Here is a 72,089-nt window from a genome sequence, read left to right on the forward strand (position 1 = left end):
TTGTCATCTTTAGTGACGCCTCCTACTTGGGTTAGGTTGCGTATTGATGCAAGAAGGTCGAGTTGTGGCCTATGCGTCGAGGCAATTAAAGCCACATGAGAAAAATTATCCGACCCATGATCTCGAATTGGTCGCCATCGATTCGCCTTAAAGATATGGCGACATTACTTAGTTGGTGAGAAGTGCCATGTGTATTCGGATCACAAAAGTCTCAAATATTTGATGACTCAAAGAGACTTAAATCTGCGACAAAGACGTTGGCTCGATTTGTTAAAGGATTATGAGTGGTCATTAACTATCACCCGGAAAGGCGAATGTGGTTGCGGATGCCTTAAGTCGTAAATCATTATTCGCTTCTGAGCGATGAATGTGCACTTGTCCGTTCGATCCGACAATGTGTTAGTAGCTGAATTGAAAGCCAAACCATTATTGATACATCAAATTTGTGAAGCTCAAAAAGTCGACGATGAGTTGGTTGCAAAACAGGTTGAGTGTGTTCCGAACAAGGAATCAGAGTTTCAGATCGATGATGACGATTGTTTGAGGTTCAGGGGTCGTCTGTGTGTTCCAAAGAATTTGGAACTTATTTCGATAATTCTGAACGAAGCCCATTGTAGCCGAATGGCAATCCACCCGGGGAGTACGAAGATGTACAACGATTTGAAATGTCGGTTTTGGTGGCATGGTATGAAACGAGACATCTCTGACTTTGTTTCGAGATGTTTAATATGTCAACAAGTGAAAGCGGAACATCAAGTGCCTTCAGGATTACTTGATCGATCACGATACCCGAGTGGAAATGGGATCGAGTCACAATGGACTTTGTATCCGGACCGCCATTGTCGTGAGTAAGAAGGATGCGATTTGGGTCGTGGTAGATAGATTGACTAAGTCGGCTCACTTTGTCCCTCAGACGACGGATTTTTCAATGGACAAACTAGCCAATTGTGCGTTCTCGATTGTGAGATTACACGGGTGCCTATTTCCATCGTGTCGGATAGAGATCCGAGATTTACCTCGCGATTTTGGAAGAAGTTGCAAGAAGCTTTGGGTACCAAGTTGTATTTCAAAGACCGCCTTTCACCCCCAAACCGATGGTCAATCCGAGCGGATAATTCAAATACTTGAGGATATGTTGAGATGTTGCATCCTCGAGTTCAGTGGTTCATGGGAACGATATTTGCCTTTGATTGAATTCGCTTACAACAATAGTTTTCAAGCAAGTATTAAGATGGCACCCTACGAGGCTTTGTACGGTCGTAAATGCCGTACACCATTGTTTTGGACTGAGCTCGGTGAAAGCAAAATTTTCGGGGTGGATTTGATTAAAGATGCTGAACAAAAAGTGAAAGTAATCCGTGAAAATTTGAAGATAGCTTCCGACCGTCAGAAGTCGTACGCGGATCTGAAACGAAAAGACATTGAGTATCAGGTGGGGGATAAAGTGCTTCTTAAGGTTTCGCCTTGGAAAAAGATACTCAAATTCGGCCGTAAGGGCAAGTTGAGCCCGAGGTTCATTGGGCCATATGAGATATCCGAGCGAGTCGGTCCAGTTGCATATCGTTTGATTTTGCCCCCTGAACTCGAAAAGATTCACGACGTCTTTCATGTCTCGATGCTTCGACACTATAGATCTGATCCATCGCACGTGATTAGTCCATCAGAGGTTGAAATTCAAGCCAATATGAGTTATGAGGAAGAACCGATTCGTATCCTATCACGTGAAGTGAAAGAGTTGCGAAACAAGCGGGTTCCGCTAGTGAAAGTGTTATGGCTCAAACACGGGATAGAAGAAGCTACTTGGGAAACCGAGAACTCTATGCAAGAGCGATACCCAACCCTATTTACGGTAAGATTTTCGGGACGAAAATTTCTTAAGTGGGGAGAGTTGTGACACCCAAAATTGACCCTAGTCGGGATGTGGTTTCGGGACCACAAAACCGAGGCATAAAAATAATTTAAAATTTATTTTGATGCCTATGATATGTGTTAAATTGTGTGTGACATTTTGATGATTTGATTTAGTGTTATAAATGTGAATTTCACTAGAAAGGGCCTAGTAGTAAACTTTGAAAGTATGATAGGAAATGTGTGATGACTAATTAAAGCATGCATGCAAAACAATGTACTTGCATGTCAAATACCCCTTTTATAGGTGGTGGCCGGCCATGGCAAGAGAGGATGGGCAAAACATGTCATAAACATGTTTTGTTGGTGCATTAGGGAGAAATAATAAACAAAGGAGTATGGGTAAGAAAAGAATGAAAAAAAATGTGTGTGAGTGTGGTATTCCCCCATTGCCATGAGTTGTAGAGAAAGAAAGAAAAAATTGTTCATCCTTTCTTTGAGCCAAAACTAAGGAAGAAGGGGATTTTTGCTCCATTTTGGTTTAGAAGAGATCTAGAAGGAGATGTGGCTATACTTGCATCAAGATTAAGGTATGTTTGAGGTTGTGTCATGAGATTCTTGCATGTTTTAGTTGCTAACTTGATGTTCATGTTAGCCCATGGTCCAAATCCTTGTTGTGCCATGGAAATGGTATTTGGCCAAGTTTGATATTGTGTTAAAGCCATTGCATGCTAAATGTGAAGCTTGTTGATGATGCATGCAATGATGGATTGACTACGCTTGAAATTTCTTTTAGCATTCTTGAGTAAGACATTGAATCCTTTGTTTAACCATGACCAAAAAATTAAAAGGGGTATGGTGTGTGATGTATTCGCCATGGTATGCTCATGAGCATGGTTTATGCTTCTTGCATGTTAGTTAAAATTTGTGTTTTGGATGGTTATGGACACCTTGAAATTGCCTTGCACCTATATGTGTATATATGTTTGCACATGATGTTTTGGTTATGAAGTAAGTGATAAATATGTTTGTTTAAAGAAGAAAGTGTTGAAGAATGTTTGTGAAATTGCAAGTACATTCGGCCTAGTACACATATGATGTGAAAATCTTGCAATTTATTGTTGATTTTGTGCAAGTATGACTAAGTATAATCGGCCACATGAGGGGAATTATTGTGCATGCATTCGGTTAGAGGCAAGCTTAGTGGTGCCTATTCTTGACTTAGGTAATCGGCTACCTTGTTGTGAGCTAAGGCCGAATGTGTGCGTAATTAAAGAAAATTGACTAAAGTGCTTAGTTATGTGATGTTGAGTCAATGATGTGTGTATTCGCCAAGGCTAGCAAGCGAGACTTTAATAAATTGAATTTGTTTGAATTAGCTCAAGAGCTTAGAGGGCCACAATTGGATAAGGGGAAGGAAAAAGTGATCGAATAGCCGTTGAAGCCGTTCGACAACATCCGAGGTAAGTCTTCAAGTAATGACCCTACTTGAATTATGTGAAATGAAATTATGGATGTGTAATGATTACTAATATACGTGTATGAGTATTTGAATGGTACCGGGCTAAGTCCCGAAGGCAATTACGCTAGTGATTATATTTGTGTTTGAGCCTTAGTAACGAAAATGAAACATGAATGTGTAATGATTATGGATGTATGTGTGCATGAGCAATTGAATGATATCCGGTTAAGACCAAGGCAATTGTGCTAGTGACTTTATCCGGCTAATACCAAGGCATTCGTGCAAGTTGTTATATCAGGGCTAATACCCAAAGGCATTTGTGCGAGTCGTTATATCCGGGCTAAGACCCGAAGGCATTCGTGCGTGTGGTTATATCCGGTTGTATTCCGAAGAAGCTTGGGTTGAAGGTGAGCATTGGTTGCTGTAATACATTTAATTAGTACGCTCGAAAAGCCCAAAGGATAAGGTATGTTTACATGTGCAATGGAAAAGTCGATACGTTTGAATAATATTCGTCAATCGACTAACGAATTTTCAGCTCTTGAATTGGTTGATATCTTGTGAATGTATATGTTGATGAAGTGTGAAGTAAGTATGATTATGTGAATGTGTATAAATGAAATGATTCATTTGGCTATGTGAATGTAATGCTTTAGTTAAAGCCGATTTCATTGCTTGAGATTTACTAAGCATAAACATGCTTACCCCGTTGCTTTGGCTCTCTGTTTTATAGATTTTGCTCGCTAGCGATCGGATTCGAGATCATTGAAGTGAATTCATCCACACTATCAAACCCCCTTTGGTACTCTTTTAGTTGAACTTTGGATATGGCATGTATAGGACTACCCTCGGTTGTTTTCAAGTGCTTTTGTGATGTATATGTGTACGGCCATGCGAAAATGGTTCGTAAAAGTGGAGTACGGAATTAGACCATTTGTGGTTTGTAATTTTATATGGTTTCATGATGTTATTATGGATTGGAATGGGAGTGTTGGTCACATGATCAGCCATTTGAATGGCTAAACATGATCATAGGTGGACCTATGTATGACTAGACTATAGTTGGTCCATGGAAACTACAAAATAGGTAAGGCCTACCTTAAAACAGATGCTGCCAGTTGCAGTGACGTGGATGTGAAAAATCACCAAAATTTGTAGGAAGGGTATTAAATTGTGAATAAGTTATGCAAACGAACCTTGACGAGTCTATTTTCATATGAAAGTAACGAAACGATCATATGAACAGTATACCGAGAGATATTAAAGTTCTCGTGAGACAGGGCCAGAACGGTTTCTGGGTCCCCTGACGCGACTTTGAAAATTTACTATAAATTATCCAGAAAGAATTAGAAGTAATTCCTTATATTTACAGATTCTATTTTGAGTCTAGTTTCATTAGAAACAAACGTCACCAGTATTAAAGCCCTGTACAGAGAGATATTCAAGTTGTAACGCGCAAAGGTCAGTGTAGTCGACCCCTGTAACATGGGTGACTTTAACTAATAAACTGTACCAATCGGCCCAACCAAAAATTCTAGAAATAAATCCATGGATGGATATATGAGTCTAAATTCATGGAAAATTTACGGAATCAGTTTCCGAGTTTTGAAACTCAAGATATGATTTTTAAGGCGACAGTGACGCAGTTTTCCAGCCTGTCTGGAAATGCCAAATTGGTCGGTACTTTAAGAGGATTTGTCTCGTTAACCCCTCGTGTCCGACACCGGCGATGGTCTCGGGTTCGGGGTGTTACATATTGATACTGGTTATAAAGTATCGATATTTTCTTCATGGTATCGGTACTTTACCTCTGTATCAATACCATTTGAGTGTTTGATTTTTGAAAATTAAGAAAATTTGTTAAAGTGCTCATGCCCTTTTCTAAGGTATCAATACCTCATACCAAAAATGTCAAAAATCTGTATTTTGGTACCTATTTCATTTCAACTTAACAACTTACCTAAATGATGCTTAAATGCGCACTTATACTTGCATGAAACCAAACCAAAAACATACCTAAACATTTCAATTTAACAAATTCACATCATTCAAACCAGTACATCATCATTTGGCACCAAACATTTCAATACAACCTGTTCAAATCATCTAAACCAAAGTTTCCATAATTTGACCTTAAAGCATAACAATTTAACTAGACCAATTCTACCTAAACAACCATACCTTTAAACTACTCAATGCCATAATTTTCCATGCCATTGATCAAACTAAGTTTTGGCATTCAAATGCTACATCTAAAGCTTAACACATTACCACGCCCATATATATGCATACATAGACATTAACTCTCCTTAATTCAAGCATTAATTAAGATTCAATCCAAATTATCAATCCAAATTTAACACATGTATTGACACCTATGTAGAAGCCACATAATCGAAATTTAAAATGATCAAAAGTATACCAAGTTGATAGCAAGATAGTGTGAGCTTCGAGGAGACCCAATTGACACATGTTGCAAGTTGACAACAACAAGGAGAAAGAAACAACGATATAAGAATATTGAATGCTTAGTAAGTTCATAGGCATAAAAAATAACTTACCTCATTTTACAATTTAATACGATAAGCAATTCAACTTGGCAAGTTTGCCTAGACATGACAATTACATATCAATAAGATGAGTTCCTCATATAACCATATCAATAACAATTCAAGTATTTAACATTCAATTCAATGTCATTCATATAGGATCAACAATTTAATAACATTCGTATAGTTCAATCAACATATAATCATTTGCATATCAATTCATAACATTTCATTGTCATTTTTCACTTTTCTTTAACCATTTAGCTCGATGAACTCTAATGAATTGATTTGTATACACGGGTAATTACACCACATTATGTTGCTCGTCAAAGAAATAACTACACCACACCAGGGAATCGAAGTGCAAAGCCCGTAGGCAAACATATGATTGTGTAATAATACGTCCCTTCAGCATACTAGGGCTTCCATAGAGACATTCAATATTTGATAATCCGTGATAAATGCTAGATCTCGATATGATCTGTAATAAACTCTGTACAATCACATACCTCGTACAATCACATACTTCGTACCATCACATATAACCTGTACCAACACGCAATTAACCTAATTGGCATATCAATTGTATCCTATCCTTTATTACATTCATTCGGGCACATTTATCACATATGATCATTCTTTAACAATTTAGTTAATATCTGACCTTCCGTAAATAATTCAAATTACATTCACATACACAAATTCATAATTCAAGTATATATATAAATTAAATATAATCCTACCATATGAACTTACCTAGAAAAAATAACAAACAAAACGCCGAGGACTAACCCAAAATTTTGTCTTTTCCTTGATTTCCTCTGTTTGATTTAATTCCCAATCTATATGATAATTCATTTTAATTTATCAATTCAAAATATCTTATAACATCCTATTATATGCATATGATAATTCAATTTCATTTTTTAAAAATTTCCTAAAGTTTCGCATTTTATTCGATTTCATCCTTAAAACCAAAATTACCATAACTTTTAAATTTGAGCCTCGATTTTGAAATTAATCTCAATTACATACTTCTATAACTCTCTATTAACAAGAATTATAGAAATATTACACCAATTTTAAAATTCATGCACTTCAATCCGTATGTTCAAAAACTAGCAATTAAACTTTACAAACTAGTCCTCTTTCACTTCTAATCTTAAAATCTAACAAATTAATACCAATTTCATCAATCATTATCAATGGAAACTTTTAAAAACTTTAACAATTTTACAAATTGGTACACGGGTTAGCTAAATAAAGCTCCTAAACTTCAAAAACATAAAAATTACGAAAAAAATGACTTCATTGAACTCAACAATTTAGGACAGAATGTTTGAGCTTAAACATGGGTTTTCTTTCCTTCTTTGTATGGTGATAAAGAATAATGAAGAAGATGACCATTTATTTATTTTATTTTAGCTTTTATAGTTAAAATAGTTTATAATTGGTAATAATAAACTTAATTAATCATTATCAACTAAGCTTAAGCATGATTAACACAATCGATGGTTTAAAACTAGCCTCCACTACCATTTAGCTAAATAAAAATGGTACAATTGTTCAATTGACCTTCGGTTAATTAAAAATCCGTAGCGATTAATTTTTACCACTTTTATGATTTAGTCATTGCACCTAATTAACTATCCAATTGACAAAACTAAGGGATCAAAATTTAATTAAACTTTATATTAATCTTATAAACATAAAATAATAATACTTATGAACTTGAACATCAGAAATTAAGTTCTAAAACCTGTAACACCCCTATCCCGTAACCGTCGCCAGAATAGGTAAGGGGCATTACCGGACTTGTAACTCACGTCAGAACAGTAAAATTTTGAACTTTTTCTTGAATTAAAGATCGTTCATTTAAATAAGTACTAAGCACAGCCAAAGGTAAAATTTAAACTTCACTAAGTAAACATTCAAAAGATGCCATTTTCGCATGGCTTATATACATTAACCAAAAATATTCTTCCGCCACTAGTCTATTCTATACATGCCATAAAATAGTTCTAAACATAGCAGTAACAAGCGGTGGATAGTGATAATGTGACTAGTTCTTGTGATCCCCGAGCCACGTAGCTTCGCAATGAGACCTATAAGACAGAGGAAACAGAGTAAGCGGAGTAAGCACTACAATGCTTAGTAAGTTTTAAGCGGTGTCAACAGATAACAATCAAATTATAACATAGTTGTTCGTATTTTATTTCACTCTTCCTTCGAGCATACCATCCCTTTACCGAATATGCACATCTCATCATATACAATAGGCAGATAAACTCTCACATAAAAGTGAGCTCATGTGACATAGATATATCGTATGATTTCACATAACCTCTCACACTAATCCGATGTCACATAATCATAGGAATAGTCCCATAGATTGCTCTCGTATGCATCATATATAAACTTGGAGTACATACCTGTTTAACCTTTCGCATTGAATATATTTATAAGCAATTCTTATTACGAAGTCTTATAGCTTTAACCTCTACTCGGATTATCGGTGAGACCTTTAGCTCAGACGAAATCTCCATACGAAGTTATCGGGTCTTACCCGGACATACTCTCCACACGTAGTCATCGGGTCTTACCCGGACATAATCTCCACACGTAGTCATCGGGTCTCACCCGGAATATATTTCCAAGTTTCATGTACATTTAATCGCATGTTACAACATTCACATTAGCCATTCGGCTTTACCACATATTCATATCTCATACATATTTCACATTCGCCACTCGGCTTTACCACATATACATATCACACATATATTTCACATTCGCCATTCGGCTTTACCACATATACATATCTCATACATATTTCACATTCGCCATTCGGCTTTACCACATATACATATCACACATATATTTCACATTAGCCATTCGGCTTTACCACATATACATATCTCATACATATTTCACATTAGCCATTCGGCTTTACCACATATACATATCATATATATATTTCACATTAGCCATTCGGCTTTACCTCATATACATATCACACATATATATATTTATCTTGTACATCAATTTCAACCATAGCTTAGAAGCAACTCAAATAGTTTGATCAATGTTTACAACAAATTCACATATTCACCACAAACTGTTTTCCTGAGCAATAGTCACTAAATTATTTATAAAAGGACCTACAAAACTCAAAATCAATTTCCGTTAATTTTCCCTGAATATAGACTCATATATCTTCCATCCATAAAATTTTCAGAATTTTAGGTTTGGCCAATCAATACCAGATTTTTCTTAAAGTTTCCCCTGTTTCACTGTTTGACTAATCTGACCACTCTTCACTACGAATCAAATTTTTCATCGTACAGAATTCATAATGTGTTCTATTTGATTTCATTTGAAACTAGACTCATTAAGGAGTCTAAGCATATAAATCTTATCTTATAACCATTTTTGTACAAATTATAATGATTTTCCAAAAACAGAACAGGGATTTTGAGTCATTCGACCTTTGTCCCACACAACTTTAAATATCTCTTTATAGGAAATTTCTTTGCTTCCACGGTCTCTTTTATAAGAAGTTAGACCAACTAAGATTTGATTACATATTTTATTCAGCCTATAATTCCACACCAACAATTTATAGTGATTTTCTAAAATCACATTACTGCTGCTGTCCAAGCAAATTATTACAATTTGCTCTTAAATTTCCAAGTCCAAACACTTATGAACTTACCATTTGAGTTTAAGACATATCATGGCCACATCATATCTTATTAAATCCACTCATTATGTCCTATTATGATTGAATTTACTCAATGTTTAATCGCTTAAAACTTACCTCGGAAGTGGTCGACGATTAGATGTCCACGGCTATTCGTTTACTTTCTCTTTTCCCCTATCCGACTTTGATCCTCTTTGCTCTTAAGCTTAAGTAAAACAATAGATTTTCTTAAGTACTTAACTAATATTATTCACTTAACAATCACATTTGGAAATCATATATCATTTAATCTTTGATTGACCAATTTAACACATACCAAAATCCAATCATACATCTAACCTTTATCTCAATACCAAACCGAGTTATAAGATCATACATTATACTAAGCATATCATTAAACATACGTATTCAATTTAGTTAATTTCATAGCCGATTAATCACCTTACCCCACATTACTCAATGCCGAATATTAACCCAACATCACAAGCAGAATCACCATGAAACTTACCTTAATACACATTTTATCCCATTGCCGAATATATATATATATATATATATATATATCATCAAACAAATCAACTAGTTTAGCATTCAAATTCTTCTAACCATTCCTCAATCATTTACTCAATGAACAACAATCCAAGCACATCAAAGCATAGTCGAATGTATCATTCTTCTTAAATTCAAAAATAAATGCATGGGCTAACTTCAAAATCTATTTAACAACTCAACTTTATAAACACATATTCGGCTAGGAAGAAAGATTGATAATTTAACAACCTTAGCTTAACATATAATTTGTTGTGACACATCTTTAAGCATTCTTTTATTCCATCAACTCAAAATACATTCATCCCTCTCAATAACTAAACTCATATTCGGCAATGGCCTCCAATATAGTGACCGATTCTTCTTAACTAGCACCTAGTGTACACACATGATCATTTGTTTGATTCAAGCACCTATCCACCAAAAATTCATCCAAATTAACAAGAACAACAACCACATTCTTTGTTATCTACCATGACCAAAACCCATATTCATTCACCAAATATCAAAAATTTATCATCAATTTGACATATAAGGACATAACCAAATGTTTCTTGCAACACAAACTCAAAAATTAACACATGGGTCATGTTATGAGCACCAAAACAAACTCAACTTCACAAAATTCCAAAAGAATCACATGATATCATACCTTAATCCCCCACACAAGATGGCCGAATGCCTTAGGTGTGCTTTCTTCCATTTCTTGGTTAATTTTCTTGAGAGACGAGGAGAAGAAGATGAACATTTTTTTCTTTTCTTTTGTTTTCTTTCTTCCATTCACGGCAATGGAGGGGGCAACCACACACATTTTTTTGTCATCATTTACCTTCCCATTATTATTTTATCCTTTCTCACATAAACCATTAGCACAACATGTTTTATGACATGTTTTGCCCATCACCCTTTGTCATGGCGGCCACTAGTAATTAAATGGGGAAATTGACATGCAAGTCCACCCTTTGATTACATGCACTAATAGATCCTTATAGATTAACCTATCACATTTCAAAAGTGTCACACATAAGTCTTATTGACTAAATTCACATGCAATTTACTAAATCGTAGCTTAAAACTTTCGCACATTCATAATCACATATTTTAGACAATAAATATCATATTCAAAGAATTTGGTGACTCGGTTTAGCGGTCCCGAAACCGCTTTCCGACTATGGTCACTTTAGGGCTGTCACAACTCTCCCCCACTTAAGAAATTTTCGTCCCCTAAAATTTCTACCGATGCATAGTTTAGGATAACGTCGTCTTATTGAATTATATTCATATAAACATTAGCTCATTGATAGCAATTGTAATTCATTATTGATTTCACATCGATCTATAAAATCATTTTCTTATCTTAAAACAAATACATAAACATTTCTACAAGTATGCACATATATCTCATTTTCTTGATTTCATAAGCAATAATCACTTAATTCAATTCACAATTGCATTTCAAACACATATCAAGCACATATTAACCTGTATAATTCACATCATCAACCCACATATTTGTAACCCACATTTTCATCCATGTATAAGCTGTAACCTGACCGAAAGTACACATATACTCAAACATCCCATAGACTAAATCCGTAACACATTTATAACATGAATTCATTTCTTAACAACATATCCACCATCTTTTTACATATTCACTTACTTAGTATACATAACATAATATAATATGAACTCACAAATTTTTACTTTCATTTGATTTTCACATACCTTCCGTACATACCCGTATCACTTATTCTGATCTTACTTTATTTATCATCTTAAATATACCCGTTGAATCATTCGAAATCATTACGGGTACTCATTAAGCACATATAGCTCTTACAATGCCATATCCTAGATATGGTCTTACATATTCTCACATATCGAGCCGATGCCATGTTCCAGACATGGTCTTACACACTATCTCAAATCAATGCCTTCGTCCCAAACGAGGTCTTACATGAATTCCACTTCACACACTTAGTGCCCACTGACCGATCTCGCACTCATAGTGCTCGGTTAAAGGAATTCGCACACACACAGTGCCTCTAATCATTCACACACATAGTGCTCTTATTCATTCGTTATTACACATTGAAATGACTTAACCAAGTCGATAAACATCATGTATGTACACTTTTAAACATATCATCTCATTTAAATTTGAATTCGTATAGTAATGAACACTTAAACTTTGCTCAAATTACCGGCACGAAGCCTACTAGGCACGAAGGCCCGAATACACATCACCAGCATGATTGCTCTTCGGGACCTAGCCCGGATACATCACTAGCACGAATGCTCTTCGGGACTTAGTCCGGATACATCACTAGCACGAATGCTCTTCGAAACTTAGTCCGGATACATCACTAGCAGGAATGCTCTTCGAAACTTAGTCCGGATACATCACTAGCACGAATGCTCTTCGGGACTTAGTCCGGATACATCACTAGCACGAATGCTCTTTGAAACTTAGACCGGATACATCACTAGCACGAATGCTCTTTGAAACTTAGACCGGATACATCACTAGCACGAATGCTCTTCGGAACTTTGTCCGGATACATCACTAGCATGAATGCTCTTCGGGATTTAGCCCGGATATATCACTCTCAATTCTCATGTACATATACACATATAGCAATACACATTAGTACATCATTTACATTACTTGAATACAAACACAACATGCTTATCGACCATTCAACTTCCAGTTCCATAGCCACGTACAAAAATCACATTTATAGTCATAACACTCTTTCAAAATTGCATCGCTTATACCCTTATAATTCAATCCAAATCGAAATTCAAATACGAGTACATGATATGCACTGATCAACTTAATAATTTAGGCATATCTAAGTGAAGTTATATCGCAAATTCTCATAGTCGAAGCTTGCTACATACTCGATCGGGATCAAGATTCATTACAATACAACAACCACATTTTAATAGTCAAAATCATCACACTATCATTTTATCACTTTATGGCATGTATAAATAGACTCACGCGTGCTACATTAGTCCTAGAATTGACTAAACCGTAGCTCTGATACTAATAAAATGTAACACCCCTATCCCGTAACCGTCGCCAGAATAGGTAAGGGGCATTACCGGACTTGTAACTCACGTCAGAATAGTAAAATTTTGAACTTTTTCTTGAATTAAAGATCGTTCATTTAAATAAGTACTAAGCACAGCCAAAGGTAAAATTTAAACTTCACTAAGTAAACATTCAAAAGATGCCATTTTCGCATGGCTTATATACATTAACCAAAAATATTCTTCCGCCACTAGTCTATTCTATACATGCCATAAAATAGTTCTAAACATAGCAGTAACAAGCGGTGGATAGTGATAGTGTGACTAGTTGCTGACGATCCCCGAGCCTGTAGCTTCGCAATAAGACCTATAAGACAGAGGAAACAGAGTAAACGGAGTAAGCATTACAATGCTTAGTAAGTTTTAAGCAGTGTCAACAGATAACAATCAAATTATAACATAGTTGTTCGTATTTTTATTTCACTCTTCCTTCGGGCATACCATCCCTTTACCGAATATGCACATCTCATCATCTACAATAGGCAGATAAACTCTCACATAAAAGTGAGCTCATGTGACATAGATATATCGTATGATTTCACATAACCTCTCACACTAATCCAATGTCACATAATCATAGGAATAGTCCCATAGATTGCTCTCGTATGCATCATATATAAACTAGGAGTACATACCTGTTTAACCTTTCGCATTGAATATATTTATAAGTAATTTTTATTACGAAGTCTTATAGCTTTAACCTCTACTCGGATTATCGGTGAGAGCTTTAGCTCAGACGAAATCTCCACACGAAGTTATCGAGTCTTACCTGGACATACTCTCCATACGTAGTCATCGGGTCTTACCCGGACATAATCTCCACACGTAGTCATCGGGTCTCACCCGGAATATATTTCCAAGTTTCATGTACATTTAATCGCATGTTACAACATTCACATTAGCCATTCGGCTTTACCACATATTCATATCTCATACATATTTCACATTCGCCACTCGGCTTTACCACATATACATATCACACATATATTTCACATTCGCCATTCGGCTTTACCACATATACATATATCATACATATTTCACATTCGCCATTCGGCTTTACCACATATACATATCACACATATATTTCACATTAGCCATTCGGCTTTACCACATATACATTTCTCATACATATTTCACATTCGCCATTCGCCTTTACCACATATACATATCACACATATATTTCACATTAGCCATTCGGCTTTACCACATATACATATCACATATATATTTCACATTAGCCATTCGCCTTTACCACATATACATATCACACATATATTTCACATTAGCCATTCGGCTTTACCACATATACATATCTCAGATATATTTCACATTAGCCATTCGGCTTTACCACATATACATATCTCATACATATTTCACATTCGCCATTCGGCTTTACCACATATACATATCACACATATATTTCACATTAGCCATTCGGCTTTACCACATATACATTTCTCATACATATTTCACATTCGCCATTCGGCTTTACCACATATACATATCACACATATATTTCACATTAGTCATTCGGCTTTACCACATATACATATCTTGTACATATTTCACATTAGCCATTCGGCTTTACCACATATACATATCTCGTACATATTTCACATTAGCCATTCGGCTTTACCACATATACATATCACACATATATTTCACATTAGCCATTCGGCTTTACCACATATACATATCACACATATATATATTTATCTTGTACATCAATTTCAGCCATAGCTTATACGCAACTCAAATAGTTTCATCAATGTTTACAACAAATTCACATATTCACCACAAGCTGTTTTCCTGAGCAATAGTCACTAAATTATTTATAACTGGAGCTACAAAACTCAAAATCAATTGCCGTTAATTTTCACTGAATATAGACTCATATATCTTCCATCCATAAAATTTTCAGAATTTTAGGTTTGGCCAATCAATACCAGATTTTTCTTAAAGTTTCCCCTGTTTCACTGTTTGACTAATCTGACCACTCTTCACTACGAATCAAATTTTTCATTGTACAGAATTCATAATGTGTTCTATTTGATTTCATTTGAAACTAGACTCATTAAGAAGTCTAAGCATATAAATCTTATCTTATAACCATTTTTTTACAAATTATAATGATTTTCCAAAAACAGAACAGGGGTTTCGGAGTCATTCTGACACTGTCCCACACAACTTTAAATATCTCTTTATAGGAAATTTCTTTCCTTCCACGGTCTCTTTTATAAGAAACTAGACCAAATAAGCTTTGATTACATATTTTATTCAGCTTATAATTCCACACCAACAATTTATAGTGATTTTCTAAAATCACATTACTGCTGCTGTCCAAGCAAATTATTACAATTTGCTCTTGAATTTCCAAGTCCAAACACTTATGAACTTACCATTTGAGTTTATGACATATCATGGCCGCATCATATCTTATTAAATCAACTCATTATGTCCTATTATGATTGAATTTACTCAACCTTTAATCGCTTAAAACTTACCTCGGAAGTGGTCGACGATTAGATGTCCACGGCTATTCGTTTACTTTCTCTTTTCCCCTATCCGACTTTGATCCTCTTGGCTCTTAAGCTTAAGTAAAACAATAGATTTGCTTAAGTACTTAACTAATATTATTCACTTAACAATCACATTTGGCAATCACATATCATTTAATCTTTGATTGACCAATTTAACACATACCAAAATCCAATCATACATCTAACCTTTATCTCAATACCAAACCGAGTTATAAGATCATACATTATACTAAGCATATCATTAAACATACCTATTCAATTTAGCTAATTTCATAGCCGATTAATCACCTTACCCCACATTACTCAATGCCGAATATTAACCCAACATCACAAGCATAATCACCATGAAACTTACCTTAATACACATTTTATCCCATTGCGAATATATATATATATCATCAAACAAATCAACTAGTTTAGCATTCAAATTCTTCTAACCATTCCTCAATCATTTACTCAATGAACAACAATCCAAGCACATCAAAGCATAGTCGAATGTATCATTCTTCTTAAATTCAAAAATAAATGCATGGGCTAACTTCAAAATCTATTTAACAACTCAACTTTATAAACACATATTCGGCTAGGAAGAAAGATTGATAATTTAACAACCTTAGCTTAACATATAATTTGTTGTGACACATCTTTAAGCATTCTTTTATTCCATCAACTCAAAACACATTCATCCCTCTCAATAACTAAACTCATATTCGGCAATGGCCTCCAATATAGTGACCGATTCTTCTCAACTAGCACCTAGTGTACACACATGATCATTTGTTTGATTCAAGCACCTATCCACCAAAAATTCATCCAAATTAACAAGAACAACAACCACATTCTTTGTTATATACCATGACCGAAACCCATATTCATTCACCAAATATCAAAAATTTATCATCAATTTGACATATAAGGACATAACCAAATGTTTCTTGCAATACAAACTCAAAAATTAACACATGGGTCATGTTATGAGCACCAAAACAAACTCAACTTCACAAAAATTCCAAAAGAATCACATGATATCATACCTTAATCCCCCCCCATACAAGATGGACGAATGCCTTAGGTGTGCTTTCTTCCATTTCTTGGTTAATTTCGGCTTGAGAGAGGTAGGAGAAGAAGATGAACATTTTTTTTTCTTTTCTTTTGTTTTCTTTCTTCCATTCACGGCAATGGAGGGGGGGCAACCACACACATTTTTTTTTGTCATCATTTACCTTCCCATTATTATTTTATCCTTTCTCACATAAACCATTAGCACAACATGTTTTATGACATGTTTTGCCCATCACCCTTTGTCATGGCCGGCCACTAGTAATTAAATGGGGGAAATTGACATGCAAGTCCACCCTTTTGATTACATGCACTAATAGATCCTTATAGATTAACCTATCACATTTCAAAAGTGTCACACATAAGTCCTATTGACTAAATTCACATGCAATTTACTAAATCGTAGCTTAAAACTTTCGCACATTCATAATCACATATTTTAGACAATAAATATCATATTCAAAGAATTTGGTGACTCGGTTTAGCGGTCCCGATACCGCTTTCCGACTAGGGTCACTTTAGGGCTATCACAAAACCACCGTTTCCAACACCATTAAAAAATGAGTTGTTATAGATAGAGACAGATGTGACAGACTAGGCTGACAGTACATCGGACATCACTCAAGTAGAATAGATTCTGAATCCATTTATAGATTTATTCACTTGTGACATTCATAGTGTGACATACCTTAATCTTGAGTGGATGATAGACTATGTATGTGTGGCTCGTATACTTTGATGTAAGTAAAAGCCTGAGTTCAAATAGATAAAGAACCAAAAGCTGGTGTGCTGGGTATATGACTTCTGTACTATGTGGCATCATTCACATTAGTGGAATTTGTAGCCCAAGACATGAGTAAATGATATTCTCTCATTGACATTACATGATACATGAAAAAACGTAACTATGGGCCATTTGTCTTTGTCATGAATGATTTGATTACTTTTTCATAGTATTTAATTTTTAATGAATGAAGATGTAATGATTACCATGAGATAAAATAAGATTATATTGGGAGGATGGATTTATCCCAAAGAGATTAAGGATATCCTATGAGGGTAACACACTTATGACAAGGCCATTAAATGAGCACTAATCGAGTAGCTTTCGTAATGGTATGTAATTAGGGAGAGCTCAGTTACAATACTATAGTGGAATGAGTTTATAACTAAATGAGTTTATAATTAATAGGCAAAAAACTAGAATTTAATAATAAATCATTTGAGCCCTTATTAAATATATTCATTCGGTCCTTCCACTAGCTTGTTGAAACTAGAAATAAATTGCATGTTGAATCAAATAAACAAAAATGATAAAAATGATAAAGTTAGAGAAATGTGCTACATTCGAAATGAATATGATTTCTCATTAAATATGAAAATGACCTAAAAATTAATTTAAGTTTTTGAATTATTATTTAATTAATTAAAGTTCGAAAGTATAATTAAATTAGTTGGCCATTGTGAATCTAGTAAATGTAGAAATTAAATATATTTTCTAATGGATTCTTTTACGGTAAATGTGTCTTGATTTTAATGGAATTAGAATTGGATTGAGAAAATTATTTAACTGAAAAATAATTTATTTAAATTAATTTAATACATAATATTTATTTTAGGAAATAGAATAAATGTATTCGGTTAAATTAAATAATTACGGTTTGTTGCCCCTCTCTCTCCTAATTCAACTAGGAGATGGTTTTCTATTAAATAAATATTATTTGTATTCTACTAATTCAATCAGGATTCCACTGCCTCTTTCTATAAATAGATGGCACTAGTAGGGCTAAAAATACACAACTTTGAGACATTGTTATTTTGCCCGAAAATAAGTTAAAATTTATTTGTAAATATAAATTCTATTTTCGGATAATAATAATTCTACCGATTTTTATACGAGAAAAATTTACTTTTCTACTGAACGTAAAAAAATTATTTTTAAATTTGTGATTGATTTGAAATTATTCAAACCCACTCGAAACAATTCATGATCAAATGTGTTAGATTTTACTACCACAGAATAACTAGTTGCTCGATATTAATTTCTGAATTTTAGGCTATGACAGTTTGGAATTAGCGTGGAAGAGAGGAGTTACTCGTTTGATTGCTCTAACGATGATACGAGGAAAAGAAAAAAGGAAGAATGAGTTGGGCATGGTTAAGAATTAATTCTTTTATTTTTTTTAGGATTTTTTTTTACTATTAAACCTATTAAAAATCATATATAGTGTTATTACACGTGTGGTGTTATATTTAATTAAATGTATTGTCATAACAATGTTCTTACCAAATTAAAAAATGAAAATCACTTTCAGAAATGAAATTTAAATTTTTATTATGCATTTCCTTAATAATGGACTTTGTGATTTGCTTACTACTTTTAACACGTGATGAGCTCCCTATAATATTATAGTTGTAACACTCTAAATCTGGTCTAAAAGTTTAGACCGAATCTCGAGGGTTAGATTGATCACCGAAGTGATCGTAGAAAATTTTTATAAAACATGTTGTCTTAATTCCCACTACCATATCTTAAGTTTGACAAACAGAAGGCAATTTAACGTAGGCTTTCAAACAAAAGTATTACAATTAAGCGTAGTAAATATACAACATAAAAGGTATGATTGGAAATTTAAAATAGAACTTTACCAGAGTTTTATAAAACCCTACAAATTAAAACGGTAAATCAAAACTGGAAAGATAACTGATAAATTATCTTCAACCGAGACTGTCCGAGCACACCGAGTCTAGCTACCAAACCGAGCATACCTGCAAGTGGAAACACTAAAGGGGTGAGCTACACGAGCTCAGTGTGAGTTTAAAATGAGACTTTAAACAGAGTTACAGAACTCAATTTGAGAGCGTAACTGACTTACAGACACCCTCAAAGCATACTTGGAACCAACGTCCCATCAAAACGTAACAACTCAAGCACACCAAGTCACACACAGTCAGACAGAATACAGTTAGATAATCTTGCACCCAGATCACTCAAACAGATGCGTATGAAATGCAAACAAGTAAAAAGACCTACCCATCCAGCCAACACACCCCTCCATCCCCCGATAACACCCCATAAGAGCCGGTTAAGCTCATCAAACAAAAACACATCACATAGGACCTCGAAAAGCCCCTCCAACCTTACACACCATATATGTGGACTAAGCCACTCTAAAATTAATACGCAGCAGAGCTGGCGTATATACAGTACAATGTAATGCAGTAGTCCACTGTATAGTCATGATGTAGTTTAAACTGCCAGATTAGATAATGGTACGCAACAAAGCTGACATACATGCTGTACAGTGCGGTAAACAACTGTATAGATAAGCTTGTAGTTAAGATGCCAGATTAGAACAGATACTATCTTCCTTCTCCTCACAATGAAACCTTAAAATGCTTAATGCAAGTGCATGTATGCATTCAAACCCACAAAAATAATGAACACATCAACAGACAATCAAATAGAAGCAGATGTGCACACACACCCAGCACTGAACTCAGAGTCAAACATCTTACACCTCAATCGCAAATAAAACATAAGCAAAGCACATAGTCACAGTTACGATGACTTAACTACCCTCCCTAAAGTCTAGCTAAGGGTCAGAATACACAGACTCACTTTCAGATCAATACAATTACAAAACCAAAACAAGTGACTTAAAACCACAAGCCCATGTGCTCTGGCCATGTGGAAATGCCTGGCACATGTGGGAGGTCAAACGCCCAAGTGAAGAGGGGCACACGGTGATGTGGTTGAGGCACATGTCTGTTTTAAGAGAGGCACACAGGCGTGTGACTAAGGAACAAGCCCATGTGAACTGGGGATATGGTCGTGGGAACAGGCCATATAACTCGCTGTCCATTTGTACTAAAATAGAGTACAGCGCTGACACAGTTGTGTGAGGGTCCCACACGCCTGCGTGTCTACCAGACACAACCGTGTGTCCAAAACACATGCTACTATGGGACCTTTAAATCCCCAAATTAGCGACACGACTGTGTGGCTACAAATCACTAAATCCTTATTTCCCAATCACACATGCCCGTGTACTTAGTTGACACGGTCGTGTGAAAATCGACAATAATCTCCAAATTGGCAACATGACCATGTGGCCAGGCCATGAGGCAACAAATTTTGCCCGGCACCCTAATTCTGAACAGCACATGACCATGTAGACCACCCTTGTGGGGGCACACGCCCGTGTGGCCACCCATGTGGTCATGGAATCACCCACAAATAGCTTGAAAATCGAGTTTTTTGATCACTAAACCGACCTCCAATAGATGGGACTCAGAAATACACTAACCAGAGTAGATTTCCATATCAAACAACAGTACTTTCAAAGTTCGACAACCAACTTCCGAAAGACACCAAGGTTGCCACATTCTATCAAAAACAAATTTACAATTCACAATTAAAATAGAAAAGTTTCGAAACCCACACCTGATTCGAGATCAAATACATTTGAACACCGACTTGACGACGAGCAAGCGACTCTCAAAAATCCACAAGAAACACCATTTCCAAAAAGAAATGTAGAAGAACCCAAAAAAAAACAAAAAAAAAGCCAAGAGAAGAAGAAAGAACGTGCACTTCCCAAAAATAAAAATAAAAATCCAAAATAATAAAAATAAAAATAAAACTAATAATTATATTTTAAAATTAAAACAAGTCCACTATAATTAATATAAAAATACATCACCCAAAACGCACACACAATGACTAGAACCCAGAACTCAGAGGCAAGCTAACACACAACCAACCATCAGACCAGCATGCCCATTCTGCCCCTTCAACGCGCAACTAAACATAATAGCACACCTCTTTCTCTGACCCTAACCACAAAACTCAAAACCTCTAGCCCAAAAATTCAGGGTGTTACAACTCGCCCCTCCTTAAAGAAATTTCATCCTCAAACTTTCCAACTAACAGAATAGTGGTATAACACAAGCTACACCACTACGGTCCCGCTGCGTACTCTAGTACCAAAACACCACCACACTAAACTTGAACTCAAGACCTCTCACACACACCCAGAACACTTAACCACTGAAGTAGATAAACATTTGTGTCCTATCACACACAGTTACTATGCTCTAACAAAAACGTTGAAACAGTCATAACCATACCTAACTCAAAGTCGTCGACGACACTCCCAGACCCGATGCTCTGTAGACATGCTACCGCCTTTTTCTAACAATTGCCTGATGACGCTTCTTACAGTGCTCATCAAACTGAATGCTCGTACCACTACTGGCACCCTCCGAAAAACGATGCTTCTTATAGTGCTCATAAAACGGAACGCTCGTACCACTACTAGCACCCTCCGAAAAACTACTATTGCCACTCAACTGCGTTCTAACACTCTTTACAGAATGAGGCTCCAACCTCGAAGGACTGCGATCTTTTTTCTTTCCACAATCTACGCACCTAGCTTGAAGTGTTTCACTAGTCCCCCTTATCCTAGCCTCAAACACTTTCTCCAGCACTTCTCTCACTACCCAAGTCAATACCTCAGTATCAAGCTCCGGGTTATTGCCACTGAAAGTTGGTAGAATCGCATTGTCCTCCGGTTCCTGAACAAACACATGCCCCAAAGAAGCAGAAAACTTCTCACAATCTTGCTTACCTTCAACATCCATATCCGTCCAGTGGTTAACTTAAGATATCTACATTTTCAAAAAACAAACACCAAATAAATACAAAAATATACATTTCTAATCTTACAGTTTCGAATTTCCACCTGGACTAGCATCGGAGTCTCAGACTGTAACACCCCTATAACCTGTATCTGTCGCCGGAATGGGTTATGAATTGTTACCAACCCAAAATATCACATTTGTACAATCACATTGATATAAGAACATTAACTTTTATATGCATTCAAAAACTTTATACAAACATTCAAAAGATGCCATATTCGCATGGCCCATATACAACATCTCAAAAAATACCATTCACTTAATTCTATTCTATACATGCCATACTAGCTTCAAAACATAGTAATACCAAAATGATAGATAGTGTGACGAGTTGCTGACGATCCCTTTCCGAGCAGGTGACTGAAGTCAACAATCTATAAAACAAAAAAACGTAATAGACGGAGTAAGCTTTCATAAGCTTAGTAAGTTTTAAGCAATGCAACAAATAAACTCAATTATACATCAATTATTCAATTTCTCAAGAGGTCATTTTCTAGATATATTGCCATTTGGCCGAATATACACAAGGACATAATGCACAATTAGCATTCTAATTTCACTTAATCTGAATTCATATGGCATAAATAAATCGAATATTTTTGCATACTTTCACACCTTGACCGAATGTATCATGATCATAGATATAGATAAAACATTTATTTGCATATGTATCACATTATACATTTATGATTCAATTCAAATCATAAGCACATATAAATACATAATACGTATCTGGCCAACTTAACGTATTGAATGTATTCATTTTTCGTTCTAACACGAGGTATCTTAGTTTTAGACTTTTATCAAATCACCGGCATTCAGCCTGCTAGGTTTAAAAACCTGAATTCATTCACCGGCATTTCGCCTGCTAGGCTCGAAGCCCGATATCATTTCACTGGCATTATAGCCTGCTAGGCTCAACAGGCCCAAATAGTACCTCACCGGCATTATAGCCTGCTAGGCTCAAAGGCCTGAATAGTATCTCACCGGCATTATAGCCTGCTAGGCTCAAAGGCCCAAATAGTATCTCACCGGCATTATAGCCTGCTAGGCTCAAAGCCCGAATAATACTGTGCGATATTCAAACCAACAAGTTTTATATAACACAATCACACCAAATTGGGTACAAGCATTATTCGAATATATCATCCTACATTTTATTCACTTTTATCTCATTTCATTACTCACATTCAACATTTGATAGTTTACACGTAACATCTTACTCATATTCATCTAACACTATCATTTGATCATGAAAGCATATCACATTTTACTTCCATTACAATTGCCATTCGGCTATATACATATATGACAAGTAATACTTAATTCTCATAATCTGTCATGTCATTATCGAATATTATATATATTTAACTACTTAAAACTTACCTCGAATATATTTTCGAATAGTCTTGGTTCGGCTATTCAACTACTTTCTCTTTTCCCCTGTCCAACCTTGGTTCTCTATGCTCTTGAGCTAATTCAAACAAAATTTAATTTATTAAGGTCCCATCAAGCTAGCTTATAGTCAAATATTCATTGTATACTTAATTCACATACACAAACACAAAACTCATAAGGCTTATCATATTTTCATATATATATCTTTACCATATAGCCGAATATATATAAATAGCTCATCAAATAGGTATTTATTTATGTTTCCCTTTTAACATATATTAATCAACTAGTCCATGCATTAGCCATTGACACATTCGGTCATTAAAGCAATAACCTGTTAACATTCAAGCATTTTATACCAAAATTTCTCCTAAGGCCGAATTCATCTACAACCTTTAGTACATATACAAAGTTTATATTAATTTATACACACACCATTAACCTAGTATCAATTAACTAAGTACTTTAAAATTTTCTTTAACTAAGTAACTTATCTGGAAATATTAAGGGCAGATTTAACAAGCTTAACTAAGTAACTTATCTGAAAATATTAAGGGCAAATTTAACAAGCTTAAATTCAACTTATAATTTGAGCATAACTCATCAAGGCATCCACACTAATTTATCATCCAAACATCCATAGCCGAATACACATATTCTTTCATTCATTCTTAACAAAATTCTATCAAGCTTAAATCACCATTTCATCATTTTAAAACGCAACATTACTCAATGTAATCTAAATTCACATTCGGCAACTACACATACACACAAGCCGATTTCACCTTCCTATCTAATGCACCTATATGAACATTTAGCTAGCTCAAACTTCACTCATCCACAATTACTCATTAAAACATGAAAACAACAACAATTCCATTCAAATTCTTCCATAACTGATTACTCATATCACCACACAATTCAAAATTTTGACATGGGCTAAGTAAGGGACTTAGTAACTAGCTTAAATTATGCTAAAATCTCAAAAACTAACATGAATTACTTACCTTAATTCCAACTCAAAGGTGACCGAATGGCTATCTCCCCTTTTCTTCTTTAAGATTCGGCTAAGCTAAGGAAGAAAATGAACCAAAACATTTTGTTTTTCTTTTTATCATCTTTTCTTATTTTAATTAATTTTTATTTCATAATTTAAGCCATTAACTATTATAAAATTAATATATAATGCATATATTGCTTCTCATCATCATTATGGTCAGCCACTACAAATTAAAGTGGAAAATTTGACATGCAAATCCACTTATTTTACACTATAAATTATTTGGCCACTTCAAATTTAACCTATCACATTTTCAAAAAAAATTTCACATAAGCCCTATTTAATAATTTCACATACAAATTACAAAATCAAAGCATGAAATTTTTCACACATGCACTCACATATAATAAGCACAGAATATAACATCTAATTATTTTCGTGACTCGGTTTTGTGGTCCCGAAACCACTTTCCGACTAGGGTCAAATTAGGGCTGTCACACAAACATTTTATTTCCGTAAAACATCTCCCAAAATAAAAATCGTTTCAACTTACTGTAATAAAGTTTTTCAATTTTTTTTTAAAAAATAAGCGTGTCTGTACACAGATACGTAAAAACTCAGGCCGAATTTTTGCAAACCTGGGTCTGATACCACTAAATGTAACACCTTAAACACGGCCTAGAAGTTTAGACCGAATCTCGAGGGTTACATTAATCACCGAAGTCATCGTAGAAAAATTTTATAAAACATGTTGTCTCATTTCCCATTACCACATCTTAAGTTTGACAATCCAATGACAATTTAACATTGGCTTTCAAATAGAAGGATTACAGTTAAGCTTAGTATATATACAAAATAAAAGGTACAATTGAAAATTTAAAACAGAACTTGTACCACAGTTTTATAAAACCCTACAAATTAAAATGGTAAATCAAAATTGGAAAGATAACTGATAAATTATCTTCAATCGAGACTATCCAAGACCTCTGTATACTGAGTCCAGCTACCGAAATCTAGCGTACTTGCAAGGGGAAACACTAAAGGGGTGAGCTACATGAGCTTAGATGATTCGGTGCTGCGAGGGACTGTGGAGGTGGCCACACAATTGTCGTGTCTTGCATTTGACTTTATTTAATTTAAATTTCACTTTTGGGTTTTTAATTTTGTATTAAGGCCATTCGTGGGTTTTAATTTTTAACTGGGGTTTGGATTATAAATTTTTAAACTGTTTGTCTAAGTAAAGACGAGTTTTAAAGACGAGTTTTTAAAACAATTACTATTTTCTAAAACATGTGTTTTAAACTTCATCGACTTAAAAAGCTTCTTCGTCTTTAAGTCAATTTAATATAATACTGATGGTTAATAAGGTAAACATTTTGACGATAACTTTTGTTAAATAATAATAAAAGGATTTAAACTCAGTAACAGATTTTTACTGAAAAGATCAATTTTCCAAAAACACTTGATGTGACACGTCAGATTCGACCATAACGTCTAAGCCGGGTTGAGGGTGTTACATTTAGTGGTATCAGAGCCAAATTACAAAACTCGGCTATGGAATGGGTTTTGAAAGTATTAGGAATTTTTAGAAAATTGTTCTTGAAATATTTTTGGAAGGTTTACCAGTGTGGCACACCAAATCTCCAACGCCGAATCTGTAAGTTCTTCTTTTATTGTAAATTGCTTGAACTAAAAGGTATTACTGAGGGACAACTATAGGTAGTAGGACTATACTGAAACTTTTTAGTTAGAGTAGACTAATACTATAGAAGACTGAAAATTGTAGTAAGATCTTGTTTTGTGAAAACAAACCCTAATTACTGTCGTTCATAACACATTCGTTAACAATTACTGAAATTACAAACTGATACATAAGACTTTTAAACAGATAATTCGTTATCAAAATGAGCACTAGAGGTACTCAAGGAAGGGGTACACGTGGCCGCGGTAGAGGCCGAGAAAGTGTTAGGGTTGGGTCTTCAGCATCGGGACACATGCCTGCTAGGGAGGCACTAGCTTCACCGGAACATGAGATGGTTTAGGAGACGAAAGTTAGGGTAAGTCTGTCAACTTCAGGTAGCGATAACTCGGAGCTTGGTACTAAGGCACTAACCCGGTTAGTAAGGGAAGTGCTAGAGGAAGCTAAGGAGATTGGTGAAACACTCTGGGCTAGGTGTGTGGACTGTAAGAAAAAGAGAGATCGTAGTTCTTAGGGGCTAGAGCCTCATTTTGTGAAGCATGTTAAAACGCATTTGAACTTTCTGACTTGTGAGCATTGTAGAAGGCGTCATCCAAGCAAATGCTGGAGAAAGTCAGGAGCATGTCTCAGATGCGGGTCTAAAGAACATCAGGCTCGGGATTGCTGAATCACCTTTAAGTCAGGTATGTTTTGTTTGAGTGTGATTATTTGGGCATAAGAGATTGTATGTGTGTGATGTCTATCTACTTCAGTGGGTAGGTGTTTTGGGTATGTGTAAGAGGTTCCAGGTTCAAGGTAAGGTGTGTTAGCGTTATTGGGATCAGAGTGCGTAGGGGGAGCGTAGTGGTGTAGTTGTTACGCGACTACCTTGCTAGTTGGAAATTTTGGGGATGAAATTTCTTTAAGAAGGGGTGAATTGTATCGCCCCGAAATTGGGCCTAGAAGTATTGGGCTTTGAGCATGAGAGCGGTTAGGATACTACTCATAAATATTTTAGTTAAGCAAGAAAGTGACACAAATTTCATGTTTGTTTTATTGGCTAAGTGATTTGGTGTGTTTGGGAATGTTTGAGAAGTCTGGGTTCAAGTTTGGGCTTTTACAAAAAAATTAGTTTTTCCCCTTAAGTGAACCTTGGCTTTAGCTTACAGGCCTTATAAATATTTGTGGGTAAAAAGTGTCACAAATAAGCTTGTGGTCCTGTGGTAAGTGGCGTGTGGTAGTTTCTGGAGGTCTAAGGTTCACGTATTGGCAAGGTAAAAAGAGTATTTATTTTGCTACTCTTGCCATATGAGAAGCAGAAGTGGACTAGAACTCTGCAAGGTGGAATTTGAATTGGTTAAAGAGTAGATGGTGGAATAAATTAAAGAGGAGATTAAGGAGGATTTTTAGGAGGGATAGGGGAGAAAATTAAGGGATTTTTTATGAAGGGAAGAGTTGTCGACGTTGGTGGACATCAACCACTCAGGAATTCGACTTAGTAATGGGAGTGTGACTCTCTATTTCGGGTTTTTGACTACTCTTTGTTCTGAAGTCGAATGTAGTGTTGACTTTTGGGGTATTTTCTTTCGTTTTGTGCTCTTTTCACTACTTTTTGGTTTCCTTGTTACCATTTTGCTCTTAACTCTTTGTCTCCAATCAACATTTTTTGTTGTTCTCCCTTTAACCGATTATGCCATTTTCTCCTCTTTCGTCTCTCTTTTTCTCCATTTTTTCTTTTAGTGGTTGATTACCCATACTTCTCTCGGGTAGCCCTCAAACTATTTATCTTTTCTTTTGATCTCCTGCCGAATAGCCTTTATCATCTCCTCTTTTCTTGTCATCTTTTCTCCATTAATATTTAAGCCCTTACCGTATTGCTCTCTTCCTACTTCTGCTTTCAGTTTTTGTAGTTGATCTTTGGTCAATCAGTGAGTTGTTTAAGTTTTATTCTTTCTTTTTGATTTTTCTTTAGTAGCCGATTGTTCCCCTGCCATTCTTTATTTTCTTCGATTTTCTCTATTCTTGGGTATTCTTGGTCGATTATTACTGAGCCCTATGGTGAGGGTTGATTAACTCAATTTCTACAAGAGTTCGTGACTTAAGGCATGTGTTGTATTGTCTTCTGTTAGTTCAGCTTGTTTTCCCTCATTTTGTTTCTTAAAGCCGAATCCTCCTTTCTCCTTGTGTTTTGACGACGAATTGTTGGTTTCTTACGTGAATCGTTGGGTTTCTAGGTTCTCACGAGAAGTGGTGGAGTGCAAGTATTTTGGAGGTGATCAAAACCTTTCTTCCTCACGATTCTATAAAAGTAATATGATACCTTGTTTTGGAGTTGATGATCATGGATTTAAGCCACGCCTATGAGTGGTCTTGTTTAATAAGATCTATGGTGTATGCAGTTATCCGGCGAGAAGCGTGTGATCGTTTTAGTCATTGATCTATGTGTACTTAGCCACACTACTTTCGGTCAAGGTTGGGCGCCTGAGGAAATTGGAACGGTTGCATAAACAGGTGTGTAACCACACCCTTCCTTACTGTAGATCGGTAAAAGCCGAAAAGCCGAAGTGCCGAAACTTTGACATTTGAGGCCTCACGAGCGTGCGATCATTCGTAGGGTAAACTGAGTCCATAAATCCTAGGCGATAGACTGTAAAGGCCACCACGAGCATTTTCGTGGACTTGGGCTATTATGGGCCACATTGGGCCAAAATGGGCTGGGTGGGCCTAATGGGTTCGTGGGCCCTACACAGATTAAATCCACGGTAAGTGATAAATATTGGATAGAGCTGTAACACCCCTCACTCGTATCCGATGCCGGGACAGGGTTCGAGGCGTTACCGGAGTTTCACACACTTATAAACATACTAAATCGGGTCACCGAGTTTTGCCCAAATTTAAAACTTTTCAAACATGTACATTTTATCCCTTACACAGGCATTCAAGGCCTAAAATATACCTAGGGACAATTCAGGACAAAACCGAGAACATTCGATAAACTCTGGGTACCTTGGAAAATTACCCTTACTTTCAAGTGTCACACGCCCGTGTGGGTGGGGCCGTGTGATCACACACGCCCGTGTGGCTTGAGACACGCCCATGCCCTCAACCCATGTGCAACATTGACTTTACCCTTATCATAAATTAGGGACACGCAGCCAAGACACACGCCCGTGTGGCCTGCCCGTGTACGACACTGACTTAAAATTTTAGGTGCAGGGGACGCACGGCCATACCACACACCCATGGGAGTCGTCCATGTGTCACACACAGCCTAGACACACGCCCGTGTGTCCAACCGTGTAGACCCTAATAGGCTATTTCCAAGCCTTTGGTCACCATTTTCATCACTTATACTTAATGATTACCAAATATAAAGTAAAACATGATTATATTCTTATAAATGATCTTGGCAAAACGCATTGTATGGAAACCTCATATTATTGGTTTCATACATGATATGTTATTCCCCATCTTGTATTTTTGGGTTTCCCTATCTCTTTAACACATTCAAGATTGGCTCATTCTTGTGACTCATTGCCAATTGGAAACAAACTATCATATGAAGTGTAAACCTGCATAGATTTGTAGGTCATAGCCCACTTCAAAATAAACCAATTCCTATGGCTATATACAAAAAGATAGGTATATCCTTACACGCCTTCATTTGGAAAATCAAATGACACATATAAAAAAATACTCAAAAGTCCTATACATGGCATTGAACATAATAGAAATGTCTTTATACCAAAGCTGGTCTATTTGATAGTGTGCTGGCTTTCCCAACTGTCTTCCAATCCTTACAAGTCCTTGAGCTCTGAAAAGAAGGGAAAAGAGAAGGATAAGCATTTACATGCTTAGTAAGCTCGAATAATCGGAAAGTAAACTTACCAAGTAATTACCATGCAACCAAATTGGGTAATAAAATCAATAAGCATGAAATGGGTTCCCTATCATATACACTCATTCAAAGAGTTAGTCATATAACAAAGCACCATGTAATTTATCTTAGATGAGCTCATCATTTTGTACATAAATCTCATATTAATCTCGTTGAGTTTTTAGGAAATCTCAATGGAATATCCATAATCCGTCAATTCATAAGGATAATCATTTCAGGTATGCACTCCCATGAACCTCACATCTTACGGCGGAATTCCCAGCCCAGGCTAAATTCCCCATATCGTAAACTCAAAAGGTGATGTCGGGATTACCAGTCCAGGCTAAATCACTTATAATGACAAGCATCCTTATTGAGTTCGGATCTGAATTGCCAGTCCAGGCTAAATTCAAACCCCAAATCGAATTACCCGTCCGGGCTAAATTCGTAATACACATATATTCTTCAGGAGGCTTGATCATCTAAAGGAACACCCGTCCGGGCTAAATCCTTTTCATAATTGAGATGACGGATTACCCGTCTGATCTAAATCCTTACTGCAACACATGCAGGATCTCAATTCACATATCAAGCATGGTTTATCCATTGAATTCCTTTTTTAACCTCAACTGAGACAATTTTTCAACATATCATTATCAGAGTTGCAATTCATGTAATTTCATGCCATCAATAAATACAGTCATCATGCATTCATAAATCATATAATTAGACACATTATGAGTTTACTTTAAGTTATCCAAACTTACCTGGTAATCATTTCGGTGTCGTATTTCGGTTATTCCGAAATATTTCGTTTTCCTCGATCGACCCACAAAGTTTGTTCCTCGGGGTCTATAACAACAAAATTAAATAATTAACACTCTACATTATGCTTTTCAAGTCTAAATTCCACCCCCAGTCCAAATGACCGTTTTGCCCCTAACCTCTCACATTTTTACGATTTAGTCCCTAGGCTCGTATAATGAAACACATGCAATTCCTACCTTACCCAAGCCTAGCCGAACACTTTTCTCTCTTATGGCAACTCACATTTTCCATTATTTTCTCATTTCTACCACACATTTTACAACTTTTGTAAAAAGGTCCCTTTAAGGGTTTTTCATGAAAATCACCTAGGAAAAGATGTTTAACACACATCCAACTTTCATATTCCTCCATAATCCATCAAAATACAAGTAACTCATGCATGGGTAAATTTTTAAACATGAACCCTAGCATGAAATATGGGTAGAAATGGAGAGAGTAAGCTACTAGGATTTTAAAATACAAAGAATAGTAAAAGCGGGGCTTCGGAGCACTTACTATTGAGCTTGAAAAGGTTAAAAACCCTAGCTTTGGAGGGCTTGAAAGTTTCAGCTGGTAAAAGGGAGAAAATGGTTGATTTTTGGTTCATTTTTCCCATTTTATTTCATTAAAATGTCAAATGACCAAAATGCCCTTTCTTTAAAATTTCATCCATGCAAGCCCATTTTTGTCCAAAAACTTAGAAATTGGGAAATTTTCTCTCCAAGACCTTCTAATTTATAATCTAAAGCAATTTTATATAAATTTCTTCTAGAATCTAAGTTTTACAATTTATTCAATTTAGTCCCTAATTTCCAATTGGACACCTTGCTCAAATAATTTCTTCATGAAACTTTAAAACATGCATATTCTCATATTCTAGGCCTCATAATAATCATAGAATAAATATTTTGATGTCAGATTTTTGGTTCCAAAACTACTATTCCGACTAGGCCCTATTTTGGGATGTTACATTTCTCCCCCCTCAGGGACTTTCGTCCTCGAAAGTCTTACTAGTAAACAGGTTCGGATATTGGCTTCTCATGGTTTCTTCTAGCTCCCATGTAGCCTTTTCTACACCATGCCGATGCCATAAAACCTTTACTAGAGTCACATTTTTGTTCCTCAATTGTTTAACTTCACGAGCCAATATCTTAACCAGTTCCTCTCTATAAGTCATGTCTGGCTGAATTTCAATCTCAGCCGGCGAAATCACATGAGAGGGGTCTGATCAGTATCGCCTTAACATAGATACATGGAACACACTGTGAATCTTTTCTAGTTCAGGTGGCAACGTCAGACGATAGGCTAACGGTCCAACTCTTTCGGTGATCTCATATGTTATCGTAGACTCAGCTTGCCTTTCTGACCAAATCTCAACACCTTTTTCCATGGAGATACTTTTAAGAATACTCTATCTCCAACTCAGAACTCAATTTCCTTTCTTTTCAGATCAGCATATGACTTTTGCCTATCCGATGCCGCTTTTAAACAATCTCGTATCACTTTAACTTTTTCTTCAGGATCAGATCAACTCCATGAATCTGACTTTCCTTGAGTTCTGTCCAGTACAATGGAGTTCGGCACTTCCTGCCATACAAGGCCTCATAAGGTGCCATCTTCAAACTTGTTTGAAAACTATTGTTGCAGGCAAATTCTACCAACGACAAGTATTTTGACCAGCTACCCTGAAATTCAAGGATGCAACATCGCAACATATCCTCAAGAATCTGAATCATCCATTCAGACTGACCATCGGTCTACTGGTGAAAAATTGTACTAAACCTCAACTTAGTAGCCAAGGCTTCTTGTAACTTCTTTCAGAATCTTGATGTGTACCTCGAGTCTCTGTCTAAAATAATCGACAGTGGTACCCTATGTAATCTCACAATCACAGAAATATATAAGTCAGCCAACTTATCGAGAGAATAATCTGTCCTTACCGGAATAAAATGAGCAGACTTCGTCAACTTATCCACTAGACCCATATGGCATCTTTCTTTTTTAGAGGTAATAGCAATCCTATCACAAAATCCATAGTAACTTTGTCCCACTTCCATTCGGGGACCATCACAGGCTGTAACAAACCTGAAGGTACTTGATGTTCAGCTTTAACTTGCTGACATACTAGGCATTTCGATACAAATTCAAAAATATCTCTTTTCATGTCGTTCCACCAGTACATTTTCTTCAAATCGTTGTACATCTTGGTACATCCTGGGTGAATTGATAAACGGCTGTTATGTGCTTCTTGTAAAATTTTCTGAATAAGCTCATTGTCTTTGGGTACACAAACCCTATCTCTGAACATCAAACATCCATCAGAACCAATCCAAAAATCTAATTCAATACTTGACTCACATTGAGTCCTTTTAGCTTGAAAGTCATCATCATTAGTTTGAGCATTATAGATTTCTTAAAGAAATGTCAGCTTAGCCTCTAGCTCTACCAAGAATGAACCATTGTCAACCAATGCTAAACGAGCATCCATGGCCCTTAATGCAAACAAGGATTTTTTGCTCAACACGTAGGCGACCATATTCGCCTTTCCCGGGTGATAGTCGATGATCAGATCATAATCCTTAATTAATTCTAACCATCTCTGCTTTCTCAGATTTAATTATTTTTGAGTAATTAAATACTTCAAACTCTTGTGATTTTTGAATATGTAGCAAGTCTCACCATATAAATAATGCCTCTAAATTTTCAAAGCAAAAACGATGGCGGCAAGCTCTAGGTTGTGTGTCGTATAGTTCTTCTCGTGCGGTTTCAACTGCCGTGAAGCATAGGCTATTGCTTTGCCATCTTGCATAAGTACACAACCCAATCCATTTAAGGATGCATCACTGTAGACCACAAACTCTTTTCCCGACTCAGGCAATACTAAAACAAGATCTTCAGTCAGCAGTGTCTTTAACTTCTCAAAACTTTGCTGACACTTTTCCGTCCATTCAAATTTAATGTCTTTATGTAACAATCTCGTCATCGGAGTCGCTATCATAGAGAATCCTTTCACAAACCTTCGATAGTAACCGGCTAGGCCCAAAAAGCTTCTAACCTCGGTTACATTTTTAGGCGGCTTCCATTCGACGATAGAAGAGATCTTACTTGGATCAACTCGGATGCCTTCACCTGAAACAATATGACCCAAAAATCTGACTTCCTAGAGCCAAAACTCACTCTTACTAAACTTAGCATACAGTTGTTTTTCCCGCAAGGTCTGCAACACAATTCTCAAGTGCTTCGCATGCTCTGTCTCATCTTTGGAATAAATCAAGATGTCGTCAATGAACACAACGACAAACTTATCCAAATATGGCCGAAGATCCTATTCATTAGGTCCATAAATACGGATGGTTCATTTGTCAGCCCAAATGGCATGACAAGAAATTCATAATGACCATACCCCATCCTGAAAGCTGTCTTAGGTACATCCAATTCTTTAACTCGCAATTGATAGTAGCCAGACCTCAAGTCTACCTTAGAGTACACGGTGGCTCCTCTCAACTGGTCGAAAAAATCATTAATCCTTGGCAAAGGATACTTATTCTTGATAGTTACCTTGTTCAGTTGGCGGTAATCTATACATAGCCTCATCGAACCATCTTTCTTCTTTACAAATAATACGGGGGCACCCCAAGGTGAAAAACTTGGCCTTGCAAATCCTTTATCCGTCAGCTCATGCAACTGTGGTTTTAATTCTTTCAGCTCGGTCGGCGCCATCCTGTACGGGGTAATTGAAATGGGAGTTGTCCCTAGCACCAATTCAATACCAAATTCTATTTACCTTTCGGGAGGTAATCCAGGTAATTCTTCTAGGAACACATCTAGATACTCACATACTATCAGCATAGACTCAATCTTCAACTCTATTTCTTTAGTGTTCAATACAAATGCAAGGTAGGCTTCATATCCTTTCCTCATATATCTCTGAGCAACCATTGCCGTGATTACAACCGACGGTGAACTCAATTCTCTTGAATCGACCGTAGAATCTCACCATCCGGGTGTTTCAATTTGATATACTTACTACCACAATTTACAATTACATCATGCAGGGCTAACCAATCCATACCAAGTATTACATCGAATTCATCAAATGGTAACAACATAAGGTTAGCCGAAAAACAGTGACCCCGAATCGTCAAAGGGCAATTTTTACAAACTTTATCAACTAGGACTAACCTGCCTAGTGGGTTCGACACTTTAATAATAAATTCCATAAGCTCAATGGGTATGTTCATACTAGACACCAAATTCATGAAAATGTATGAATGGGTCGACCTCGGATCAATCAAGGCAATAACACATGTATTGAAAAAAGAAAAAGTACACGTGATGACGTCAGGAGCAGAGGCTTCCTCTCGAGCACGTATTGTATACATTCTTACCGGAGCTCGAACCTCTGGTTTTGCAGTGTCTTTAGCCGCGATTCGACTACTATGGTACTTTCAGGATATCTCGGAGTTCTGCCTCGTTCAATGGGAGCACTCGACTTCGGGGTTACTTCTACTTCATTTTCAACTCGCTCAAGGCAATCCCTAAGAAAGTGGTCAAGAGAACCACATCTGAAACATGCGCCACTCTTCATTCGGCACTCTCCGAAGTGAAATTTGTTGCAAGTCTTACACTTCAGCTTTTGATCATCTACACTCCCCAAACTAGTCACCATCGAGGAGAAAGACTTCTAGCTTCATCGTTTAGAGCCTCTTGCTCTACCTGAATATCTTACCGATGAAGTGGAGCGTTCTTGTTGGAGTTTTGATTTCTTTGTGGGAAACGAGAGTATTTTACCGCTGGACCTCATGCTTGCAACTCGAGGCTCTTTCTTTGCTTGCTTTCTTTCATTGTAAAGCTCATTGGCCTTCTTGTCCCGATCAACCAATGCGACAAACTCCCGTATTTCAAGGATCCCAATCAAAAATTTGATTTTCTCATTCAAACCCTCCTCGAAATGTTTACACATTTCTGACTCAGTTTGGACCCATTCAATTGCGTACTGACTTAGCCTCACGAACTCTCTTTCGTATTCTGCTACAGTCTTGTTCCCTTGTTTGAGTTCTAGGAACTCCTTTTGCTTCGAGTCTAAAAACCTTTGGCTAATGTATTTCTTCCTAAACTTTGCTTGGAAGAAATCCCAAGTGATATTTTCCTTTGGCACTACCAAGGATACAGTCTTCCACCAATGGTATGCAGTATCCTTTAGGATAGACATGGCACACTTTAAACACTCTTCGGGTGTGCATGATAATTCATCTAACACCCATGTAGTATTCTCGAGCTAGAACGCGGCTCTTTCAGCATCATCCTCAATTTTAGATCTAAATTCCTCAGCCCCATACTTTCTAAGCTTATCTACAGGGGCCTTACCAATTCTTACCGGTGCCATACCTCGTGGCACATCATCATCAAGTTGGTTAAAGGGTGGGGAGGCCTTGGTATGTTGGGGTGATTCCTCAGGTAATCCCCAAACCATTCGTCCGTCATATCAAAGAAGGCAGCTAGGGCCTCTTTCTGGCCTTCAGATATAAGCCTTCTACTACTACTAGATACAGCTCGTTGTAAGGAAGCTGGAGCATGGCTCTCGGCTCCCTCGGACTCATCTTGCGCCTGATTGGAAGACATTTACTATATTCAAAACAATTTAAACAGTTAGGAGATGTCACACTATCAATATTCGAATAATGGCATGTATAGAAAACCTCAATATCCTCTACGGGAGTCCTAAAACTGACTAAATCGTAGCTCCAATTACACTAAATGTAACACCCCTCACCCGTATCCGATGCTGGGAAAGGGTTCGAGGCATTACCAGAGTTTCACACACTTACAAACATACTAAATTGGGTCACCGAGTTTTGCCCAAATTTAAAACTTTTCAAACATGTACATTTCATCCCTTACACAGGCCTTCGAGGCCTAAAAATACCTAGGGGCAGTTCGGGACAAAACCTAGAACATTCGATAAACCTTGGGTACCTTGGAAAATTTCCCTTACTGTGACACCCCTAATGTGACCCTAGTCGGAGAGTGGTTTCGGGACCACAAAACCGAGTCACAAGAATAATTAGGTGTTATATTCTGTGCTTATTGTATGTGGAATTTGTATGCGTAAATATTTCGTGCCTTGATTTTATTAATTAGGTGCTAATTCATAAGAAAGGACCCATGTGTTAGGACTTGAAAATGTGATAGGTGAATTTTTAAGTGGCCAAATAATGCATGAAGTAAAGACATGAGGGATTTGCATGTCAATTTAGCCAACTATAGGAAGTGGTGGCCATGGTAATGAAGATGGGCAAAAGAAAACATGTCTTGAACATGTTTTGCTAATGGTGGATGTTAGAAATAATAAAATAAAGAGCATGGGCAAAGGGAACATGTTTCAAACATGTCTAGTTAATGGATCATGTTAGAAAGAATAAAGAAATGGAGAAAAAAGGGGAAATGATGAACAAAAAAAAAAGAGTGTGGATGCCCCCCCTTGTTGCCGTGAGTTGAGGAAAAAGAAAGGAGAAAAAAATTTTGTTGTTCATCCTTTCTCATTTTGTTACAATTGCCATGGCTTGAGAAGAAGAAAAAAAAGTGTTCATGTTTTCTTTCTTTTGCTATAGCGAAACAAAGGGTGAAAAGAAGGGAGATTTACTCAAGTCAATTCGGCAAGTACCTTTGGCTACTAGGAGGTAAGCTTTGAGTTTGTTGATTTGGTTTTGTAATATGCTAAGTTGAATGGTGGATGCACTCTTGGTAAGGTCAAGGAAGTTGAGATTTCTTGTGTGTGTCTAGGCAAAATGCCGAATGATTTAGTGTTGGAGATAGGAGCTTACTTAGAATGATAAATTCTTCTCCTATGATTATTTTTCTTGCATGTTAAATGGCTCCTACTTAGCCATGCAAAATTTGTAATTTGTATGGATGATTGGAGCATTCGGCTAGGGTATAAAGGAAGGGATTTTGGTTGTTTCATCTAAGTATGGATGATGAATGTGCTATGGAAAGAAATCGGTCTTCCTATGAATATGATTCGTGAATGTTTATATTAGTAAAATAATTTATGTTCAAACACTTGAGGATTCGGCATTGTCCATGACTATTGTGTTTAGGAGGTGATTTTGATTATTTGAATATTGGAAAGTAAGAATAGGTGTGATCGGTCATAGGAATTTGAGATGTTGTACATTAGAATTGAAAATACTTGAGACTAGGTTACCTTAATAGTGATAATACATTCGGCCTTGATGCATTAATTGAATGTTGGCTAAGGTTTTGATATTTTGAACAAGGATAGTTGTGAATGGAGTGAAAACCATTAAATTATACACATAAGTATCCAGCAAGAAATTTAACTACTAAATGTATTTATACTAGGAGATCAAGACATCAAAAGGGGAGAATCAAACAAAGGCAAAGCAAAGATAATCGAGTAGTCGATTGGAAATCGTTTCATCCAATATAAGGTAAGTCATTAAGCATATATTTGGTATTGTTTTAAATGATCATAATATCTATGCAATTGTGTTTAATGAGATGATATGTAAATGAAAATGTATGTGTATGGAATGATGACATTGTTGAATGTAAAAGAAATAGTGAAATGTGTAGAAAGTTTTCTTTCGGCACTAAGTGTCTTGGGCAACACGTGTGTACGGTGACGAGATTGGCACTAAGTGTGCATGCTGGAAATATATGGCACTAAGTGTGCATGCTAGAAATATATGGCACTAAGTGTGCATGCTGGAAATATCTGACCTTTGGGTGTGCGAGCTCGAAGGGTATGGCACTATGTGTGCGGGCTTAAATCACATGGCACTAAGTGTGCGAAATGGAGTATTAAGCACTGTGTGTGCGTACTCTATATATATATATCTCCGATCGAACAACTATATAGAGGGTGTGTCTTCATCGAGTGGAGTATGGACAGCGGAAAGAGTAAGTACCTTGAGTTCGTGGCTAATAGATACTATGCTCATGCTCGGGGTTGAGTCGGTAAGTTTTAAATCTATGTGATGATTTCAATTGCATGATTGTTGCGGAAATGAAATGATGAATGGAAATTGCTTCAAATATCCTATTGAATAGTATATGAAATGTAAATGTATGACTTGGTATGACATTGATCCGAAAGGTCTAAGGAACTATGGTAGTTCGGTATGGTGGAACGGGCCTTGTTTCATTATTTCATTTTATGATAATTTTAGTAACGGATGGTTGTGAAGTGCTTATGACTTCTTGAGTTATAAACTCACTCGGTGTTTTCTTGTCACCCATTTTAGGTCTCTTGGACTCGTATCGCTTTTGCGTGCTCGAGCGATCGTTGAAGTCATCACACCATTTGGGAATCTTTTGGTATTGTCTTCGTAGTTGAACTAGGAGAACATTTGGCATGTATAGGTTATTTTGTTTTGTTGAATTTCGGGTTGTAAACTTTAAGCCATGCGAAAATGGCCTATGTGGTCGGTTGAGTGTGAATCTAAAACCTATAGGCACGAGCCTTAGAAACCTTAATTTTGATAAGGTGGCCATAGTTTGTATTATGTATGATGAAATAGTTGGCCATGGAAGAATTATGAAATAGTCATTGTTTGCTTTAGTAACAGTGCTACCAGCAGCAGTGAGGTGAGATGGAAAAATCACTAAAAATAGTAGAAGTAGAATTAAATATTGAATAAATTATTAAATTGAACCATGATGAATCTATTTTCATATGGACGAAACGAAACGACCATATGAGCTGTATTTTAAGGGATAATCAGGTTTTCGCGAAACAGGGCCAGAACGGTTTCTGGATCCCCTGCTCCGACTTTGAAAATTTACTATAAATTAACCAGAGATAATTAGAAGTCATTCTCTATATGTACAGATTCCCTTGTGAGTCTAGTTTCTCTAGAAACAAACGGCATAAGTGTTGGAGCCCTGTACAGGAAGATATCCAAGTCGTAGTGCACAAAGGTCAGTGTAGTCGAACCCTGAAACAGGGGAGCTTTTAACTAATAAACTGTACTAATTGGCTCGACCAAAAATTCTAGAAAAAAATATGTAGATGGGATTATGAGTCTAGTTTCAGGGAAAATTTACGAAACTGATTTTCGAGTTCTGGAACTCAAGATATGATTTTTAAGAGGACAGTGATGCAGTTAGCTAGCTTTGCTCGAGCAGAAATTAAATATTTCCAAGAGAGAAATAAGGAAGTAAGCGGTAACACCACGTGGTCAAATCCGTGACGGTCACGGGTTTGGGGTGTTACATTTTATTGGTATCAGAGCTATGATTTAGTCGGTTCTAGGACCACCATAGCGCGTGCGAGTCTAGCTATACATGCCAAATTGTTAGTGCTTAAAAAGGTGATGACTTCTGACGGTTGAAGTTTTTGTTTTGATTAACAAATGGAACCCGGGGTAGAGAGACCCTTGGCGGATGAAGTTGAAAGTGTAGCGGCTGCTCCGCGCAAGGGACGCCGCTGTTGAGCCTCGATCATCCGCGAATAATCAAAATGAAGGCGAAACAAGCCTTCTTCACCATGATGAATGAGTGGGTCGCATAATATGCCCGAACCAATCCTACTGTCCAACCATTCCGAATTTAAATATCGCACCCAAGAGCCCGCAATGCCTCCATTCGATCTGTGAGGTGAGTAAACCACCAGACCTGATTAGGAAGCGGGGCTGAGGAGTTCAAGGCCATAGTTACTAATGATGCCGAAAAGGCCGAGTTCGCTCGATAACACCATTCGAGTGTTAGATGAACTATCATGCACACCGATGAATGTCTTAAGTGTGCTATATCCTTGTTTGAGACTCGACTTACTATTGGTGGAGGACTTTAATTTCCATAGTCCCAAACGAACGAGTTACTTGGGATTTCTTTCAATCGAATTTGAAAGAAATACATTAGTCAATGGTTCATCGATCGAAGCGTAAGGAATTCTTGGAACTCAAGCAAGGCCAGTATGATCATATCTGAATCTGAACATGAGTTCGTAAGACTTAGTCGGTATGCTCGGAATGTGTGGCTGATGAGGTTGCTATGTGCAAAAGATTTGAAGAAGGATTGAATGAAGATTTAAAGTCGCTAGTGGGTATTTTGGAGATAAAGGAGTTCGTAACACTAGTCGAACGAGCTCGCAAAGCGGAAGAACTTGGAAAGGAGAAGAAGAAGGCTGAATTTGAAACAAGAGATTATCGTAAAAGATTGGCGAGTAAAGCTCCGTTCTCGGCTGTAAAGAAGTTCAGGGAGGACACTAATAAGTCGAGGGCGACTTCGGGAATTTCCATCAGAGCCCGACCATTGACGGACTCAGAGCTACTTGGTAGCTAGTGTGGGAAATAATCGTCGAGAGAAACCTGAATGCCCCCAATGTGGAAGACGACACCTAGGTGAATGTTGGGGTAAGTCATTAATAGGGCTGTTATGGATGCGGTTCAAGGACCACTTCATTAGAGATTGCACGAGCTAGATGAGAGTAATAAGACGCAAGGTGCAAGACCTAGTGGAACGACTGCTAGAGGTAGGCCCCAGAATTTCGGAGGTAGGGGTGGTAATCGAGAGGAGCCTCGATCTGACTATTCGATCCGAGACCCGTGCTCTGCTAGAGCATATGCCATCCACAGCACGAGAGGAGGCATCCTCCCCGACGTTATCACCGGTACTTTTACTCTATTTGATACTAGTGTGATTGCATTGATTGACCCGGCTCTACTCATTCATATGTATGTGAAACCTTAGCATCCAAGAAGACTCTACTGTTGAGTCTCCGAGTTCGTAATTCGAGTGTCAAACCCTTTGGGTCAATACGTACTCATTGATAAAGTGTGCAAGAGATGCCCCTAATAATTCGAGAATCTGCTTTTCGCCGATCCGATGCTTCTACCATTTGATGAATTCGATGTTATTCTTGGTATGGATTGGTGACCGTACATGATGCGATGGTGGACTACAAAAGGAAAACCATTGATTTGAGGAGTGCAAATAATGAGGTAGTCCGAGTCGAGTCTCTTGATTTAAAAGGAGTGCCAGCGATAATATCTTCTATGACCGCCGGAGATATGTGAAAAAGGGTGTGAAACATACCTTGCGTATGTGCTTGAAAGTAAAAAAGCGGAAAGGAAACTCGGATCGGTACGGTGGTTTGTGAGTATTCAGATGTGTTTCCGAGGAGTTACCGGATTGCCACCGGTTCGAGAGGTGGAATTCGCATCGGTTGTACCGGTACTACGCCGATCTCAATAGCCCCGTGATCGTATGGCATTAACGGAATTAAAGGAATTGAAGGTTCAATTGCAAGAATTGACGGATAGAGGTTTATTTCGACGAGTTTTTCTCCATGGGCGCACCAATATTGTTTGTGAAGAAGAAGGATGGAACTATGAGATTGTGCATCGACTATCGTCGTTGAATAAAGTGACGATAAAGAATAAATATCCGTTGCCACGAATTGACGATTTGTTTGATCAATTAAAGGAGCCTCGGTGTTTTCAAAGATAGATTTGAGGTCGGGTACTATCGGTTGAGGGTCCGAGAATCGGACATACCCAAAACTGCTTTTAGAATGAGGTACGGTGACTCACGAATTCTTAGTGATGCCGTTTAGGCTCACTAATACCCTATGGTATTTATGAATTTAATGAATAGAATTTTCAGGCCATACTTGGATCGGTTCAGTAGTTGTATTTATCGATGACATTTTGGTCTATTCGAGAGATGAAACGAACATCTTGAACACCGAGGCTAGTGTTGCAAATCTTACGAGATAAGCGATTATCGCAAAGTTCAATAAATGTGAATTTTGGTTGAGAGAGGTTAGCTTTTGGGGCACGTGGTGTCCGCGATCGGTGTCGAGGTGGACCGAACAAAATTTCGACCATAGTCGATTGGAAACCTCAAGGAATGTTGCGAAGTTAGGAGCTTTTTGGGGCTTGCCGGATACTATCGACGATTTGTGAAAGGTTTTTCGGTGATAGCTGCACCAATGACGAAACTACTCTAAAAAGTTGTTAAGTTCGAGTGGTCAGAACGCTATCAAGAAAGTTTCGATCGACTAAAAACTTGTTTAACTGAGGCCCCAGTGCTAGTACAGCCGGAGTCCGGTAAAGAGTTTGTCATATACAGTGACACATCCTTGCTTGGGTTAGGTTGTGTGTTGATGCAAGAAGGTCGAGTTGTGGCTTACGCGTCGAGACAACTAAAGCCGCATGAGAGAAACTATCCGACCCATGACCTTGAACTAGTAGCCATAGTGTTCGCCTTGAAGATATGGCGACATTACTTGTTTGGAGAAAGGTGTCATATTTATTCGGACCATAAGAGTCTTAAATATCTGATGACTCAAGGAGATCTAAACTTGCGACAAAGACGTTGGCTTGAGTTGTCGAAGGACTATGAACTTGTCATTGATTATCACCCAGGAAAGGCCAACGTGGTGGCCCGGCGCGAGAAGTCGTAAGGCATCTTATGCGCTTTGAGAGCGATGGATGCTCATCTATCCGTTTCACCCGAGGAGGTGCTAGTAGTCGAATTAGAGGCCAAACCGTTATTGATTCATCAAATACTTGAATCTCGGATGGTCGACGCTAAATTGGTCGCTAAACGAGTCGAATGTGTTTGAATGAGGAATCGAATTTGATTGGCGACAATGATTGCTAGACGTTCAAGGGTCGATTATGTATTCCAAGGATTGAACTTGTTTCGATGATTTTGAACGAGGCTCACAGAGTCGAATGTCGTCCACCGGGTAGTACTAAAATGTAAAATGATCTCAAACGCCAATTTTGGTGGCGGTATGAAACGAGACATTTGAATTTGTTTCAAGTGTTTGACATGTCAACAAGTGAAAGCGGAACATCAAGTACCATCGGGATTACTTGACCAATCATGATACCCGAATGGAAATAGGATCGAGTAACAATGGACTTTGTGTGCGGGTTACCATTGACTCGAATAAGAAAGACTTCGATGCGGGTCATTGTTGATAGACTGACCAAGTCTGCTCATTTTATTCCTGTCCGCACGGATTTTTTGCTTGATAGATTGGCAGAATTATACGTCTCCCAAATTGTTTGATTGCATGGGGTACCATTTCTATCGTGTCGGATAGAGACCCAAGATTTACATCACGATTTTGGAAGAAATTGCAAGAGGCTTTGGGTACCAAGCTGCATTTTAGCACTGCTTTTCACCCCCAAACCGATGGTCAATCCGAACGGATAATTCAAATACTCGAGGATATGTTGAGATGTTGCATCCTTGAGTTTAGTGGCTCATGGGAACGATATTTACCTTTGGTTGAATTCGCTTACAACAATAGCTTTCAAACAAGTATTAAGATGGCGCCTTACGAGGCTTTATACGGTCATAAATGCCGTACACCATTGTTTTGGACTGAGCTCGGTGAAAGCAAAATTTTCGGGGTGGATTTGATTAAAGATGCTGAAGAAAGTGAAAGTAATCCGTGAAAGTCGAAGATAGCCTCCGATCATCGAAGTCGACGCGGATCTGAAACGAAAAGACATCGAGTATCAGGTGGGAGATAAAGTGTTTCTTAAAGTTTCGCCTTGGAAAAAGATACTCAGATTTGGCCGTAAAGGCAAATTGAGTCCGAGGTTCATTAGGCCATATGAGATATCCGAACGAGTCGGTCCGATTGCATATCGTTTGATTTTGCCCCGAACTCGAAAAGATTCACGGCGTCTTTCATGTTTCGATGCTTCGACGCTATAGATCGATCCATCGCACGTGATTAGTCCATCGAGGTTGAAATGCAAGCCAATATGAGTTACGAGGAAGAACCCACTCGTATCCTAGCTTGGGAAGTGAAAGAGTTACTGAAACAAGAAAGTTCCGTTAGTAAAAGTGTTATGGCTCAAACACGGGATAGAAGAAGCTACATGGGAACCCGAGAACTCTATGAAAGAACGATACCCAAACCTATTTACGGTAAGATTTTCGGGACGAAAATCTCTTAAGTGGGGAGAGTTGTGACACCCTAATGTGACCTTAGTCGGAGAGTGGTTTCGGGACATAAAATCGAGTCACAAGAATAATTAGGTGTTATATTCGTGCTTATTGTATGTGGAATTTGTATGCGTAAATATTTCGTGCCTTGATTTTATTAATTAGGTGCTAATTCATAAGAAAGGACCCATGTGTTAGGACTTGAAAATGTGATAGGTGAATTTTAAGTGGCCAAATAATGCATGAAGTAAAGACATGAGGGATTTGCATGTCAATTTAGCCAACTATAGGAAGTGGCCGCCATGGTAATGAAGATGGGCAAAAGAAAACATGTCTTGAACATGTTTTGCTAATGGTGGATGTTAGAAATAATAAAATAAAGAGCATGGGCAAAGGAACATGTTTCAAACATGTCTAGTTAATGGATCATGTTAGAAAGAATAAAGAAATGAAGAAAAAGGGAAATGATGAACAAAAAAAAAGAGTGTGGATGCCCCCTTGTTGCCGTGAGTTGAGGAAAAGAAAGGAGAAAAAAAATTTTGTTGTTCATCCTTTCTCATTTTGTTACAATTGCCATGGCTTGAGAAGAAGAAAAAAAAGTGTTCATGTTTTCTTTCTTTTGCTATAGCCGAAACAAAGGGTGAAAAGAAGGGAGATTTACTCAAGTCAATTGGCAAGTACCTTTGGCTACTAGGAGGTAAGCTTTGAGTTTGTTGATTTGGTTTTGTAATATGCTAAGTTGAATGGTGGATGCACTCTTGGTAAGGTCAAGGAAGTTGAGATTTCTTGTGTGTGTCTAGGCAAAATGCCGAATGATTTAGTGTTGGAGATAGGAGCTTACTTAGAATGATAAATTCTTCTCCTATGATTATTTTTCTTGCATGTTAAATGGCTCCTACTTAGCCATGCAAAAATTTGTAATTTGTATGGATGATTGGAGCATTCGGCTAGGGTATAAAGGAAGGGATTTTGGTTGTTTCATCTAAGTATGGATGATGAATGTGCTATGGAAAGAAATCGGTCTTCCTATGAATATGATTCGTGAATGTTTATATTAGTAAAATAATTTATGTTCAAACACTTGAGGATTCGGCATTGTCCATGACTATTGTGTTTAGGAGGTGATTTTGATTATTTCGAATATTGGAAAGTAAGAATAGGTGTGATCGGTCATAGGAATTTGAGATGTTGTACATTAGAATTGAAAATACTTGAGACTAGGTGACCTTAATAGTGATAATACATTCGGCCTTGATGCATTAATTGAATGTTGGCTAAGGTTTTGATATTTTGAACAAGGATAGTTGTGAATGGAGTGAAAACCATTAAATTATACACATAAGTATCCAGCAAGAAATTTAACTACTAAATGTATTTATACTAGGAGATCAAGACATCAAAAGGGGAGAATCAAACAAAGGCAAAGCAAAGATAATCGAGTAGTCGATTGGAAATCGTTTCATCCAATATAAGGTAAGTCATTAAGCATATATTTGGTATTGTTTTAAATGATCATAATATCTATGCAATTGTGTTTAATGAGATGATATGTAAATGAAAATGTATGTGTATGGAATGATGACATTGTTGAATGTAAAAGAAATAGTGAAATGTGTAGAAAGTTTGCTTTCGGCACTAAGTGTCTTGGGCAATACGTGTGTACGGTGGCGAGATTGGCACTAAGTGTGCATGCTGGAAATATATGGCACTAAGTGTGCATGCTAGAAATATATGGCACTAAGTGTGCATGCTGGAAATATACTGACCTTTGGGTGTGCGAGCTCGAAGGGTATGGCACTATGTGCGGGCTTAAATCACATGGCACTAAGTGTGCGAAATGGAGTATTAAGCATCGTGTGTGCGTACTCTATATATATATATATCTCCGATCGAACAATTATATGGAGGGTGTGTCTTCATCGAGTGGAGTATGGACAGCGGAAAGAGTAAGTACCTTGAGTTCGTGGCTAATAGATACTATGTTCATGCTCGGGGTTGAGTCGGTAAGTTTTAAATCTATGTGATGATTTCAATTGCATGATTGTTGCGGAAATGAAATGATGAATGGAAATTGCTTCAAATATCCTATTGAATAGTATATGAAATGTAAATGTATGACTTGGTATGACATTGATCCGAAAGGTCTAAGGAACTATGGTAGTTCGGTATGGCTGGAACAATGGGCCTTGTTTCATTATTTCATTTTATGATAATTTTAGTAACGGATGGTTGTGAAGTGCTTATGACTTCTTGAGTTATAAACTCACTCGGTGTTTTCTTGTCACCCATTTTAGGTCTCTTGGACTCGTATCGTTTATGTTTCGAACCGTCGTTGAAGTCATCACATTGGGAATCTTTTGGTATTGTCTTCGTAGTTGAACTAGGAGAACATTTGGCATGTATAGGCTATTTTGTTTTGTTGAATTTTGGGTTGTAAACTTTAAGCCATGCGAAAATGGCCTATGTGGTCGGTTGAGTGTGAATCTAAAACCTATAGGCACGAGCCTTAGAAACCTTAATTTTGATAAGGTGGCCATAGTTTGTATTATGTATGATGAAATAGTTGGCCATGGAAGAATTATGAAATAGTCATTGTTTGCTTTAGTAACAGATGCTACCAGCAGCAGTGAGGTGAGATGGAAAAATCACTAAAAATAGTAGAAGTAGAATTAAATAGTGAATAAATTATGAAATTGAACCATGATGAATCTATTTTCATATGGACGAAACGAAACGACCATATGAGCTGTATTTTAAGGGATAATCAGGTTTTCGCGAAACAGGGCCAGAACGGTTTCTGGATCCCCTACTCCGACTTTGAAAATTTACTATAAATTAACCAGAGATAATTAGAAGTCATTCTCTATATGTAAAGATTCCCTTGTGAGTCTAGTTTCTCTAGAAATAAACGTCATAAGTGTTGGATCCCTGTACAGGAAGATATCCAAGTCGTAGTGCACAAAGGTCAGTGTAGTCGAACCCTGAAACAGGGGAGATTTTAACTAATAAACTGTACTAATTGGCTCAACCAAAAATTCTAGAAAAACCTGTGTAGATGGGATTATGAGTCTAGTTTCAGGGAAAATTTACAAAACTGATTTTCAAGTTCTGGAACTCGAGATATGATTTTTAAGAGGACAGTGACGCAGTTAGCTAGCCTGCCTGGAACAGAAATTAAATATTTCCAAGAGAGAAATAAGGGAAGTAAGCCCGGTAACACCACGTGGTCAAATCCGGTAACGGTCACGGGTTTGGGGTGTTACACTTACTTTAACATGTCACATGCCCATGTGGGTGGGGCCGTGTGATAACACACACCCGTGTGGCTTGGGACACGCCCATGCCCTCAGTCCGTGTCCAACACTAACTTTACCCTTATCATACAATTAAGGACACACGGCCAAGACACACGCCCGTGTGGCCTCCTGTGTACAATACTGACTTAAAAATTTAGGTGCAGGGGACACACGACCATACCACACACCCATGGAAGTGGCCCGTGTGTCACACACGGCCTAGGCACATGCCCGTGTGCCCAACCGTGTGGACCCTAGTAGGGTATTTCCAAGCCTTTGGTCACCCTTTTCATCACTTATACTTAATGATTACCAAATACAAAGTAAAACATGATTATATTCTTATAAATGATCTTGGCAAAAGTCATTGTATGAAAACCTCATATCATTGGTTTCATACATGATAAGTTATTCCGCATTTTGTATTTATGGGTTTCCATGTCTCTTTAACACATTCAAGATTGGCTCGTTCTTGTGACTCATTGCCAATTGGAAACAAACCATTATATAAAGTGTAAACTTGCATAGATTTATAGGTCATAGCCCACTTTAAAACAAGCCAATTCCTATGGCCATATACAAAAAGGTAAGTATATCTTTACATGCCTTCATTTGGCAAATAAAATGACACATATAACAAAATACTCAAAAGTCCTATACATGGCATTGAACATAATAGAAATGTCTTTATACCAAAGCTGGTCTATTTGATAGTGTCCTAGCTTTCCCAACCGTCTTCCAATCCTTACGAGTCCTTGAGCTCTGAAAAGCAGGGAAAAGAGAAGGGTAAGCACTTACATTCTTAGTAAGCTCAAATAATCGGAAAGTAAACTTACCAAGTAATTAGCATGCAACCGAATTGGGTAATAAAATCCATAAGGATGAAATGGCTTCCCTATCACATACACTTATTCAAAGAGTTAGCCATATAACAAAGCACCATGTAATTTATCTTAGATGAGCTCATCATTCAACATCTCATTTTGTACATATATCTCATATTAATCTTGTTGAGTTTCTAGGAAATCTCGATGGAATATCCATAATCCGTCAATTCATAAGGTTAATCATTTCAGGTATGCACTTCCGTGAACCCCACATCTTACGGCGGAATTACCATTCCAGGCTAAATTCCCTATATCATAAACTCATAAGGTGATGTTGGGATTACTAGTCTAGGCTAAATCCCTTATAACAACAAACATCCTTAATGAGTTCGGATCTGAATAACCATTCCAGGCTAAATTCAGACCCCAAATCAGATTACCTGTCTGGGCTAAATCCGTAATACACATATATTCTTTGGGAGGCTCGATCATTGAAAGGAACACCCGTCCGGGCTAGATCCTTTTCATAATTGAGATCAATGGATTACCCGTCTAGGCTAAATCCTTACTGCAACACATACAGGATCTCAATTCACATGTCAAGCATGGTTTATCCATCGAATTCCCTTTTTAACCTCAACCGAGACAATATTTCAACATATCCTTATCAGAGTTGCAATTCATGTAATTTCATGCCATCATTAAATACAATCATCATGCATTCATAAATCATATAATTAGACACATTATGAGTCTACTTTAAGTTATCCAAACTTACCTAGTATTCGTTTCGGTGTTGTGTTTCAATTATTCTGAAATCTTTCGTTTTCCTCGATCGACCTCTGGAGCGTGTTCCTCGGGGTCTATAACAACAAAATTAAATCATTAACACTCTAAATTATGCTTTTCAAGTCTAAATTCCACCCCGGTCAAAATGATGGTTTTGCCCCTAACCTCTCACATTTTTACGATTTAGTCCCTAGGCTCGTATAATGAAACACATGCAATTCCTACCTTACCCAAGCCTATCCGAACACTTTTCTCTCTTATGGCAGCCCACATTTTCCATTATTTTCTCATTTCTACCACACATTTTACAACTTTTGCAAAAATGTCCCTTTAAGGGTTTTTCATGAAAATCACCTAGGAAAAGATGTTTAACACATATCCAACTTTAATATTCCTCCGTAATCAATCAAAATACAAGTAACACATGCATGGGTAAATTTTTAAACATGAACCCTAGCATGAAATATGGGTAGAAATGAGAGAGTAAGCTACCGGGATTTCAAAAATACAAAGAACATTAAAAACGGGGCTTGGAAGCACTTACTATTGAGCTTGAAAAGCTTGGAAACCCTAGCCATGGACGGCTTGAAAGTTTCGGCTGGTACAAGGGCGAAAATGGCTGATTTTTGGTTCATTTTTTCCATTTTATTTCATTAAAATGCCAAATGACCAAAATGCCCTTAAGCCCTTTTTTTTTATAATTTCATCCATGCAAGCCCATTTTTGTCCAAAAACTTAGAACTTGGGCAAATTGCTCTCCAAGACCTTCTAATTTATAATCTAAGGCAATTTCATACAAATTGCTTCTAGAATCCCAGTTTTCAATTTATTCAATTTAGTCCCTAATTTCCAATTGGACACCTTATCAAATAATTTCTTCATGAAACTTTAACACATGTATATTCTCATATTCTAGGTCTCATAATAATTATAGAATTAATATTTTGATGTCAGATTTGTGGTCCCGAAACCATTATTCCGACTAGGCCCTATTTTGGGATGTTACATGGGCTATGTGGGTACATAGCCGTAACTGAATTTGGGCTAAATGGGTCCATTTACACCGTTATGATCAATTAGGTTATCTGTGTCGCTCGAGGCGACTGTAGACCTTCGGAGGATGTTATCTGAGCTGAAACCCCAAAATAGGTAAAATGACCGTAATGCCCCTATAGGATAAATGACCGTTATGCCCCTATAGGGTAAAATGACCGTAATGCCCCTGTAAAGTAAAATGACCGTAATGCCCTGTAGGGTAAAATGACCGTAATGCCCCTGTAGGGTAAAATGATCGTAATGCCCCTGTAGGGTAAAATGACCGTAATTCTACTGTATGGTAAAATGACGATTACGCCATTATGTTCTGTATGACTGATGTGCTTATGATTTACATATATGATAGTACTGAGTATGACTTTGCATACACATAATATTTATGACATGACATACTATATGGGGTTGGGGACTAATTTGGAGGAAGTTTTGTACTAATGGTTTTGCCACGTATTCTGATTCTAGTTACTTCGCCACGTTTTCTATTATTAGCAGCTTCGCTGCGATATTGGTGTGCTGACTGGGTGGGTCGATTTATATCCCTACATGGTGTGTTGGTTTGTACAGGTGGTGTGCTGGCTGGATTTGGGTGGGATGCATAATTGCATTACACTGTACTGATACTGTATTGGGCTTAGGTCCACACTATTACTGTATAAGGCTAAGCCCCAGACTGTACTGATACTGAATAGGGTTCAGGCCCAGACTGTTACTCCATGCACTATATACTGTTTGACTGATAGGGGGCTACAAATTGAGTTTTCGTAAACTCACCCTTTCCTTTCAACTGTACAAGTAATCCCCAGCCTTAGACGATTTGGTGCTGCGAGGGACTGTGGAGGTGGCCACACAACTGCCGTGTCTTGCATTTGACTTTATTTAATTTAAATTTCACTTTTGGGTTTTTAATTTTGTAATAAGGCCATTCGTGGGTTTTAATTTTTAATTGGGCTTTGGATTATATATTTTTAAACTGCTAGTCTAAGTAAAGACAAGTTTTTAAAACAATTACTATTTTCTAAAACAGACGTTTTAAACTTCATCGACTTAAAAAGCTTTCGTGTCTTTAAATCAATTTAATATAACACTGATGGTTAATAAGGTAAACATTTTGACGAGAACTTTTGTTAAATAATAAAGGGATTTAAACTCAGTAACAAATTTTTACCGAAAAGCTCAATTTTCGAAAAATACTTCGATGTGACATGCCAGATTCGTCCATAACGTCTATGCCAGGTTTGGGGTGTTACACGAATTCTCCTAGTATTTTTTATAAGTCCATATATTTCATTTATTTCAAATTTTAGTTCTCAAAATCTCATTTTTACAATTTAGCCCAAATTACTCAAATTCATCAAAAATTCAAAGACAAAATATATTAACCCAACATCAAACTTCCATAAACTATCATCAAACATCATAAAACTCATAATTTCATCAATGGCTCAACTCAAAATCATCAAAAATTTTAGAAATTGAGACATGGGCTTGATAGTATACAAAGCAATGATCGCAAAAATATAGAAATTATCAAAAATAGAATAAAACTCATACATTGATTAGCCAAATTCTTAGCTGAAACCCTAACTTCTTCTTTTTCTTTTATTTTTAGTGCAAAATGGATGATAATGGTCAATTTCATGTTTCGCTTTTATTAATATTAACATAAATATACATTTTACCCTTTTGACCTTATTATAAACATATAATAAACACATAAATAATGGTCATTAATGTCCATTAACCATGTTAATGGTCTATTTACAACATAAGGACCTCATATTTTAAAAGTCATAAAAAATAAGCACTTTTACATTTTATGCGATTAAGTCCTTTTATCAAATTAAGCATACAAACAATCAAATTTTCATACGAAATTTTCACAATACTAATTCACATATAATAAGCGCAGAAAATAATATTAAAATATTTTTCAAATTCAGATTTATGGTCTCAAAACCACTATTTCGACTAGGGTCTAAACCGAACTGTTATAGATCGGGACTAAATCGGGAACGTTTAGAAAAGTTTGGGAAATTTCCCCTAATACAGAGCCACACGCCAATGTGAAACAGGGGACATGCCTGTATGCTCTTGACATGCTTGTGTCCTCCAGCCGTGTAACTCTCTGACTATAACATCAATACCAATTTAGGGTTACACAGCCATATCACACTCCCGTGTGGCCAGTTAAAATTAAATGAATTTTTAATAAAAAGGTACAGACTTCACACGGCCAGAGTACACGCCCATGTGGGTAGGCCGTGTCTCTCACACGGCCAAGACACACGCCCGTGTCTTAGCCCGTGTGTTTACTACTGAGCATACTGACTTGCAAAATTAGGGTGCAGGGGACACACGACAACATGCCGGTGGGAAAGACCGTGTGTCATACACGACCAAGACACATACTTATGTAGACAGTTTGAAAGCTATTTTCCAAGCCAATTGCCACCCTTAATCCCTCATGCACTTAAGCATATTTCTTAACATGCAACATGACATACTTAGACACTCAATATTCAACACCATAGCACTTTCACATCTTTATAATATCATCCTATTGCACGTTCCCTTAATCACACCATTTGGAAGAATTCTATACAAACTTCATGCATATCAATTTAATTATCAAAATTTCAAGTTGCACATTTATAACTATTGTCATCTTAGGTTATTAAACCATTACTTACCTCCTAGTATTTAATCCATACGTCTTCATATATTCACTAAGCAATCATATTCCACATTATCAAGACAATATCTCATATATATCCATCACACAAACCGTATAGCACATCATCAAGGCATCAACATATGCATGCATGAACAATTAGATATTACAACCCAAGAATCAATCATGAACCATATCACATGGCTATTACAAAATTAATCATAAACATCATAAGCCTTTACAATTTGGCCAAAATAACATGACACATATCGCAAAGTAAAAAAAGTCCCCTATACATGCCATACTCAAAATAACAAATTCACTATACACAATATTCTTTTGATAGTGTGATTGAATGCTCCGACAACTTTCAATGCCCGAACTAGCTTGGCAGAACTACAAAGGATGGAAAAGAGAGGGGAGTAAGCATTTAAGCTTAGTAAGTCCACATGCAAATAATATGCAATATTAGTAAACCATAATCATACAATATATAATAACATAACCACCAAGATTATTCATCATTCAAGCATTCTAGCTCATTTATTAAGTATTCATATATATATATATGAATGTACTTTCTCGTCATATATCATCCTTTAACAAGGCATCACTCATGAGTATAATGTACGTACTTGTACATACCTATAGCATATCAAATAACTTTACCTTCATTACCATGCCCATCTTGAGACTTTCATCGCATCATCCATTATAATACCCGTTGAACACTCGGAATACTATTGGATACACGGAAACTTGCACATAAGTGCCACAAAAAATATACGTAGTCGAAGCTACCTCATATCATGCAACACTCGCAATGGAGCTACTTACAAGCTTGCTCATATAAGTTATCGATCAAGGTGTAACTCAATGGGCTGCTCACAAAAGCTATCAGGTATCTGACACTAAAGGATTACCTAGCCACCGATAGGAACCACAAGACCATTGCCCAAAACCAAAACACATGTATCGCATCCATTATGAACTCAGACCACTCAACGATCTCGGATGCCACATATATCACGAACCCAGACCACTAAACAAGTTCGAACTTCTTAATTCCTAGTGACATGTCACTTGTATCCTAGACTATTCCTAAAGTTCAAACGGGGTTTTTCTCACTTGCACATTGCACCTCTGTTGTACTTGCTCGTGATGTCGTGGATAGCGATCATAATATCATTTATGCTTACAATCGTACTATTAGACATAGCATACATAATAAGCAATAAAATAATTATCACATAATGTTAACATAACATGACAAACCACATTGTCACATTATTTACACATGTACTTACCTCGGTACAAAAATGATGGTAATCGAGCCTAATCGTCGTATACTTTATTCTTCCCTCGATAAAGACCCGGTTCACATTTTTCTTTATCTATAATGCCAAATTTAACTTGTTTATTAATGACATTACTCAAACTGATCCATAATTCATGCTTTGGTAAAATTACCTTTTTACCCTTATCTTTCCACTTATTTACGATTTAGTCCTTAGGCTCGTAAAATGAAATGCATGCATTTTATTGGTTACCCAAGCCTAGCCGAACCTTTACTATGCTCATATCAGCCCATATTTTCCTTTATTTCACATTATTACTACCACTTTTACACTTTTTCAAACAAGTCCCCTTTAAGGTGTTTTCACTAAAAACCACCTAGTAAAAGATGTTTATCATGCATCAAACATTCATATTCATCCATTAATCAACAAAATACATGTATCGTACACATGGGCCAAATTTCATACATGAACCCTAGCTCAAAATATAGCTAGAAATGGATAGATCATGCTTCAAACAATTTAAAAATGCAAAGAATAATAAAAACGGTGCTAGAATTGGCTGACAATCAAGCTTGAAATGTTGCACAAAACCCTAGCTATGGTGTCTTGCAATTTTTGGCAATGAGAAAAGAATAGGGACTCCAATTTTGACTTATTTTCCCTTTTTTATTCTTTTATTTACCAAATGACCAAAATACCCTTAATGCTTTTCCTTCAAAATTATCTTATACATGTCCATTTTTGTCCAAACTTTTAAAAATTGGTCAAATTGCTAATTAGGACCTTCTAATTCATAATCTAAAGCAATTTCATGCTAAAAGCTTCTAGAATGCAAGTTTTGCATCTTATTCAATTTGGTCATTAAAAATTCAATTAGACATTTTTTGCATAGAATTGCTTCATGAAACTTTCACATAAGCATGCATTCATATCGTAGACCTCATAAGAATCATAAAATAATTATTTCTATCTCAAATTTATGGTCTCGAAACCACTATTCCAACTAGGCCCTAATTTAGGATGTTACATCAAGCTTATCAGATATCTCCGAAGAGATAATATCAGGGAGCACCAGATAAGATAATAGGAAGTTCAAGCGAGCCATGTTAGGAAGCTCATAAGATCCTATATCAGAATGCTCACAAAGTGTAACGCCCCGAATTTTGGGCCTAGAAGTATTAGGTCTTGAGCTTAGGAACAGTTGGAGGCTGCACATAAATGTTTAGTTGTGCAAGAAAGTGACATAAATCTGTATTTTTTCAGTGGTTAAGTGTTCTGGGAGTGCCTAAGAAGTTTTGGGTTCAAGCCTGGGCAGATGCAAAAAGTTTTGTTTTTAAAGGAACAAACATTGTCTCTAGGTAGTAGGCTTTTAATTAAATATGGGTAAAACATGACAGAAAAGAGCCTGCTAGTCTAGGGGATAAGTGGCGTGTCATCTACACCTGAGGTCTAAGGTTCGATTCCCTGCAGATACGAAGGGATTAAAATTTTGCAGTGCTAGACGACTAGAGTTTGTGTTACATTAAAAGTCTAAGTAGTGGGTGTTGGGGTGGAGTTTGAACTGAGTAGATGAGATAGGTTGAGGGGTTTCAGGAGAGATTCTAGGAGGAAATCAAGGGAGGTTGAGAAGAGAGGGAGTAGCATGCCGAATGTGGGATTTTCATGTTTCCAAATTCGAAATTGGAAAGGAGTGGGAGAGAGAGCCGATTCTTGAACTGGTGGCTCTTAGGAATTTCAGTTTTGGGGTAAGTTTGAGTACTCTATTTTGGGTTTTGGGGAAAACATTTTGGTTCTTTTCTTTCATCTCATTTCAGTCATTTCTCTTTCTTTGTGATTGATTGTGCTAGGGAGTGATTTCGTTCTTGCTTATTTCGAGTACCATTTGGGTTTATTTTTCCATACAAACCTTCTATCAAACCGATTCTCTTTTCTCTCCTCTAACCTTCCACTTTGACCTAATATTGTTAGAGTGCTCCCTTGCCCTTTTGGTTTTGGTCGAATACTTCCCTTTCCCCATTCCCAATTCTGTCGACTTTTAGCCCTCAGATTCTGTTGACCTTGGTCTCCTTCTCCTCTTCTGGCTATTACCAAGTTTCCCCTCTAACATTGTAAAGCCGAATATCACCTACTTTGGTAGCCGAATCTCTCCCTCTCTTTATCGCCAAATCTCTTTCAGCCTTTCTTGTTTGTTGAGTTCTTTTGGTTACTGGAACTTTTTGTGAAGTGAAGGGTTATTCACTGATATTGTAGCGGTCTAATCTCTCTCTCTGCACTTGATCAAAGGTAACTCTGTTTGCGGTTATCCTCTCATTTCTACTGTTTCTGCCGAGTTAATAGTTTCCATCTAGTGTATTCTTTACTACCGTTATTTGTTAGGGACAGTTTATGCTAAGCCTCTAGCTCTGTCGCATAAGGTGTTGTGTGGAGATAGACTGATTACTTCCCTTCTCTATAGTCAGTTTTATGTTTTGGTAAGTGGCTTACGCTTGGTTCAAATGGTTGTGCGAACAATATGATCAAGGTTAATAGATTTGGTTGATATGCAGATAATAGTCGAAGAAGGGGGAAAAATCATTCTTGATCAACAGTTTAGGTATGTAAATGCTTGGGGTTTGAAACAAGGTATGTGACAATTGATCTTTGGGTAAGTGGTATAGAGGGGAGGGGCATTAATTTGATTACCTTGTGACTAATTGAATGTTTTTGGTTTGGATCAAGGTTTGGAATACTGAAGGACTACATGCGTGTTTTTTGTAAACAGGTGTGTAAAACACTGCCTCTACTCGTAAATCAACAAAAGCTGAAATAAGAGATCGTCGGCGCTACACAAGCGTGCGCTCACTCGTGTGGTGGTTCGAACGTGTAATTGTGGGCGTTTTATCGTAGAGGCCACCAGGATCGATTTCGTGGGCTAAGCCGCTTTGGGCTACGTTGGGCCGAAATAGGCAGTGTAGGCCCCACGGACTCGTGGGCCCCACACGGGTAAACCATACGAACCTGTGGAGAATATTGGGCCAGGCTGTGTAATCTACATTGCCAAGGCCATTTCTAGGCTATGTGGGCCACACGAGCGTATGGGCCCATATGGGCCCATAATACAGGCTTTGGGCACATTTTCACTGTTTGACTGTTAAGGTTGCATGGGTCACTGGAGACGACTGTGGACCTTCTATTGGGTCTGTAAGCGTACCTGGACCCTTAATCAATAAAATAACTACTTTGCCCTTATGAGGTAAAATGATTTTTTTGCCCTTATGTGGTAAAATGACTGTTTTGCCCTTATGAGGTAAAATGACCGTTTTGCCCTTTTATGGTAAGATGATTGTTTTACCCCTATGTGATGTATGTTTATATTTTAGCATGCTATTGTAACTGTGTTGACTACATGTATAATATTATGATATGACATGACATGTGGCATGATGCATTGCATGGGGGTGGGTTTTTATATGATTGGAGGAAGTGTACTGTATTGGCAGCTCTACTACAAATTACTGATGGGTTTAAGCCTATTATACTGGCAGCTCTGTTGCAAATACTATTTAGTGCCGTAACCGGTGCTATTTTGGTGTGCAGGGATGGGTGGGTTGATTTCATCCCTACAAGCCAAGAAAGCTTGTTTTCTCTTTCCTAGGGTTTCCATGGAATTTAGGGAGGAAGATGATATAAAATGATTTTTATTTCTTATTAATTATTTATCATCCATTAATTTTTCTCATTTCCAATTTAATCCTTACCCTTTTCTAAATTTCCATAGATGAATCATCAAAAATATCTACTAACTTTTCTTTAATGGTCTAATTACCATATAAGGACCCTAAGTTTTGAATTTCATAGCTATCTAATCATTCTAGCTACTAGAATTCATCTTTTGTATTTTATGCAATTTAGTCATTTCCGTAATTAAGCACATAATCAATAAAATTTTCTTATCAGAATTTTCATATAACGTTCCTATCATAATACGGACCATACAATAATATTAAAATAAATTTTCTTTTTGGCTTGAATTTGTGATCCCGAAACTACTGTTCTAATTTTACTGAAAATGGGTTGTTACACTTCTACCGTTTCCATACAAACCAATTGGAATTGAATATAAAATTATTAAAAAAAAAACTTTCAATTCTATGGGATCTATCTCCTTGACCCAATGACAAAAAAAAATGGGAATTTAACCAACCCCATGTTTACATACCAAACACAAAAAAAACATAATTCCTCAAAAGAATTGGCCAAAACATTTAGACAATGGTTCAAAACATCATCTAAAAAGGTATTAAAATTTCAAGCCTTCAATTATTCCTTGTTCTTGTTTTGGCTATTTCTTTCTCTATACCAGGATCAATTGCAATGTTTTCTTGACTGGGCTGAATTACCATTCTACCTTATTTAGTTATTCTTGGCATCCATTTTACAATTACGATAGCCGGAGCTTTGTGACATTGAGGTTGTTGTTTATGAGTGTGGTTGATTTGAAAGTGTTATCAACTTCTTCAAAAAGCTCTTTTAATATATATGAATAACAATGAAATATGTTTAATTATAAACGAGCCTTGGTGGTTAGTATCAAATTAGATAGTTTAAGGTTAAGATGGACATATAGGCAGTTTCAGTATCCTTGTAGCAGAATATTCATATTGAGGTCCTTAAGGTTGAAGTTGTGATGCAGAAGCTTAAGATTGAGTAGATGGTTGAACATATAAAGATTTAGGTTATGGTGTTAACTTGAGATTCAAAAACTGTTGAAACAAATAGAAATGAAGCTTGAGGTGTTGTAGCTTAAGATGGAATAGCTTGAGCTTCTAAGTTTAGGTTAGCAACTTGAGCTTGAGTTGTTTCAAATTGAATTGGAGCTTCTGGTATGGTAGCTTCAAATTAAGGTTAAGCTGGAGTAGGTGTTGTATCTGATGCCCTAATTATAGTATATTCATTTGTAAACTTTTATTTTTTTCAAACAGATTGGCTTAATAAAATTATTCATGAATTACATTAATACCTTTTTTATCTTGTCCTCAATGCAAAGAAAAATAGAAGCAAATATTAGCTCACTAGTTATCTAATGTTTAACAAATACTGTAACACCCCTAACCCATATCCATCACTGGAACAGGGTTACGAAGCATTACCAGAGTTTATAGATCAAATAAACAGACATTTCATATCATATAACATTCATGTTAGAAACCAATTGAAAACAAACACATTGTCTCTTATGAGAGCTCTCGAGGCCCAAAATACGCATTAAAAACAAGTCGGGACTAAATCGGGTACTCAAAGAATTTTTTAAAAAACTTTAAAAATTCTCCAAGCTGTAGGGGTCACACGATCGTGTGACTTACACGACCAAGAGACACACCTATGTCTTAGACCATGTGGACATTCGAAATAGGGACACCTGGCCGTGTCCCACCCCATGTCCGTGCCCATGTAACTCCCTGACTTGGATGACACGGCCAAGCCACATGCCTGTGTACTACGCTGTAACATCCCAAACCCAGCCTGGACATTATGGTCGAATCTAGCGATGTCACATTGAAGTGTTTTTCGAAAAACATAATTTTGTTGAAAAATGCGTTCTAAATAAAAACCTCTTTGAATTTTAAACGAAAATTTAAGATACCTTGTTTGTTGTTAAAAACTCTAGTCATCTTAGCAAAATGTTAATCATATTAGATTGCTTTAAAACCATGCTTGTTGCGGAAGCTTTTAAAATATGTTGCATATACGTGGTGTTTTGAAAAGCATTTATCTTTTGAAAACCCGTTTCCTACTGCTAACAGATATAAATCCCCAAATTAAAAATAAATTCCAGAGAGGCCTTATTACATTAAAATACCCAAATTAAACTACTTATAAATTAAAAGACAAACATGAGAGCATAAGCTATTGTGTGGCCGCCTTCGAGTCTCTCGCAGCACCGACTCACCTAAAGATTACCTGAACAGATAAGCAAAAGGGTGAGTTTATGAAAATTCAGTGTGTAATCCCTTATTAAACAAATAGTCAGTCATACAATAGAAAGATAAAGTCTCGGCCTAAGCCCGTATCAGAAATAGTCCAGTATCAGTTAGGCCTTAGCCCAATACAATAACAGTAGCAGTCTGGGCCTAAGCCCATTACAGTAACAGTATCGGGGCCTAAGCCCACAATAGAATCCGTACAGTATGCAATCAAAAAATCCTTTGCAATCCAGCCTCTACACACTATCTCCGTACCAACCTTACACACCATGTGGGGATTAAATCGACCCACCCATCCCTACACACCAAGTAGCATCGATTGCGGCACTAAAACAATATTTGCAGCAGAGCTTCCAGTAATAGGCTCATAGCCTTTTAGTACACTTCCTCCAATATCATATATCCCACCCTATGCAATGCAACATAATATAAATTTACATATAGTAAATATGGCATGCTCAAACAGTAATACATCACAGAGGGGTATATCAATCATTTACCTCATAAGGGTATAGTGGTCATTTCATCAAATTGGGGTCTAGGTATACTCACCAACCCAACAGTAGGTCCACAGTCGTCTTGGGCGACCCGTGCAACCTTGACACTCAAACAGTGAAAATGGGCCCAAAGCTCATAATATGGCTCATGTGGGCCTACATGCCCATGTGGCCCACAAAGCCCAAAAATGGCCTTGGTCGTGTAAACTACATAGCCTGGCCCAATAACCTCCACAAGTTCGTGTGGTTTTCCCATGTGGGGCCCACTAGCCTGTGGGACCCACATGGCCCATTTCGACCCAACATGGCCCAAAACGGCCTAAGCCCATAAAAACGCCCATGGTGGCCTCTACGATCAAACGCCTATGTTTTACGCATTCAGATTACCATATGAGTGAGCATACGCTCGTGTAGTGTCAATAGTCATGGTATTCAGCTTTTATCAGTCTATAGTTAGGCAACGTTTACACACTTGTTTGGATTCCTGGTACGAATGATCCTAGAATGATTCACACTTCCACTACCTCAATCGGTGTAGCCTCACAAATCCGTAGATAAACGTAGTTCCTTACGATTGGATGCAAAATACCTATCAACCAGAAGCAACTCGCATTGGGCAGAACTAATCGCTAGGAGGAGGAAAGTCGACAGAAGTGGGAGGATAGCTAGACCAAATATTCGGCCAAAGAATAGAGGAACACCAGCAAGTTTTTACCCCCTTTAAGAGAAAAGCCGAAAGCAAAAGAGGGAATGGGAAGAAGGCAATCAGTTAAACAACGCAATAGGGACACTCGATAAAAGCCGAAGGAACAGAGGGAGAGAGAAAGGAATGTTCAGCCTCTGCACAAAAGAAGATGATAATGACAACACAGAATCAATTGATAAGGGAAGAGTGGTATTTGGTTAGGGTCACAAGAATGAGCACATTCGGTAGTATAGTTGATGAGAAAGAATCGACTAACAGTAGAGAAATGGTCAAAAGAGGAAATAACACCGAAAAGCAAGTAAGAGGAAAATATTCTCGAATGGTCTTTTGCTATGTTTGGCCTCAAGAAGAGAAGGAGTAATCAGTCAAACCGAAAAATGCAAAGAAGAAAACTAACCCCACACACCCTCACACTAATCGGTTCTCAGCGAATAAAAGAAAAGGAGCCAAAAATGCTCACAAACCCAAAAACTGAGTACTTCAACTTGCTAAAGCTGAAAGTCTAAAGTGCCATAATTCAAATTCGGCACAACTCTTCCACCAATTTTGAATTCCTTAATTTCCTCCTAAAAAGCCTCCTGCTCACAAACCTTAACAACCGAAAATCCCCTTTTCACTCCCATTCAAACTCATTCAAGCTTCTGGCTGTTTCGGTCAAACACAACTTCCTCCCATGGCCACCAATAAAAATAATCTCCATTTGCACAAGCAGGGATTCGAACCTCAGACCACTAGCACACTCCACACACCAATATCCACTAGACCAGTAGGCCCTTTCTGTTATGTTTTTGCCAAAATAAACTTATAACCCTACTGGCCAAAGATAGGGGTTTTATCCTTAAAAAGCAATTTTTTTGTGGAAGCCAAGGCTTGAACCCATAACTTCCCAGACACTTCTAGAGCACCAAACTATTAAGCCAGACATATATTTATGTCACTTTCTTGCATAACTAAATATTTATGTGTAGCCTCCTAGCTGTTCCCATGCTCAAGACCTAATACTTGTAGGCCCAAATTCAAGGCGTTACAATTCACCCCTCCTAAAAGAAATTTCGTCCTCGAAATTTTCAACTATCAAATCAGTCTCATAACACAGACTACACTACTACAGTCCTACTGCTCACTCTAATTTCAAAACACTACCACATTTAACCTGAGTGATAGCACAATCCAAATCCACTTGTTGCTTAACCTACCGTTCCATACCCAGTATTAGGTTAACTTCTCCAAAAGAGAGTTTCATCAAATCCGCCAAGAAGATAACTCATTGGTCCTCCAAAGGTAAATCTGCCACTATTGGACTCAGTAACCTCACTCACGGTGCTTTCAATCATTAACCCCAAGGTCTCAGGTATAGTACATGTTATATATAGGAATGGATAGATCCAACATCAATCAGTGCAGCATAAGGTACATTATGGATAAGGAACGTACCCGTATCAACATTTGGGGTGTCTCTATCCTCTCGGCGACATGCAGCATAAACCAGTGCTGGCTACCATGCCTCAGTATAACTGGTACCTCTACCCTCCGCTCCACGACCACGACTCATACCATTTTCACCCCTGGCCTGACCACGGCATCTCGGTGGCTGCTGAACACCTCTCAGCTGCTGAACAGTATCCATTATAGTAGCTTGCATCTGATCGAGTCTCCATGGGCAATATCTAATACGGTGCTCCAAATATCCTCACCTAAAACATGCTCCAATCCTTCTCCAGCACTCGCCTTGATGGTGCCTCCCACAATCAGCATAGGGCTATAGTCCAATAACAGCAATAGGGGTCTCAACTCTGACTGGCCCATCAACTCTGGGCCTTTTCTTAGGCCTTATAAATGAACTTGAGGGCTCCGAATCCATCTTGTTCCTTCCTCAGTCTTTCTCACAGTTTTGTCATTCTGAACGCTTAACTTCTTCAGCAATCTTTGCCTTTTCCACCAATACAGAAAAATCGCGCTTCCCCTGTGGAGCTATCAAAACCTGTATACTATCTTTAAGGTCATCTTCAAAATGAACACGGAGCTCATATTCAGTTGCCACTATCCCAAGTTCATAGCAGCTAAGTCGTAAAAATTTAGCTTCGTATTCAGCCACAGATTTATCCCCTTGAGTCAAATTCAAAAACTCTCTCCTCTGGGCATCCACATAACTAGCACCCACATATTTTCCTTGGAATGTAGTCATGAAAAACTCCTAGGTCAATAGGTTGGGTTAGATACCCTCTTTAACTGTAAGCTACCACTGATAGGCTTCACGTCGTAGTAATGACACTGTACCTTTTAGTTTCTGCTTGGGGTTGCAGTCAAGGTCGTCCATGATCCTCTCTGTGGCCTCAATCCAATATTCAGCCATATTAGGGGCAACTCACGGCTAAAAATTTCAGCTCAATTAGACCAGAGTCGCTCCGTAACCAACCCACGGCCCACAGTACCAGTGCTAGGTCCAGCGACCCTCTCTACAATTTGCAAAATAGCTTAGGATAGTGCGCTGTCCCCAACCGCACGATCGTGTGACCCAGTCTCAGTCATTGGAGAAGCCGGTGCCTCCTTAGCTTCATCGTTAGGCATATGACCTGATGCAGAAGACCCAGCCCGAGCTCCTCCACGGCCTTCGCCGCGACCTCTTGTACCCCTTCCACGAGTACCTCTGGTGCTCATTATCAAATTACACTTTATCTGTTTTAACAGTTTTATGCATCAGCTTATAGTTTAGCAGTGTTTATTAACAGATATTTTATGCAAAATAGTATTAGTTGTTCAGAGTTTTGTTTCCGCAGATCGTAGATTCACTACAGTTTCAGTTTACCCTAAACAGAATATTTCAGTAAGTCTACTACCTACAGTAGTCTCAATATTTCAATTTAAACAAACAAAATTTTTGGAAAACTTACAGAATTGGTGCCGGAGACTCGGTGTACCACACATTCAGCAAATATTTCCAAGTATTTCAAATCATTTAAAACCGTCTTTTTTTTTCAAAATTTTTAAGTTTTAAAGAAACCCAAACCACAACTGAATTTTGCAACTGGCTCTGATACCATTAAATGTAACACCTTAAACCCGGCCTGAACATTATGGCTGAATCTGGCGATGTCACATTGAAGTGTTTTTCGAAAAACATAATTTCATTGAAAAATGCGTTCTAAATAAAAACCTCTTTGAATTCTAAACGAAAATTTAAGATACCTCATTCATTGTTAAAAAATCTAATCATCTTAGCAAAATGTTAATCATATTAGATTGCTTTAAAACCATGCTTGTTGCAGAAGCTTTTAAAATATGTTGCGTATATGAGGTGCTTTGAAAAGCATTTATCTTTTGAAAACCCGTGTCCTATTGTTAAAAGATATAAACCTAACAAATATAAATCCCCAAATTAAAAATAAATTCCAAAGAGGCCTTATTACATGAAAATACCCAAATTAAACTACTTATAAATTAAAAGACAAACATGAGAGCATAAGTTGTTTTGTGGCCACCTACGAGTCTCTCGCAGCACCAACCCACCTAAGGATTACCTGCACAGATAAGCAGAAGGGTGAGTTTATGAAAACTCAGTGTGTAATCCCTTATTAAACAAACAGTCAGTCATATAAAAGGCAGATACAGTCTGGGCCTAAGCCCGTATCAGAAATTGTCCAATATCAGTTAGGCTTTAGCGTAATACAATAACGGTAGCAGTCTGGGACTGAGCCCATTACAGTAACAGTATCAGTGGGGCCTAAGCCCACAATAGAATCAGTAGAGTATGCGATCAGAAAACCCTACCCAATTCAACCTCTACACACTATCTCTGTACCAACCCTACACACCATGTAGGGATTAAATCGACCCACCCATCCCTACACACCAATAAGCACCGATTGCGGCACTAAAATAGTATTTGCAGTAGAGCTGGCAGTAATAGGCTCATAGCCTTTTAGTACACTTCCTCTAATATCATATATCCCACCCCATGCAATGCAACATAATATAAATGTATATACAGTAAAGATGGCATGCTCAAACAGCCATACGTCACATAGGGTATATCAGTTATTTACCTTATAAGGGTATAATGGTTATTTCATCAAATTAGGGTCTAGGTATACTCACCCACCCAATAGTAGGTCCACAGTCGTCTCGGGCGACCCATGCAACCTTGACACTCAAACGGTGAAAATTAGCCCAAAGCCCATAATGCGGCCCATGTGGACCCACACGCCCGTGTGGCCCACAAAGCCCAAAAATGGCCTTGGTCACATAAGCTACACAGCCTAGCCCAATAATCTCCACACGTCCGTGTTGTTTACCCATGTGGGGCCCACGATCCCGTAGGGCCTACACGGTCCATTTTGGCCCAATATGGCCTGAAATGGTCTAAGCCTATGAAAATGCTCATTGTGGCCTCTACGATCAAACGCCTACATTTTACACGTTCGGATTACCACACGAACGAGCGCACACTTGTGTAGTGTCAATAGTCATGTTTCTCGACTTTTATCGATTTATAGTTGGGCAGTGTTTACACACTTGTTTGGATTCCTGGTACGAATGATCCCGGAATGATTCACACTTCCGCTGCTTCAATCGATGTAGCCTTACAAATCCGTAGGTAAACCAAGTTTCATATGATTGGATGCGAAATACCTATCAATCAGAAGCAACTCGCGTTGCGCAGAACCAACCGCTAGGAGGAGGAAAGTCGACAGAAGTGGGAGGATAGCTAGACCAAATATTTGGCCAAGGAATAGAGGAACACCAGCAAGTTTTCCCCCTTTAAGAGAAAAGCCAAAAGCAGAAATGGGAATGAGAAGAAGGTAATCGGTTGAACAATGCAATAGGGACACTTGATAGAAGTCGAAGAAACGGAGGGAGAGGAGAAAGGAATGTTCTGCCACTGCACAAAAGAAGATCATAATTACGGCGCAAAATCAATTAAGAGGGGAATGTGGTATTCAGTTAGGTTTACAAGAATGAGAACATTTGGTAGTATAGTAGATGAGAAATAATTGACTAACAGTAGAGAAATGGTCAAAAGAGGAAACAACACCGAAAAGCAAGTAGGAGGAAAAAATACCCGAATGGACTTTTTCTATGTTCGGTCTCAAGAAGAGAAGGAATAGTCAGTCAAACCAAAAAATGAAAAGAAGAAAACTAACCCCACACACCCTAACACTAATTGGTTTTCAGATAACAAAAGAAAAAGAGGCAAAAATGCTCACAAACCCGAAAACTGAGTACTTTAACATGCCAAAGCCGAAAGTCTAGAGTGCCACAGTTCAAATTCGACACAACTCTTCCACCAAATTTGAATTCCCTAATTTCTTTCTAAAAACCCTCCTGCTCACAAACCTCAACAACCGAAGATCCCCATTTTCACTCCCCAAATTCGGCCAACAACAACCCCATTCAAACTCATTCAAACTTATCGGTGTTTCAGTAAACACAACTTCCTCCCATGGCCACCAGTAAAAATAATCTCCATTTCCACAAGCAGGGATTCGAACCTCAGACCACTAGCACACTCTACACGCCAATATCCACTAGACCAGCAGGCCCTTTCTGTTATGTTTTTACCAAAATAATCTTATAACCCTACTAGCCAAAGATAGGGGTTTTATCCTTAAAAAGCAAAATTTTTGTGGAAGCCAAGGCTTGAACCCATGACTTCCCAGACACTTCTAGAGCACAGAACCACTAAGCCAGACATATATTTATGTCACTTTCTTGCACAACTAAATATTTATGTGCAGCCTCCTAACTGTTCCAATGCTCAAGACTAATACTTCTAGGCCCAAATTCAGGGCGTTACATAGGCCGTGTGAGCATACTGACTTACGTAATTTAAACAGATACAGGGGACACACGGCCATGTCGCCTGGCCATGTGTCACACACAGCTGAGACACATGCCTGTGTCTCTACCCGTGTCGATGAAAATAGGCCATTTTTCAAGCCACATTTCTCACCCAATTTGGTGCCAACCTAAACACAACACTTTGAACATCAACAAGCCATAACAAGGCATTCAAAACAAGCCAAAATCAAGTCTTAAACATGAAATATCACCATATACAACCTGTGACAGCCCAAAATTGACCCTAGCCGGGAAGTGGTTTCGGGACCGCTAAACCGAGTCACCGAAATGTTTGAATGTAAAATTTATTGTCTAGAATATGTAATTATGAATGTGTGAAAATTTCAAGTTCCGATTTAGCCGATTGCATGTGAATTCAGTTAGTAGGACTTGTGTGACACTTTTGAAAAGTGAAAGGCTAATCTATAAGGACCTAATAGTGCATGTAGTCAAAGGGGAGGACTTGCATGTCAAATTCCCCCAAGTTGTAGTGGCCGGCCATGACAAGGAATCATGGGCTAAACATGTCATGAAACATGTTTTGTTGGGCATTAGGGAGAAATAATAAACAAATAAGCATGGGTAATAAAGAAAGAAAAGAAAAAAAAATGTGAGTGTGAGTGTGAAACCCCATTGCCGTGTATTGTAGATGAAAAAAAAGAAAAAAATTGTTCATCCAACCTTGCATTCTCTCTTGACCAAAAATACTAGAGGAAGGAAGGAATTTTGCTTCATGTTTGTTTTGGAAGAGGATTAGGAAGAGGTTGGCAAAACTTGCATCAAGATTAAGGTATGTTTGAGATTGTGCCATGAAATTCATGCATGTTTTTAGTTGCTAGCTTGATGTTCTTGGTAGCCCATGGTTCAAATCTTTGCAATGTCATGGGAATGAAATTCGGCCAAAGTAAATGTGGTGTAAATGCCATTGCATGCTAAATATCAAGCTTGATAATGATACATGTGATGGAGGGGATTGAGGACTCTTAGATTTTCATTTAGCATTTTTGAATGAGATGCTAAGTTCTTTGTTTAATCATGACCAAAATTATGGTGTTGTGATGTATTCGGCCATGGTACATCCAAAAGTGTAATTTATGCTCATTGCATGGAAAGTAAGATTTGTGTTTTGAAATTTTGTTCGTGTTTAGTTACAATCAACTTGAGATTCGGCTCTAGCATATATATATGTATATATGTTGTACATGATGTATTGGTATGACATATATACTATTTCTAGGTGTATATTTGCTTGTGATGATGTTTCGATCATGAAGGAAATGATAGATGTGTATTGAGTTACATTATGGAATGCATTAGTTAGTAAAATGTATGCTGTTTTTTTTGGTGTGGTATAAAGTGTATAATTGGCCTCAACATGGACATGCATATTCGGCCACATGAGGGGAAATTGGTGTGCATGCACTCGGTTAGAGGCAAGCATATTGATGCCTATTCTTGGCTTAGAAAATTCAGCTAAGAGGAATATTAACTAATGTGTTGAGTTCGATTCTTGATTTCGTACATATGCGACTTTGATGCCAAATGAGTATATATATTGGCTAAGTACCTTGAATTCCTCTTTCGATGCTCAAATGATTAAATCAATTTATTTGTCAAATTAAGCTCAAGAGCAAAGGGAGCTAAATCCGATAAAGGAAGGAAAAAGTAGTCGAGTAGTCATCGAAATCGCTCGACAACATCCAAGGTAAGTTCTTGAGTAATAGAGCTTAAATTCTGAATTGATTAGATCATGTTTAAAGCAAATTAAAATCATGCTCTTTGTGTGTGGCTATTGAGCCGAAATTGCAAGTGTAAAAGTGCCTTGTGTTTGAGCTTTGCTATTGAAAATGAAATACTGAATGTGTCATAATTTATTGACAATTGTGCTCGGTTATTGAATGATGTCGGGCTAAGTCCCGAAGGCTTTGTGCTAAGTGACTATATCCGGACTAGGATCCGAAGGCATTCGTATGCGAGTTAATAAATCCGGGCTAATCCGAAGGCTTTGTGCAAGTTACTAAACCGGGTTAAGTCCCGAAGGCATTCGTGCAAGTCGCTATAACCGGACTTCGTCCGAAGGCATTTGAGCGAGTCGTTATATCCGGTTAAATTCAAGGTACGTGATTCTAGAATAAGCAATCTTGCTGTAAAATTTCAGTTAATGCGCTTGAGAAAAATTCCAGCAATGAGGTATGTTCATATGAGCTTGAATCAGTTGATTCCTTGAATAATATTCGCTCGATCGAGTAATGAGTTTCCGGTATGTGACTAAGGTGATCCCTTATGTATGATCATAGGGGTTGAAATGTGAAATGAGTATGATATTGAGAGTTTGTACATATGAAATTATCCGTTAGCTTTATGAATGCTAAGCTTTTGTTGTGCTGGAATTTCTTGCTCAAACTTACTAAGCATAAATTGCTTACTCCGCTTCCTCTGTTTCTCTGTCTTATAGATTTTGCTCGTTAGCTATCGGATTCGGGATCCTTGAAGTCGAAGTCATCCACACTATCAAAGCCCCATTTTGGTACTCTTTTAGTTGAACTTTGGATATGGCATGTATAGGACTACCCTCGGTTGTTTTCAAGTGCTTTTGTGATGTATATATATACGGCCATGCGAAAATGGTTCGTAAAAGTGGAGTACGGAATTAGACCATTTGTGGTTTGTAATTTTATATGGTTTCATGATGTTATTATGGATTGGAATGGGAGTGTTGGTCACATGATCAGCCATTGGAATGGCTAAACATGATCATAGGAGGACCTATGTATGACTAGACTATAGTTGGTCCATGGAAACTACAAAATAGGTAAGGCCTACCTTAAAAACAGATGCTGCCAGTTGCAGTGACGTGGATGTGAAAAATCACCAAAATTTGTAGGAAGGGTATTAAATTGTGAATAAGTTATGTAAACTAACCTTGACGAGTCTATTTTCATATGAAAGTAACGAAACGATCATATGAACAGTATATCGAGAGATATTAAAGTTCTCGTGAGACAGGGCCAGAACGGTTTCTGGGTCCCCTGTCGCGACTTTGAAAATTTACTATAAATTATCAAGAAAGAATTAGAAGTCATTCCTTACATGTGTAGATTCCATTTTGAGTCTAGTTTCATTAGAAACAAACGGCACCAGTATTAAAGCCCTGTACAGAGAGATATTCAAGTTGTAACGCACGAAGGTCAGCATAGTCGACCCCTGTAACATGGGTGACTTTAACTAATAAACTGTACCAATTGGCCCGACCAAAAATTCTATAAATAAATCCATGGATGGATATATGAGTCTAAATTCAGTAAAAATTTACGGAATCAGTTTCTGAGTTTTGAAACTCAAGATATGATTTTTAAGGCGACAGTGACGCAGTTTTCCAGCCTGTCTGGAAATGCCGAATTGGTCGGTACTTTAAGAGGATTTGTCTCGTTAACCCCTCGTGTCCGACACCGGCGATGGTCTCGGGTTTGGGGTGTTACACAACCAATATGCCCTTAGGCACCTCATATGACAACTTAAAGACATGTCAACCAAGTATCTCAACTTACCTAAATGACCAAATTCATATATGCATATTCAAACCACATTTTACTTTCTTTCATTCTACCATATCAATCACACATCAAACATGATAAGTTCACTTATATATATGCATCAAAATATACCAAACACAAGCCATATAAGTGACTGATCTCAAAAAAAAATTTATATGCCAAAATTGGCCAAATTAACCTATACATGCCATTATAACCGGAATTAATTTACTGAAAGTACCAAAAAGGACTGATGGATAGTGTGAAATAGCTCCAACCAACTGCTAACCTGTTCAAGCTTCCGAATTATTATAAAACATGGAAAATAACACAAAGTAAGCATTTAAGCTTAGTAAGTTCGTATAACACATAATTTAACTTACCATATAT

The sequence above is a fragment of the Gossypium arboreum genome, chromosome 8 (assembly GCF_025698485.1).
Source record: "Gossypium arboreum isolate Shixiya-1 chromosome 8, ASM2569848v2, whole genome shotgun sequence".
NCBI lineage: Eukaryota > Viridiplantae > Streptophyta > Magnoliopsida > Malvales > Malvaceae > Gossypium > Gossypium arboreum.